This window comes from Zea mays, chromosome 6 (assembly GCF_902167145.1).
Source record: "Zea mays cultivar B73 chromosome 6, Zm-B73-REFERENCE-NAM-5.0, whole genome shotgun sequence".
NCBI lineage: Eukaryota > Viridiplantae > Streptophyta > Magnoliopsida > Poales > Poaceae > Zea > Zea mays.
Genome location: NC_050101.1, coordinates 160,782,144 through 160,853,737, shown reverse-complemented (window position 1 = coordinate 160,853,737; position 71,594 = coordinate 160,782,144). Strand labels below are relative to the sequence as shown.

Sequence of the window (71,594 nt, the reverse complement as noted above, 5' to 3'; positions counted from 1 at the left end):
ATTTTGTTACTCGTTGCTTTATTCTCCAGAGCTACAGAAAACGTGCACATTTAGCAAACGGGCTGTGGGGATGAACTACGATTGGAGGGAGCACATGGCCGTCATCACATGCCAACAATTAGTTGGAAAGAGAGCCTCTGAGGAAAGAAAAAAAAACACTCCATGGTACTTAAAAAGGTACTAGGATCGATCCAACAGTACCAGCTAGCCTCACATGAGGCCCGGCCGCGCCCAGGACCAGTAGCATGTGCACTGTTTCCCTTCGGCTCTGGCTCATGCATTGGATCCGGCAACCATTTTCCCTTCCCATTTTCCTATTTTTGGATCCACCGCATGTCTCCACATTTTTTTCTTGGTCTCCAGATACAAAAAATTTATGTGAAAACCCATGAATTCAAATCATATTCCAACAAACTTCACTTTTTAAGGCTAAGTCTATCTAATAGCAAATGAAATATCTATCATCAATCAACTCAGTAGCTCACTTTAATAATAAATCATCATAAACACTAAAACCCACTACGACTTAAACTGTAATACCGACTAAGCCTGAGTATAGCTCAATTTTTGCTCCAAAAAGAGGCTTTATCAACATATCAGTAGGATCATCACGAGTACTTATCTTGCATATGTTAACATCACCTTCAGCAATAATACTTTGAATAAGGTGATATCTCGCATCAATGTGCTTTATTCTTTCATAAATCATATAATCTTTAGCAGACAAATAGCTATCACAATATGTAGTAATGCAAGAAGTAACCCTATAAAGTTCAGAGTATAAAACTCTCACACAAATAGCTTATTTATAAGCTTCAGAAATAGCCATATATCCAACTTTTGTAGTAGACAGAGCTACAGTAGTATGCAAACTTGCTTTCCAGCTAACAACACAACCACCAATAGTAAAAACATAACCCATGAGAAAGGCCTCCTCTTATCCAAATCACCAGCATAATCAAAATCAATGTAACAAAAAAATTATCTCTGATTTCCCAAATTGCAAATAGGCATTAGAAGTATCTCACAAATCTCTAAAAATTCACTGAATAGCCCTCCAATGCTCCTTATCAAGATTAATCATAAATCTATTGATAACACTCAATGCATGCGATAAATCAGGTAGAGAACAAACTATAGCATACATAAGAGAATCAACTGCACTGGAATATGGAACTCTAGACACCTACTCAATATCATCATGTGACTCTAGACATAAGGCTAAGGATAATTTGAAATGTGCAGTTAAAAGAATGCTAACTAATTTTGCATTATACATATTAAACTGATAAGGAACCTTTTAATATAACCTCACTAACTACCAAGAATTTTCTTAGCTACACCTAAGTCCTTTATCTCAAATTTTGTACTCAATTGTGCCCTCAATTTAGCTATATATATATATATATATATATATATATATATCCTTTTGCAGCAATTAGCATATCATCAACATAAAAGAAACAAATAAATAGATGTGCCATTAAAAATATTTAAATAAATACAGATATAATAACCAGACCACTTCAAACCATGATAGAGCTTAAAAAGAACAAATCTCATGTACCATTGCCTAGAAGATTCCTTCAAACCATAAAGAGATTTTTGAAACTTCTAGGCAAGGTTTTCTTTTCTACAAATAACAAAACCTTCATGTTAGTTCATATAAATGTCTTCTTCCAACTCTCCATATAAGGATATAGTTTTAACATCTAGTTGTTCAAGTTCATAATCATGCATGAAAACAATACTAAGCAAAGTGTGAATAGAACTATGCTTAACAACTAGGGAAAATACATCACTAAAATCATCACCTGGAATAATCTAGTTATAACCATTAGCAACCAACCTTTGTTTATACCTTGTTGGTCCCACACTCCCACTAGGAGACATGCCTTGTTTTCTTGTAAAAATATATTTATAATGGATATACTTTTTCGTTAGGAAAATCTACTAAATCTCAAGTACCATTATTTTCAAGTGACTCCATCTCATCTTACATAGCGGTTATCCAATTGTTGCAATCAACAAAGTAATTTGCTTGGGTGCGTGTGGCAAACAGGTTAAATCTGGTTTTTCTCTACTACCGATCAACAACACCAAGACAAGCATAAATTGGTTGCTTCCTTGATCCATGTATACTTTGTGGTTGTCATGGAACACAGTAGCACGACCCTCATGACTTCTAAGGACAGGGACATCGACGACAAGAGCTTTTCCTCCTAATTTTGCAGTCGGATCAGACACCATCGAGTAGAATTCGATGTCTGAAACCAACTCTACCTGTCGTCATCAGCTTTTACAAATGAATCGTCACCATCAATGATCGATGGCAACATTAAAATTATATTAACTCCATCAAAAAGGCGCCAAACTATAGATCAAAACGCACACGACAATGTGAACTTGTAGATTGATTGAATTGTTGGTTTTTTCAATCTTGTGTCTGCCTCTGGCTTTGATACCACTTGTTATCAAATAATACAAATATGGATCAAACATGAGATATAAAATTTTATGTGAAAAATCATTGCAGAGAAAAACCGCGGATATCAACCGATAATATTCACTATATAAGAAAATTTATAGAATACGAGAAATGCAATGAGTTGTGTCTCTTCGTGTGAGAGACAAATGAACTATAGTCCCGCGAGGCTCACGTTAAAATTCGGACCATATTCTAACAACAGTGCGACCACAATTTCTCTTTCGTTTTTTGAATCCACACAATAGACTCTCTCCATGTTGGCTTTCAGCATTCGAAAGATGAAACAAAGTTCTCTACAAAAGGTTCAGATTTCAGATTATTTCCTTTGTTAGTTTGAGTATGAAGACCTGAAGCCACAAAGCTAAGGCTGAGTCCAGTGCACAGCCTCCCTCTCGTCCCTGTCACGTCAGCTCTCGCCTCCACTCTCGCCCCTGCTGCTCCAGTGTACAGGCTGCAGCAGGCTACAGCCTCAGGCTATAGCCACGTCAGCTTTTCTATTTCAGAATTAAGTAATTCACGCGGATTTATTTCAACGCTCAGAAAACACACAACATAATATCTTCGTCATCTAGTAGACCAAGTTCTTTTTTGACCATCTTTACAGGATAGGATACAGGATAAACTACTATCCGTACATATCCGCCCGTTTTCACTCCTAGGTGGACCAACTGGAATGTGCCAACTCACTCTCGCCTCGCGCTCTCGCCCACCGCGCCAGCGCGTCGCCCCGCTCCCGCCCTCCTCTCGCTCGAGCACGCTCTCCAGTGCAGGCGAGAGCGAGGCGACAGGCACGCTGTCGCCGGGCGACGCGGCTATCGCCCGCTCCCGCTCTCCCGCCCCTCTCCCGTCCCACTCTCGCCCCCGTACGCTCCTCTCGCCCGTGCTTCCCGCCTGCACTGGCACCAGCCTAAATGTATGTTTTATTTGAATTGCAAGCTAGAGCGGGTTAGTCAAAAGTCTGATCATTTTGTGAGCCCAAACATGTGCAGTAGTGGGAGCTGATGGACGAGGTGCGCTGGTAGCGCACGCGGTCGCAGTATAGGAGCAAAGTGTCCCGTAGGTTACAAGTCTCCTTATTTATATCAGATATAATCATAGCCTAAGGATCTAGTATTTGATACCATGTTTAATTATTAGTCATTAAAAACCATCCGAACAGGTGGCCTCATAGATATACTATTTTTTAGTCCACGTCTCAGTTAACAGCCACTAGTTGCTGAAGGGGAGCTAAAGTGGATTAATAACTACTAGACCATGTATGATGTATCGAAGCAACACAAGGTTAAATTTTAATCAGCTAAACTTTAGTGACCTGATAATTAGTTCTAGCAACTAGTATACTAAAGGTGTTCCAAACAGGTGCTAAAGATTATACTATGTTGGATAATGGTTGCTCTTGCATCGGACGGACGAGAGAATACTTTTGATAGGCAGCCCCATCCATATACCGGGTAATATAAATTTGCATTTCCTTCTCATTTTTTTAGGAAAACATGCAGTGCATTTATTCTGTGTAAAAGTTCTGGTGCATGTCAACATATTGTATTGCCGGCTTTCAATGGAGGTGTTTTAAGTTATTAATGGCTAGTTTAGGAACACTATTTTATCAAGAAATTCCTATTTTTCCAATGAAAAATGATCTAATTTTCTTTGAAAGAATAAAAATTCCTTGAAAAAAATGGTGTTCTCAAACTATCCCTAACATGTTTTCTTTTTCTCTGCGTACAACTAGGAAAAACTGTTTTGTTCTCCTTTGCAAGTTTTAGTTGAGTGATACTTGGTCCTTCGCACATATCTATTTTTTGACACGTGTGCAATTTGAGATCCTAAAACTAAGTCAACTAATAATATTAGTTTTGTTCCACGTCACCTGCACCAATTAGTGCTTGTATGAATGAATTATATAAGATGCATAACTTGGCACTAGGCTGGGTGCTTAAAAACTGTGCTAACAAAGAAATTAAGCAAATTGCCTGTTCACATGAAGAGATCTCCACTATATTTAAGTGGGAGTATCTGTCTTCATACGTCGTCTCCTCCAACGAGTGCAGCAAGTGAAATAAAAATCCAAAAATAAGCGTGGTGCTGAGGATTAAACCGTTACCCTTCCCCCTACCACGCCCATCCAGGTTCTAACCGCCGGAACTCACAACCATATATATTCAATAAAAAATAGATATTATAAATATTCTAAATATAAAAACAGTAGTAACACACGAACAACCAACTAGTTAACTTTTATGTAGGTGTTTCATGATTTGATATTCCACTCTGTTTTAAATACTCATACCTAAGCATCCTATCATTGCGCATGTCTTAGCAGGAACATATACAAGTACCGTTCATTAGTCCGTCTAGAAATGGTAAGCCTTGGCTAGGAAAAAGTTAAAAATTACAATTTCTGACTAACAATTAGTCAAATCTCATGCAAATTATTAATAGGTTTTGTGTTCCGAGTGCCTCTAAAATTAGATTGATTTTATCAATTGGCCCCATATGTAGAATTTGGATCACAAACTCAACACATATAATATATGTAACTGTTTTTTTTATTTATTTTGAATGGTATATGTTACTTACACTTTCAAGAAACATATATAAAACACATATACTCGTGTAACCATATGTACAATCACTCTATGCGCGCTACCTGTATTAACGTATCCAATGTTATATTTTAGCAATAGGATTTCAATGTAATCAAACTCAGTTACATTTTTTTCTTTTATTTTTGCTTGAAACACATTACAAATTGCACTTGCACGCTTACGCCACATTTTTCGCCACTTTGAACACACCGTCCATTCACACTCCGAACACATCTCGAAGACAAGAGAAGAGAAGATGAGCTGGATAGGTTAGTTAGTCGAAGACAACAAACCTCTCGAGAACATTTTCACCCGTCCAAAAACGAACCTGGTGGATAGTAGGTTCCAGCGTAAAAACCTAACCAACGAGCAGAGCTGGAATAAAGAATATCAACTGTATTTTTCTAATTGGCTGCACGACCATCTTGTTGCAATAATTGAAGTTCCCTCATAGAAAATGGCCACGAGAGGAAGCTAGAACATCTAGACGAGCCTGCATTCTGCAACTTTGAATCTGCCAAGTTTTCTTTTCGACAGTTCTGCTTTGAAAGTTGGAAAGAATAGCACACATGGTGACATGCAGAGGCGACTTTGAGCCGCCCCCTTCCCCTTGTAATTATGCATGTGCGAAAACTAGTACCGTCGGGCATCGGATTAGACTAATCCCGTCCGCTGGGCCATCTGACCTTATCGGAGGAATCTTCAGACTCCAGTGGAGGCCAAGAACCCACCGCACTCGCCAAACTGTGCCGTCGTCGCGATTCGCGAATACTCTAACGCATAGATCGCGGCGTCACGCGTCTAACTAGCCCGACGGACGCTTGCGCTGTTTCGAATGGGAACAATACGACGTGCGTGCCGTGGCCGGTGACGTTAACTTGGCGGTCGGAGCTCGTCGCTGGCACGAGCTCGCCGTCGCACTCTGACGGGCACGCCCCCGGCGAACGTGGCGGTGAGCCCTGGCGCGAACTTTGGCCGGTGGGAGCTACGGCTGACCGCCTCGATGTCGAAGCTCTGCACGACGGAGACGATGACGGACTTCATCTCCATGATGGCGAGCTCCCTGCCGATGCAGACGCGCACGCCGCCCTGGAAGACCGGGTACCGGTAGGGGCTCTCCGGCACGAACCGGCCGTCGTGGAGCCAGCGGCCAGGCCGGAACTCGGCGCAATCGGGGCCCCACACGGACTCCATGCGGCCCATGGCGTACGCGTGGTAGGTCACCCGGGTGCCCCTGGCGACGAACGTGCCATCCGGGAGCATGTCGTCTCCGGCGGCGAACTTGGAGTCGAACTGCACCGGCGGGAACAGCCGCATGCACTCGTGCAGCGCCGCGTGCACGTAGTGCATGTCCTTGAGCTTCTCCGAGGTGGCGGCGTGGCCGTCTCCGTCTCCGGTGACGCGGGAGACTTCGTCCCGGATCGCGGTGGCCACGTCCGGGTGGTCGGAGAGCAGCAGGAAGAAGGCCGTCAGAGCCGAGGCGACGGTGTCACGTCCGGCAAGCATGAAGCTTACGACGATGTCCCGGAGGTACTTGTCGTCGTCGATGGAGCCCATGAAGCGCGACAGGAGGTCGTCGCCCGAGGCGGCGGTGCCGAGCTTCCGGCGCTGCCGGATCACCTCAGCGGCAAGCGTGTCGACGAGGCCGATGGCGTCGCGGAGCTGCCGCTCCTCCCCGACGTTGAGTAGCCGCTTCAGCTTCCAGAACACATGCATGGGCGCCGTCGCGCGCCGCGCGGAGAGCATCGACGCCGTGTCAAACGCGTCCGCGAACGCCGACATGGGCAGCGACAGCTCCAAGCAGCCGGGGTCAAGGCCGAACGAGATCCTGCATATGCAGTCGAAGGCGAAGCGGCGGAACACGTCCTGGAGGTCGAGCAGCTTCTCGTCGCCGGCCGAAGAGTGAAGCAGAGGAATGAGCCGGCACCGCAGCTCGGAGGCCACGACGCCCGCCGCGAAGCAGCGCAGCGCCGGGGAGGCGAGCTCGGCGGCGGCGAGCTTGCGCTGGAAGAGCCAGGAGTCGCCGTCCACGTTGAATATCCCGCGGCCGAGGAAGTCGGCGAGGATGGCCGAGAAGGGGGCGCCCTTGGGGTAGTTGTCGAAGCGGCCGCGCAGCATGTGGTCGACGGTGGGCGGGTTGGCGGTGAGCACGTTGCCCAGCACGTGCACGTGCACGGTCCGCCCGGGCGCGCGGCTCAGGAGGTGCGCGTACCAGTCGCAGAGGTTGTCGAACTCGGCTGTCCACGACGCCGTCACGTACGCCTCGCACACCGCACACGCGCACCACCACGGCGGCCGCAGCCGCAGCGAGGCCAGGAGGACGGCGAGCGCTACCGTGCACGCGGCCGACGTGAAGAAGACGGCGGCCACCACCTGCGGCTGCAAAGAGCTCGCCAGGGCTTGAGCTGCGACGTATGACGTGGTTGCATATGCGACCATGATGAAGAACAGCCTCCCTTGGCTTCTCTTCGCTCCGCGTTTCGCGCGCGTGCCTTTGAGCCCTCTATAGGTGTTTTACGTCTGTGATGAATGAGCTTGCTTGGGCTGTGGCAATCTCAGAGCACACACCGTTTTATACAGGATAGCAGACATTTAAAATAGAACTGTTAAATTACAAGGACAGTGTGCTACACATACTGACATACAATATACTACGTGACAGGACTTTACGGTTGTTTCCCGTGTGTTTTACAGGTAAACTGTCTTTAGCAACATCCTCTATATTTTATAGTCTTCTCTAAAAGATTCTCTCTTCTATATCTTATTTCTCTCCAACAATATTCTCGTTTTCTATACATAAATAACTATATTAGGGACATATTTTACTCTTAATTGTTTTTTTCGTGTGTATTTATCACTCTCAAATATATTGTACAAATTTTAGTTTTGCTAAATTTGTTGTTTAAATTACTAAAATGGATAGAGGCTAGGGAAAGAGAGAGAGAAACTCTATGTATAAAGGAGCTAGCAGTGTCCTCTATATTTAGAGGATCGTTTAGAGTACGTTGTCAGAGACGCAGAGAACGAGAATCTCCTCTAAAATTTAAGGTAAAGTAGGCTTTAGAGAATCTGTTGGACAGAGTCTTAGTTTGGCCCCTTGCTTCCATTAACCTTTCATGCCCATTCTCTCTTCCACTCTTCTATGGTTACTTTGGCCCACTAAAATCAGAACTAAAACAAAGAACATGTGATTATCAAAATACTTTGTTTATATAAGAGAACAATGTAAAAGTACAGAAGCGTTTGGAAGAATTGCCGACAGTCTAAACTCAGATTTGTGTGTCGATTATGAGAGCCTTAAATACAATACGAATTTAAACTAGATTCTAGTTTATCATAGAACCTATATATTTTATCCGATTATAACTCCCCATCCTATATAATATCTCTTAACAGCCTCCTCAATCTTAACATTCTCTAGGTTTAGATTATGCTTATAATTCAATAATAATCTTACCCGTAAAACCGTTAGTAAATTAGTGAGCCACTTGATCCTTTGAAGAAACAAAATTAACCTCAAGAATTAATCCAAGAACTCTTTCTCGAATAAAACAATAATCATCTGCGATATACTTTACTTTGTTCTGGCATGGAACACAAGATTAGATGACAATTACTTTGCTTCAATATTGTCAGATCATAGTCTTGCCACCTGAGAACTAGAAAAATTGATATCTTTTAGAAGAATTTGCACCCACATAACTTCTTTTGTAGAATTTGTTGACTTTGTACTTAGCTACAATACTAGACCTTAATATTTTCCTGAGTAAGTACAATCCTATTTGAAGTTCTTGCTACTTCTATACCAAGAAAATAGTGAAGATCTCCTAAGTCCTTGAGAGCAAATTCTTTACATAAGTCCTGCAACAAGACTGCAGTGGCGTTCTCTAAGGAACTAGCAACAACAATGCCATCCACATACACAATCACAAAAAATATTATATTCTCTTTGTTATAAAAGAATAATTATATATCTACCTTTGATGCATGGAAACCAATAGAGATCATTCTATTACATAGCCAAGAGTACTAAGCTCTATGGGCTTGTTTCATATATTGCTTTATCAAGTTTTGAAATATACCCAAATTTTGATACATCTCCATAGCTAAGAGGTTGCACCATGTAGACCTCTTCTTCTAGATGACCATGCACGAATGCATTTTGTACATCAAGTTAACATAAGCTTAAACCTCTGGAGACAACAAGATAGAATAATAAAAATAGTAGCCATTTTAACAACTGAACTGAACATATCATTAGAGATGGTAGTGGGTAAGATATTCGATGAGCACACAATGCCATACCCATACCCATTAGAGAAAAATACCCCATTACCCATACCCAGTACCCATCATGGGTACAAAATTATCCCGTACCCATACCCACCATAGGTATCAGGTACCCATACCCACTAACATTTTAGTAGGCATGATCATTAAAAGTAAGTACCAAATATTGAAGCCTCATACCTCATCAATAATGAAAGATACTAAAATATCATATTATATTTGTGTCTAGCATGACAAATTCATCAAACCCAACGTGTCATAGGGTAGCGAGTTTTTACACGATTTTGCACGAGGAATTATGGTTTGCATTTTGATATTTTATTTTATAAGGAACACTTCTAATAATCATACCCACATATTATAGGTTAGCGAGTTTCCCATCGTTCACAACACTTTGATGAAGTTGGTTGTTCTTAAGAAACTGTTGTCAACTAGAAAACATGTGTGGGTCCAAGAAAGGTAAGTTAGGGGCACGAGTTCCAACTGAATTGTGGACGATACCCATTGTTAAAGTTGTCTCCAGTGTATATGGAGCGTTCCTTCTCTAGGCATGCCTTAGAGCAATTTCTCCCTCAGCGACCTATATTCCAACTAGAGATGGCAACGGGTCCCGATCCTCGATCTCCCGCAAGGAATTCCCCTATTAGGGGACGAGTATGGGGTAATTTAGTCCCCATGGGGAGTTAAACGAGGAAAATTTCGTCCCTGGGGGGTTCGTGGGGAACCATCCCCGTTCTCGTTACCCACGTACCCGCCCCATGAACTTCTTTTGATCTAAATTAGTCTACCGATTTGTTAAAAATTATATTAATAACTCAATACTATCCTATTTTAAAATAGCAAACTAAACTCTAAAGTGGATGTCACTCATAATTTTAAATCTTGTTTGTTCAATTTACATTAATTTGATATAATCAATTCAATTTTGTTTTTAAATATTGCAATTCCTAATGTGGAAGGATTCCCCATAAGGATAAATTCCTCGATGGGGACGGGGATGGGAAGAAAAGCTCCCACACGAGTGTTCGCGGGGACGGGGAAGGGAAATTTTATTCCCGCGAGGATGGGGATGGGGAGTTATTCCCTAATGAGGAATTTCTCATTGCCATCCCTAATTTCAACAGATCTAACACGTCGTGTGGGCATCTAGAGCCCAGCGGGTTGCTCCTCCTATGCTGATGGCTCATCCAACTTTTTCAAAAGGAGGTCCATCTTCACGACTAGCATGTAAAACCCTATTTGGGATATAAAAGTTTCTCTGCACTATACTCAAAATTCAGGTGTTACCCTCTATTTTATTTTATTTTCTCTTTTTCCTAAATGGCGGAGAGTTAATTTGTGTGTGTATAGGTATACATGCATTAAGATTAGTAAAATAAAACCCTAGAGAAGCTTTGATTGTTGCATTCATGTCTTAGCATAGTGTTTTTAAGTGCAAAAAGTATTTGAAGCATGTTAATATACCTTGTAGAAGTCTCCGGTAATTTCTTGCATTTTTCTTAGTATCTTTCCCTTTTTTCGGAAAGCAAAATCTATTTATTTGAGACACATAAAAACCTTTTTATAAGGTCCAAATATTTTATGTAAGTTCATGTGGTATCGAAACATGTCTAGGAAGTTTCCTAGAATTTTTGAGCCTTTGGAATATTTTCGTGCATTAAATACATTTTCAACATTTTCTAGAATTATTTTATTCCCTAAAATTGATTTATTCTGTAAATTAAAATCTTTTCAAATCCCTACAATATATATGGTTAGAATCCTCTTGCCGAGCACATGCCAGATCTCATAGCGGTTTCCCAAGTTCACGTTCCTAACACTGCCCATTCGTCGCCGAAGTTTGAGTTGGTTCCATCTCTAGCAAGAAATTACTCTCAATCCATCAACCTTCGGCGACATCCGAGGGTACCGTTGCGTTCTCGTCGAGACCTTCGACTTGGTGCTCTTGGATTTTGGTTTACCTCTTCGAATCGCCGTCAATCGACGAATTTGTTCTCGGATCCGGCGAGAACCTTCTTCTCTCGTGAGCTTTCTCCATTGCCATCCATGGAAGTTATTCATTTTCTTTTTCGTTTGCGCATCCCTCCCTTCTCCATAGCCCTGGCCACCCTTGAGCCATGCAGCCACGCCCTGCCTTCCCTCTTGCACGTGTCGTGGAGCAGTCGTGCTGTGCTCTGAGCCCCTGGGCACGCGGTTGTGGCCGCAACCGTGCATGGCTAGGCCGGCGAAGTCGCCCTATAGGCACGACGAGCTCTCCCTGCAGACGCCCAGGCACGGTCAACACCTCCTCTTGTAGCAGATTGAAGGAAGGAAGAAGAAAGCCCTGCATGCGGTTCATGAGGGAAGAAGTAACTGCTCATAGCCACACTTGATTCCATCTCACGATTCTTTGTGCCCACAGCTCTGTGGTCCTCTTTGTGGCTTGGTTTCGACCAATCACATAGTGCCACCTCGCATTAAGTCCGAGAATTACTAAATGTGCATTATCAATTGTGTTTTAAACCCGTTTTTGTGTAATTCAAGTTGTGTTAGCTTCGTAGTAACATCGGCTACTTGTTAAAATATTATTTTTCATGACACATGTTTTAATTATTTATTTATTTAATCATTTGTTTATCCAATTGTTATTAAAATAACAATTTAATTAAAACTAAGTTACAGTTTTAATTTACGTTTCATAAATACATGCTAATGTGATTATGCCAACTCAAATCTTTTTGAATTAATACTTGCTTAGTATAAATGTGACATCAGTTAGTGATTCTTGTGTGTCGCGTTTTCTCTCATATTAATTATTTCGATGTTACGAATCCTACATAACATATTATCAATACAATTTACAAAGTTTTAAAAAGTGATTTAATCAAGTTATAATTCATATTAAAACTAAATCAGATATTTCTCTAAAATATCTCCCACATAGGATTTATATTAATTAAAATCAACATAGAAACATAGTTTTACGTGTTTGTCACGTAAATCATTTGGAAGCTATATCTTTTCAACCGATGTTCTATTGTCGGCATTTTCCTCTCTCACATGACCGTAGTGTCGAGCTCTATCCTTTAGTGCGTGTTCTTATAATCTTACCCCTTGTTTGGTGCTATGTTATTATGTATGTATATGTTTGTTTGCTTGTGCCTGTTCGTGTTCACTGCGTGTCGCGAATAGAATGTGGTCTGTTCCTGAGCTTCGAGGGATCGACGACCAGGCTTTGGTGAATGAGAGATCAAGTTCTTTGAGTTCTACAAGATTGAAGACCCTGAGCATCTGTTTGGTAAATGCATGTGTCCTCTGACCTTCTTATATCCTATTTACATCAGAACTTACATTCCTGAACAACATGATTTGACCTAAGGATTGAGTAGCCTTTTGTTTTCCCTATCCTTGTTTACCATTGGGTTTAGGCTATGATGATTAGCCTTAATGCTAGCGCTTGAAGTTAATCAATGAACATGATGAGATACTTTTATGATAAGATGTTTCCAAGGTTTTGTATATGATTTTATGATATCGAGAAGGCTCGGACTGCATCCCGAGTACTTCTCTATAAGGACTGGTTTGTTGAGTGACAACCTGGGAAGATAGTGCATCCAAAAGGGAGTCACCTGGACTATGTGAATAACTCCTGGCTTGAGTTCAAAGTTCTCGACTTCCTCCACATGAGGTCCGATGGGGGCATCATGCCGAAGGGAACCAAGAATTCGTGCATAGTCTTTGCAGTCATGGTGCTTGACGATGAAGTCTCACTTGGTTTGGAGGGGTTAGGTATAGAGCATGTCTTCATGTTGATATTTTGATAAACTCTTCAAGATGGCACTTTGGGGTTGCGGTTTACATTTGTCGGTAGGTCAAAATCGGTTGTACACCTCTCTGTTACACCATAGAAATAACAGAGCAAGATAATCCTGCTAAAACTAGCGGTATATCTACCAAAATATAAAACAAAATCAAAATTTGAGGAGTCAATTTCCACTTGTCCTATTGCTTCCCTAGCAATGGTGCTAGAAAGGCTTATTGGCTGTTCTTATGCAAATTGGATTTTACTCCGCAAGCGCGTGAAGGCTGATGTAGCCTTTCACTAGGAGTATTTCAGGTATTGTATTTCCATAGGGAAGTGACAGGATAGAGTTGAACTGACTAACTCAAACTTGAATGAATTATAAAATGGTAAATATACACACTTGTATTTAGATGGGGGTAAGCGCAATACAAAATATGGAAAGGTAGGTGAATTGCTAGGTAAAGTTGTTTGGGAGGACAACGAGGAGTAAGAGAACCAAACTATACATTTACTATGCTACAAAGAACAATTCACAGTTAAACTGTTGATAATCAAATATAAGAAAGAACTTGCTTTGAGTGAAATTCTATAAGTTTTGAGGGTTCCTAGGTATAGATAGACGAGACATTGAAGGGAAACCAGCTATCACCTATGGGCCTACCGGACGATGGGGTCAGGATGCACATGTTACACTCTCTCTATCACCAAGAGGGGCTACCAACCGTAGCTACATGGATAGGATGTGATGTTATAACAGTGTTCAAGCGAACGCTTCTGCCATAGCAAGAGGGTAAGAGCTAGCCAACCTCGTAACCAAGACTAAGTGTGGCTTAGCTAGACAAAACTTGATTAACAACAAACTAACACAATCCTATGACTTGAATTGAAGCGTTCCTAGACTACTATAACAACAAAAGTAGAAGTAAAATAAAGTAAAACTTGAAGTAAAACTAAAAGTAATACTCAAAGCAGAACACATAGTATAACTCGAATTAACCTGATAGTCAACTAATATAGAAGAGTTATACCAAAGGACTTTGAAAAGAACTTCAGAACTGAAAGGGAAATGGGCTTAATCATTTCCTATAATCGATTTTGGTGGTTGACGTCCATCACAAACCATGTGGACTAACTAGTTTGCCTAGATGTCATTTATCTCAGGTGCATAAGGTTCAACACAAACCAAGAAACAAATTGAGTTGGGTACTCAACAATATTTGGAGCAAAGGACTTGAGAGTGTGCTGCCAGTGGCGCATCGGACAGTGTCCGATGCACCAAGCCGAGCAGCACTCAACAGCTCGCTCTCGGGTTTCTTCAGGACGCGCTCCGCTATAATTCATTGGACTGTCCGGTGTGCACCAGACATGTCCGGTGAGCCAACGGAGCAACGACTATCTAGCGCCAACGGTCGCCTGCCAAAAGTGAACAGTGATGAACAGTGTGCGACAGAGCTCAGAGCAGAGAAGACAAAGCGCACCGGACATGTCCGGTGTGGCACTAGGCTGTCCGGTGCAACCACAGGACAAGGTTCCAATGGTCAAGTCGCTCCAAACCCTAATGGGCGCGCTGACGGGGCACGCATCGGACAGTGAACATTACCTATCCGGTGCGCCACCGGACTGTCCGGTGTGCCCATCGCCAGCAGACTCAGCCAACGACTAGGAAGTGGTTGGAGGCTATAAATACCCCCAACCACCTCCTTCAATGGCAACCAAGTTTTTTGAACTCCATATTCATTGCAAGAGGAAAGCCAAACACTCCAAGACACATTCAAAGCATTCAATCAACTCCAAGCTCCCAAAATCAACTCTAGTGCTTATAGACTTGTGAGAGGATTATTTGTGTTCTTTTGTTGCTCTTGTTGCATGGATTGCTTTCTCCTTCCCATTCTTATTTCCCTAGTGCTTTGTAAATCTAGCAAGAGACACCTAAGTGTGTGGTGGTCCTTGCAGGGTCTTAGTGACCCAATTGATTAAGGAGAAGGCTCATCCGGTCTAAGTGACCGTTTGAGAGAGGGAAAGGGTTGAAATAGAACCAGCCTTTGTGGCCTCCTCAACGGGGACTATGTTCTTTGGAACCGAACCTCGGTAAAATAAATCACCGTGTTCGATTGCATTGATCTTCGCTTGATTTGTTTCTGTGAGCACCTAGAGGGGGGGTGAATAGGTGATCCTATAAAAACTTAACTCCACAAACTTGATTAAGTGTTAGAGCAATAAAGCCAAGTGGCTAGAGAGGAGTTCTTGCAAAACACAATAACCACAAAGATATCAACACATATAGGCACAGTGGTTTATCCCGTGGTTCGGCCAAGTTCAACACTTGCCTACTCCATGTTGTGGCATCCCAACGGACGAGGGTTGCAATCAACCCCTCTCAAGTGATCCAAAGATCCACTTGAATACCACGGTGTTTCTCTTCCTTTCACTATATCCCGTTCGCGAAGAATCTCCACAACTTGGAGTCTCTCGCCCTTACAAAAGATGATCACAAATGAACACGGAAGTAAGGATGGGATGAGCAACACACGCAAGTCCACAGCAATACGCACACACACGGGCAAGACTTGAGCACAAATGAATATCACAAAGTTCTCACTTAGAACGGAGCTCAAATCACTAAGAATGTCAAACGAGTGTGCAAAGACGAAGTGTGAATGATCAAGAATGCTCAAAGTATGCTTGGTGTCCTCCTTCATGCGCCTAGGGGTCCCTTTTATAGCCCCAAGGCAGCTAGGAGCCGTTGAGATCAATCCAGGAAGGCAAATCTTTCCTTCTGTCGACTGGTGCACCGGACAGTCCGGTGCACCACCGGACACTGTACGGTGCAGATTTCTTTCCTATTCTGGCGCAGCCGACCGTTGACGATTTGGAGCCGTTGGCGCACCGGACACTGTCCGGTGCGCACCGGACAGTCCGGTGCCCCCTTCTGACCGTTGGCTTGGCCACCCGTCATGCGCGGATTGCGCGGCCGACCGTTGGCTCACCGGACAGTTTGGTGCACCACCGGACAGTCCGGTGAATTATAGTCGTACGCTGTTGACTTGATTCCCGAGAGCAGGTAGTTCACCAGACGCCATCCTGACGCACCAGACACTGTCCGGTGCACCACCGAACAGTCCGGTGCACCCAGACTGAGCAGAGTCTTGGCTGCTCGAGCCAAGTCTTTTCCAATTGTATTTTCTCTGATTCTAGCACTTAGACAAATATGTTAGTACACAAAACCAATGTAATAAGTCTAGAATCATACCTTTGTGTTGACTTTGCACTTCTTCCACCATTTGGCATAGTTTCATACTTAATCCATTTGTGTTGGCACTTGATCACCAAAATACTTAGAAATGGCCCAAGGGCACATTTCCCTTTCAATCTCCCCCTTTTTGGTGATTTATGCCAACACAACAAAAAACAACTAAAAGAAGTGCAACATCAATGCAAATGAGAAAACCAATTTGTTTTGAATCAAATTTGGCATATTTGGATCGTTCTTTGCCACCACTTGGTTTGTTTTTGAAAATCAAACTCAATTTCCTATCTCTAAGTCAAACTCACTTGTTGAGACATAAAGAGAGGTATTCCAATAGAAATTGATCAAAGATTCAAAAACTCCCCCTTTTTCTCATAATTAAACATTTTCCCACAAGAAGCCAACTTTTGATAATAAGAGACAATAAGAGTATTTTGCCAAAACAAAACTCTAACTCTACTATTTTCAAAATTTCTCAAGGGGTAGCTGATCCATTTCTTTCTTTGGCCTTAATTTCTCCCCCTTTGGCATCAAGCACCAAAACAGGATCATTTTTGGCCCTTAAACCTCATTGCCTCACCAAAATCTTCAATTAAGAGTAAAAAGGCAATAAGAGCATGGATATGAACTTGGAGTAAGTTACCCTCTCATCAGAGTGCAGTGGAAGTCTTCTTGGTCCAAGTTCACCTTTTCCCTTTCAATTACCTTTGAGGCTAAATTAAGAGAACTCAAGCACATGGTTGGTCTCAAAGGGTCAAGTTGTAGCATTTCTCCCCCTAAATATGTGCATCATTCACACATGGACTTGTGAGGTCCAGGGATCATGAGTACAACTTGAGCACCACAAATAAACAATAATATGCATAAAGTAACATGATCAAAGGCATAAAAACACATGTATGCTCTATATCAATCCAAGTTACGTGAATCTAAGACATTTAGCTCACTACGCAACCTTCAAAAAGTCTTCTCATCTAAAGGCTTGGTAAAGATATCGGCTAGCTGGTTCTCGGTGCTAACATAAAACACTTCGATATCTCCCTTTTGCTCGTGGTCTCTCAAAAAGTGATGTCGGATGTCTATGTGCTTTGTGCGGCTGTGTTCAACAGGATTGTCCGCCATGCGGATAGCACTCTCATTGTCACATAGGAGTGGGACTTTGCTCAGATTGTAGCCAAAGTCCCTGAGGGTTTGCCTCATCCAAAGTAGTTGCGCGCAACACTGTCCTGCGGCAACGTACTCGGCCTCAGCGGTGGATAGGGCAACAGAGGTTTGTTTCTTAGAACTCCACGACACTAGGGACCTTCCTAGGAATTGGCACGTCCCTGATGTACTCTTCCTATCAACCTTACATCCAGCATAATCGGAGTCTGAATATCCAATTAAGTCAAAGGTAGACCCCTTTGGATACCAGATCCCGAAGCAAGGCGTAGCGACTAAATATCTAAGAATTCGCTTAACGGCCACAAGGTGACACTCCCTTGGATCGGATTGAAATCTAGCACACATGCATACGCTAAGCATAATATCCGGTCTACTAGCACACAAATAAAGTAAAGACCCTATCATAGACCGGTATGCCTTTTGATTGACGGATTTACCTCCTTTGTTGAGGTCGACATGTCCATCGGTTCCCATTGGAGTCTTTGCGGGCTTGGCGTCCTTCATCCCAAACCGCTTGAGCAAGTCTTGTGTGTACTTCGTTTGAGAGATGAAGGTGCCGTCCTTGAGTTGCTTCACTTGGAACCTAAGGAAGTAGTTCAACTCACCCATCATCGACATCTCGAATTTCTGAGTCATCACCCTGCTAAAATCTTCACAAGACTTTTGGTTAGTAGAACCAAATATTATGTCATCGACATAAATTTGGCACACAAATAGATCATCGTTACAAGTCTTAGTAAAAAGAGTTGGATCGGCTTTCCCAACCTTGAAAGCATTAGCAATTAAAAAGTCTCTAAGGCATTCATACCATGCTCTTGGGGCTTGCTTAAGTCCATAGAGCGCCTTAGAGAGCTTACACACGTGGTCGGGGTACCGTTCATCCTCAAAGCCAGGGGGTTACTCTATGTACACCTCCTCCTTGATTGGCCCGTTGAGGAAAGCGCTCTTCACATCCATTTGGAACAACCTGAAAGAATGGTGAGCGACATAGGCTAACAATATGTGAATTGACTCTAGCCTAGCCACAGGAGCAAAAGTCTCCTCAAAGTCCAAACCTGCGACTTGGGCATAACCTTTTGCCACAAGTCGTGCCTTGTTCCTTGTCACCACCCCGTGCTCGTCCTGTTTGTTGCGGAACACCCACTTGGTTCCCACAATGTTTTGCTTGGGACGTGGCACCAGTGTCCAAACTTCATTTCTCTTGAAATAGTTGAGCTCCTCCTGCATGGCCAACACCCAGTCCGGATCTATCAAGGCCTCTTCTACCCTGAAAGGCTCAATAGAAGAAACAAAAGAGTAATGCTCACAAAAATTAACTAATCTAGAGCGAGTAGTTACTCCCTTGCTAATATCACCCAATATCTGGTCGACGGGATTATTCCTTTGAATCGTCGCTCGAACTTGAGTCGGAGGGGCATGTTGTGCTTCTTCCTCCATAACATGATCATCTTGTGCTCCCCCTTGATCACACGCCTCTTCTTGATGAACCTATTCATCGTCTTGAGTTGGGGGTTGCACCATTGTTGAGGAAGAAGGTTGATCTTGCTCCTTTTGTTCCTGTGGCCGCACATCTCCAATTGCCATGGTGCGTATTGCGGTCGTTGGAACGTCTTCTCTACATCATCAAGATCAACAACTTGCTCTCTTGGAGAGCCATTAGTCTCATCAAATACAACGTCGCTAGAGACTTCAACCAAACCCGATGATTTGTTGAAGACTCTATACGCTTTTGTATTTGAGTCATAACCTAACAAAAACCCTTCTACAGCTTTGGGAGCAAACTTGAAATTTCTACCTTTCTTCACTAGAATATAACATTTGCTCCCAAAAACACGAAAGTATGACACATTGGGTTTGTTACCGGTTAGGAGTTCGTACGACGTCTTCTTGAGGAGGCGATGAAGGTAGACCCGGTTTATGGCGTGGCAAGCCGTGTTCATGGCTTCCGACCAAAACCGCTCGGGGGTCTTGAACTCTCCAAGCATCGTCCTTGCCATGTCAATGAGCGTCCTGTTCTTCCTTTCTACCACACCATTTTGCTGAGGTGTGTAGGGAGCGGAGAATTCATGCTTGATTCCTTCCTCCTCAAGGTACTCCTCCACTTGAAGGTTCTTGAACTCGGACTCGTTGTCGCTCCTTATCTTCTTCACCTTGAGCTCAAACTCATTTTGAGCTCTCCTTAGGAAGCTCTTGAGGGTCCCTTGGGTTTTTGTTTTATCCTGCAAAAAGAATACCCAAGTGAAGCGGGAAAAATCATCAACTATAACAAGACCATACTTACTTCCTCCTATGCTTAGGTAGGCGACGGGTCCGAAGAGGTCCATATGAAGTAACTCCAGAGGTCTTGATGTGGTCATTACATTTTTGCTGTGATGAGCACTTCCCACCTGTTTACCTGCTTGACAAGCTGCACAAGGTCTATCTTTTTCGAAAGTCACATTTGTTAGACCTAACACATGTTCTCCCTTTAGAAGTTTGTGAAGGTTCTTCATCCCCACATGTGCTAAACGGCGATGCCACAACCAACCCATGCTAGTCTTAGCAATTAAGCATGCATCTAGACCGGCCTCCTCTTTTGCAAAATCAACTAAATAAAGTTTGCCGTCTAGTACACCCTTAAAAGCTAATGAACCATCACTCCTTCTAAAGACAGACACATCTACATTTGTGAATAAGCAATTATATCCCATATTACAAAGTTGACTAACAGACAACAAGTTATATCCGAGCGATTCTACTAAAAACACATTAGAAATGGAATGCTCGGCTGAAATTGCTATCTTTCCTAGTCATTTAACCTTGCCTTGGTTCCCATCACCGAATATGATTGAATCTTGGGAATCCTTGTTCTTGACGTAGGAGGTGAACATCTTCTTATCCCCCATCATGTGGTTTGTGCATCCGCTGTCGATAATCCAGTTTGAGCCCCCGGATGCATAAACCTGCAAGGCAATTTAGGCTTGGGTCTTAGGTACCCAACTCTTGTTGGGTCCTACAAGGTTAGTAACAATGGTCTTAGGGACCCAAATGCAAGTTTTATCTCCCTTGCATTTTGCCCCTAATTTCCTAGCAATCACCTTCTTATCCTTTCTACAAATTGCAAAGGAAGCATTGCAAGCATGATAAATTGTAGAAGGTTCATTAATTTTCCTAGGAACATGAGCAATATTTCTCCTAGGTATATGATGAATGACATTTTTCCTAGGCATATCTCTACCATGCACATAGGAAGAACTTGAAGCAAACATGGCATTTGAATCATAAGCATTACACCTCCTATCATGATGAACATTTCTAGAATATCTCCTATCATGGTACATGAAAGCATGGTTCTTTTGAGCACTATTAGTCATAGGAGCCTTCCCTTTCTCCTTGGCGGGAGTGGGAGCCTTATGACTTGTTAAGTTCTTGGCTTCTCTCTTAAAGCCAAGCCCATCCTTAATTGAGGGGTGTCTACCAATAGTGTAGGCATCCCTTGCAAATTTTAGTTTATCAAATTCACTTTTGCTAGTCTTAAGTTGGGCATTAAGACTAGCCACTTCACCATTTAATTTTGCAATAGAGGTAAGGTGCTCAACACAAGCATCAATATTAAAGTCCTTACACTTATTGCAAATCATAACATGTTCTACACAAGAGGTTGATTTATTAGCTATTTCTAACTTAGCATTCAAGTCGTCATTGATACTCCTTAAGCTAGAAATAGATTCATGGCACGTAGATAATTCACATGAAAGCATGTCATTTCTTTTAACTTCTAAAGCAAGAGAATTTTGCGCACTTACAAATTTATCATGCTCTTCATATAAAAGATCTTCTTGCTTTTCTAAAAGTCTATTCTTCTCATTCAAAGCATCAATCAATTCATTGATCTTATCAACTTTAGTTCTATCTAATCCTTTGAATAAACATGAATAGTCTATTTCATCATCACTAGATTCATCATCACTTGAAGAAGCATACGTAGTATTATTTCTAGTGTTTACCTTCTTCTCCTTTGCCATGAGGCATGTGTGATGCTCGTTGGGGAAGAGGGACGATTTGTTGAAGGCCGAGGCGGCGAGTCCTTCGTTGTCGGAGTCGGACGATGAACAATCCGAGTCCCACTCCTTGCCAAGGTGTGCCTCGCCCTTAGCCTTCTTGTAGGTCTTCTTCTTTTCCCTCTTCTTTTCTTGATCCTGGTCACTGTCATTATCGGTACAATTAGCAATAAAATGACCAACCTTACCACACTTGAAGCAGGAGTGCTTTCCCTTCATCTTGCTTTTGTTGGGATGCTCCTTGCGACCTTTGAGCGCCGTATTGAAGCGCTTGATGATGAGGGCCATTTCATCCTCGTTTAGCCCGGCCGCCTCAATTTGCGCCACCTTGCTAGGTAGCGTCTCCCTGCTACTTGTTGCCTTGAGAGCAATGGCTTGAGGCTCATGGATTGGGCCATTTAGCGCCTCATCAACGTATCTCGCCTCCTTGATCATCATTCGCCCGCTCACAAACTTCCCAAGTATTTCTTTGAGCGTCATCTTGATGTACCTAGGATTCTCATGAATAGAGTTAACAAGATGAGGATCAAGGACGGTGAAGGACCTTAGCATAAGTCGGACGACGTCGCGGTTCGTCCATCGCGTGCTTCCATAGCTCCTTATTTTGTTGATGAGGGTCCTGAGCCTGTTGTACGTTTGGGTTGGCTCCTCCCCCCTGATCATCGTGAACCTTCCTAGTTCGCCTTCCACCAACTCCATCTTGGTGAGCATGGTGACGTCGTTCCCCTCATATGAGATCTTGAGGGTGTCCCAGATCTGCTTGGCATTGTCCAGGCCGCTTACCTTATTGTATTCTTCCCTGCACAAGGATGCTAAAAGAACAGTAGTAGCTTGTGCATTCTTATGGATTTGTTCATTGATAAACATAGAATTATCCGAACTATCAAATTGCATTCCGTTTTCTACTATCTCCCATATACTTGGATGAAGAGAGAACAAATGACTACACATTTTGTGACTCCAAAATCTGTAGTCCTCTCCATCAAAGTGAGGAGGTTTACCAAGTGGAATAGAAAGCAAATGAGCATTGGAATTATGCGGAATACAAGAGTAATCAAAAGAAAAGTTCGAGTTAACCATTTTCTTTTTCTCCTCGTATTCGTCGTCCTTTTGAGAAGAGGAAGATTTGTCGCTGTCGTAGTAGACAACCTTCCTGATGCGCTTCTTCTTCTTTCCGTCTTTCATCTTTTGACTCGAGCCGGAGTCATTGACTTTGTCGTCCCTTGGCTCGTTGAAGATGGACTCCTTCTCATTGTCGTTGACCACCATCCCCTTTCCCTTAGGATCCATCTCTTCGGGCGATTAGTCCCTTTCTTGAAGAGAACGGCTCCGATACCAATTGTGAGCACCTAGAGGGGGGTGAATAGATGATCCTGTAAAAACTTAACTCCACAAACTTGATTAAGTGTTAGAGCAATAAAGCCAAGTGGCTAGAGAGGAGTTCTTGCAAAACACAATAACCACAAAGATATCAACACAGATAGGCACATTGGTTTATCCCGTGGTTCGGCCAAGTTCAACACTTGCCTACTCCACGTTGTGGCGCCCCAACGGACGAGGGTTGCAATCAACCCCTCTCAAGTGATCCAAAGATCCACTTGAATACCACGGTGTTTCTCTTCCTTTCATTATATCCCATTCGCGAGGAATCTCCACAACTTGGAGTCTCTCGCCCTTACAAAAGATGATCACAAATGAACATGGAAGTAAGGATGGGATGAGCAACACACGCAAGTCCACAGCAATACGCACACACACGGGCAAGACTTGAGCACAAATGAATATCACAAAGTTCTCACTTAGAACGGAGCTCAAATCACTAAGAATGTCAAACGAGTGCGCAAAGACAAAGTGTGATTGATCAAGAATGCTCAAAGTATGTTTGGTGTCATCCTTCATGCGCCTAGGGGTCCCTTTTATAGCCCCAAGGCAGCTAGGAGCCGTTGAGATCAATCCAGGAAGGCAAATCTTTCCTTCTGTCGACTGGTGCACCCGACAGTCCGGTGCACCACCGGACAATTTCCGGTGCAGATTTCTTTCCTATTCTGGCGCAGCCGACCGTTGACGATTTGGAGCCGTTGGCGCACCGGACAGTCCGGTGCCCCCTTTTGACCGTTGGCTTGGCCACGCGTCACGCGCGGATTGCGCGGCCGACCGTTGGCGCGCCCGACCGTTGGCTCACCGGACAGTCCGGTGCACCACCGGACAGTCCGGTGAATTATAGTCGTATGTTGTTGACTTGATTCTCGAGAGCAAGCAGTTCATCAGACGCCAGCCTGGCGCACCGGACACTGTCCGGTGCACCACCGGACAGTCCGGTGCACCCAGACTGAGCAGAGTCTTGGCTGCTCGAGCCAAGTCTTTTCCAATTGTATTTTCTCTGATTCTAGCACTTAGACAAATATGTTAGTACACAAAACCAATGTACGAAGTCTAGAATCATACCTTTGTGTTGACTTTGCACTTCTTCCACCATTTGGCATAGTTTCATACTTAATCCATTTGTGTTGGCACTTGATCACCAAAATACTTAGAAATGGCCCAAGGGCACATTTCACTTTCAGTTTCCCCTCTTTCCTCTCTCTAAAGTTTCCTTGCTAATATTGATTTGAGTTTGCACCCAAACGTCATCCGCATCAATTGAGCAACTCTTAGCAAGAGAAACAATCTTCTGCACTCGAATTTAATTCTAACGCTAACCCCGTCCTTAGTGTGTGTTTAAGTTTATAAATTTTAGGTTTTGCCTATTCACCCCCCCCCCCTCTAGGCGACTTTCAAGAACTCCTAAGGCAAAGCTCAAACTCGGATCTAACTCTTAGAAACTAACCTAATCTACTGAGATAAAGAGACCAAGATCTCTAAGGTGTATCTACTCTCATTTTTCTTCTCATTTTCTCAAGTGAGCTGCAAGGGGCTATTTATAGCCTTCCTAAGCATAAGGTGGTACATATAGTGCCCCTTGGACGGTTCACAAGCTTAAGTCGGTTGAGGAGTGACACATGGATGGCTAGGCGACCATTTCTTGTCTTGGCAGCCAAGTCAAGTGTCGGTCGACCACTCTTTATCCTCCATTCTTCATCCAATGGTTCACAAGGCTTCCTTAAGGTCGTTTTGACAGTTATTTTGCCTAACCCTTAGATTGAAGTTGTGTTTCTTTCTTAGCCATTGGATCAAAGTGCTTTGCATTGATGATGACGTGGTCTTTCACCACTTTGACATGTCATCCATGTGGCTACATCCTCAGTTTGTGTTGGCTGCATCATGACAAGTGTGTAGGACAAAAAAGAACAGGTTTGGCTTGAGCAATTGGCTGATCGACCAAGGGAGTGACCGGGCGACCTTGGCATGGTCGGGCGACGTACACCATGGCCTATCGACCTCTAGGGTGGCCAGGTGGCTAGGGGATGGCCGACCTGCTAGGAGGTGCCCCTAACTTAGCCAATTCCACTCTTAATTAGCCATTTTTACTTCTTTTTGCATGTTTTCTCAACCTGCATTCAAATATTCTAAACAAAACTTGTGGAACTCAATTAGTCGCAATATTAGTCACTTTGTCCATGAAATCATTCTCATCATATGGATAGTTGATGATCGAAAACACAGAATAATGCCTGCCAATAACACCATACAATGAAGGTACATGGCTGATACCACTTTTAAGTATTACCACAATGGTAACACTGACTTTGATGATAGTGCATCAAGGTATGTCAAAGAGGTTGATCTATTAAAGGTAGCATTCCATAAGTACCCTCAATAGCAAGAGAGTGAGTAGTCTCCTCTTTGGCATAGAACTAGAAGAACCAATGAGACTTCTGGCTAAAATGCTACCTCGAACAGCTTACCAAGATATACTCTAGGTCTATTAATACCTATTCTAATTTATACCATAGGCTGGTCTTAGGTACAAATCATAGTAGGCTTGAAGAACAAGTGTACTACACTCAAACTCTATATGTAGCCATCACAAGAGTTCTAGTTGCAAGGTAAGATCTTCAATCTTCTAACTATACTAGGTGGCTTGACATCTCATAGACTATCCTGTTTAAGCTGGAAAACTAAGTTTTTGGTTACCACTAGTGGAAGCCTGCATTGAGCTTACCATGGGTTATTATAGCCCATTGTCTATCAACGAGGACAATGTTCATGTGTTGCTCAGGCCAATTATTAACCAACTTTTAGTGCACTCAACATAAAAAATAAGGCATCTTGACAAAATTACCATAGAAAACAATACAAGATACCTATATTGTGTGTGCGTGACTACAGTAAGCAACAAAGCACTCACTAACAAAGCGTTCTTTCGGCCATTATGATTGGTTGATGACTTTTATATACCCTTGAGGATGTCTATGATCCTAAGAATCAATTCCTAGTCATGTACTTGATTTTTAGAATAAGGGGCTATTGGATAAATGTCCTAGGTGAACCTTTTTTAAAAAAATCACAAGATTACAAGAACTCTCAATCTTTTTGTGCTAAAAACATGAGGCTTGGGGGCTACACCCAATAGATGTTCTTTAAAAGAGTGCACAAGATTAGAACTAAAACTTCAATAGTGTTTTATGGCTTCTATTAAGAAGATACTTGGTCATTGCTTGATTCTACTAGTTAGTCACCTGGAGACTCAAGAAGACTTCAAAGTTCCAACATGAATAGCTTGAGGGCTTGATAGACTAGGATTGTCAGTGTTTCATACCTCGCCCCGACAAGTAAATTTATTGTGCGTGCTCTGGGCTCTAGAGGGTGTGCATGGAGGCCGCAAGGTTTATACTAGTTCGGATAGAACGTCCCTACTTCCAGTCATCGGTGGCTTGAAATACTGGCACCATTGATGATCAAACTCATAGTAAGGGTTACAAGCGGTTGAGAGAGAGTGAGAGAGGAGAGGCTCCCAAGTATCTTTATCAGGATGGAAGTGGACCTTAGAAGCTATTGGGTGGTGTCCTAGCTAAGTCTTGGCTCGGTGGGGCTCCGGCCTCCCGATCCTCGTCGACACTCCTCCTCCTCCTATTCGTCCTTGTGGGTTCGTGTCTGTCTAAAGGCACCCTTGCACTGAGGCCAACCTCTCCCTATTATAGGCTGGGAGAGGGTCAGCTAGCGGTGGCTTCCTTGGGAAGGAGCCGTACGGTAAGGGTAAAACCAGTGTTTCACCCTCTGTGGAGCCACACGTACTCGTGTGGGCCGGGGCTGTCTGACTGTCTCGCATTTACCGTGGTGGATGACGTGGGGGCAGTGATGGTCCTAGGCGTCATCATTTTGGCTACGCCGATTCCTGGCCTCCGTAGCCTGGGGCTCGGCGCAGCCCGTCGTGTAGTGCCCTACGAGATATCTACGCACTCAAGTCTAGTCCAATTGGCCATAATTGTGATGCAGCCTGAGGGGTGCGTAGGACATTAATGCACCGCTGCCTGAGCTGCTGGTAGGTCATGAGTGGGAAGTGGACTGACATCATGCTGTGGTTCGATGCTAGACGTGGTTAAATGTGGTCGGCTATTTATGGGGAATCAGTCTAGGGCCGGGTGTGGGATCCACTCGAGTGGTTCCTTTCCAACATGCCTGGCCTCCCTTGTCAGGTTCCGCCACACCCGACCATGGGCTCAGTGCCGCGGGGTTCAACCAGGGGTGGGTCCTTTTAGGGTTGTCATATCTACCTCTCCTAACTGACTAATAGGCCCCAGCGATCATGGGCTCCTTTCCTCTGCACACTCTCTGACTGACGGGTCCCAGGGACCGAGGTTCATTTCCTTGACAAGGATCCTAAGGGTTCTTCATAGAACTAACTACTTGGCAGGAAGATGGACCAGTCCATGGACTGCAAGGTACATATGGAACAATATGTCATGTTTTCCGAGGCAAGTAACCCGACTTAGGTAAAGGAAGTACTACCTTTATAATAGAATTATAACTCTTCTATCTTAACTAACTAAGGCCTCGTTTGGTTAGAGGGACTAATCTTTAATCCCTGGTTTTTAGTCTTGTTTAGTCTCTATTTTACCAAACGAAAGGACTAAAGTAGGGACTAATTGGCTTTAGTCTCTAGTCCCTCACATGGGTGCTAAAAGAGACTAAAGGGAAACATTTACTCCAATTACCCTTGCTATAAAACTGGTGTCAAACAAAAAAGGGCATTTTGGTCTTTATGTGTTGTATTTAATGTATTTAGAATCTGTTTAGTCCCTACAACCAAACAGGGTAGTGACTAAAATTTAGTCCTTGGACTAAACTTTAGTCCTAGGACTAATGGAACCAAATGGGGCCTAAGACTAGAATTGTGCACATACACTTTGGTCTATATTAAGAGAGGTAGGGGTACTTCACTTGTAACATATCATACAATATAATCCAACACAAAACAATCCTTCGTATAAGACATGGGTATTATGTTATTGAGTGGACTAAACCTGTCTAAATCATTGTCTTACATTCACCATCGAGTTTTATTTCTCATAAAAGGCCATCAATCGTTACTCTATGTAACCCTGTAGTAAACTTGTCAGTCATCTAACACTGACAAACACATGGCATTGTGTGTAGTTTCCCTAGTCAGTTCACCCAAAAGTCACTTATGACTATATGGTCCTTTTGTATTCACTATACTGAATTTTGAAATGAATATTTAGAACTCTAAACAAATTTTAATAAAAAAGATTTAAACTGGAAATTTGTAAAAATATCATCGAGAACTACATTTTAGGTTTTGGTTATTTCTCCATCCAAGGTTATATGAACAAAATTGTATTTCAAAATGTGAAAATTGCGAACTATTTTTTGGAAAAATAACCTCAAATAAAAAAGCTATCTAATATAAAGTTGCAAAGCCTCCAAGGTATATGACTTTGGCTTTGTCGTTTCTCCATCTGAGTCTATTTCAAAATTTAATTTTAAAAATGTGAGCACTTAAAACTAATTTTTGGACCGTAGATTATTTCAAATACAAGAACTTCAAACAATATTTGTTGGATATAAATGATATTAAATGGAAAATTCATCAATTACAAAGGTATAGATTTCTTTGAGATATACAACTTCGATACAAAGTTTATGTTTGTCTAACTTTATTTTAAAAAATTATGTATTTTACTTAATTACACATATTTTTAGAGACAGCTTATCCAGCCAACTCTAAAAATATTATTAGATGTGGTTGGATCTTTTTTTATAGAGGGGTTCCCCCTATTTCAATATGAAATAGGAAACGTCTGAGCCAGATCGCATGACTTAGCACACGGAAATGTGAAAGCATCTAGTCTCCTAGTTGATTTTAGTGATTAATAACAACGTAAGATTATTGTGACTAACATATGTTTTGCAGACTACACGGTAAGTTATGTCACAATTCAGAAGGTTGGACTTCAACAAAAACAACCCGAATGATGGAAATCAAAGAGATAGCTAAGGAAGGATGTCTAAAAGGTCAAGGACCGCTAGTTCTAAGTGTCGAATGAGTTGTTGGACACTTAGATTAGAAATAGACATGTTATTTATTTTTAGTCGTACTATAAAGTAGGATTTTGAATGGGTAACTTGAGGACTTGTCTCGTCTAGGGTGGTAGGTTACACACATGCATAAAATGAGTGCTAGATATCTCACTTAACTCCACGAAAAAGTTAGAGCAAAAACCGATTCAAAAAACCACTTAGAATAGTGAGTCGCGGCCTCTGTTGGGTCGCTGTCCTACCAGAGAGGCCCAATTGTACTCGGTCTGGCAGTGGGCACTGGATCAGTCTCGTGGCCCACCGAACCGTTCTACTAGAGAGCATTGCAAACGACGCCTGTCAGCTTGGCGCACCGGACCGATCTGTAGGATCACCGCTGGCACGTTGTACCAGGTCTATGTAACGGCTAGTTATGACAAGTAGCCATTGACGGCACACCGAACCGGTCTGGTGCACCATCCGTGAGCCTGCATAGTAACAACTAGTTTCGGTTGGTGGAGTATTTATACCCCTTCACTAGCCACATTAAATGTCTTACCGCCCCAACCACCTAGCATTCATTGCATTGAGTTTGTAAGGCCCCTTTGCATAGTGAGGTGATTAGCAAATCATAATCTCGCAATTAGGGCCTCATTAGTTCAAGAGAGAGACACCTAGACCACAAACCACTCACATTAGGTTTGTCATGGTCAACTTGTCGGCGTTTCGACCCCGGGGGGTCCCTGGACCGACGAGTAACCTGTCGCCGCGTGCCCCAGCCCAGATGGGTCGGCGCGAGACGGAGAGCGGAGGGGGGAAGAAGCCGGAGGGAGACAGGCGTAAAAGGGGAAACTCGCGGCCTTCGTGTTTGTCCCGCGCCCAGGTCGGGTGCGCTTGCAGTAGGGGGTTACAAGCGTCCACGCGGGAGGGAGCGAGAGGCTTACACGAGCACCGTCCCGTCCTTCCCCGCGCGGCCAACCCTCCGTAAGAGGGCCCTGGACCTTCCTTTTATAGGCGTAAGGAGAGGATCCAGGTGTACAATGGGAGGTGTAGCAGTGTGCTAACGTGTCTAGCGGAGAAGAGCTAGTGCCCTAAGTACATGCCGTCGTGGCAGCCGGAGAGGTTTTGGCACCCTGTTCGTGTGGTGTCGTGGCCGTCGGAGGAGCGCTGGAGCCTGGCGGAAGGACAGCTGTTGGGGCTGTCGAGTCCTTGCTGACGTCTCCTTGCTTCCGTAAGGGGGCTGGGAGCCGCCGTCGTCATGGAGCATGCGGGGCGCCATCATTACTTGTTTATCGGGGCGAGCCAGATGGGACGCCGGTCTTGTTCCCCGTAGCCTGAGTTAGCTTGGGGTAGGGTAATGATGGCGCCTCCTGTGACGTGGTCGGTCTGAGCCCTGGGTTGGGCGAGGCGGAGGCTCCTCCGAGGTCGAGGTCGAGTCTGTCTTCCGAGGCCGAGGTCGAGTCCGAGCCCCTGGGTCGGGCGAGGCGGAGACCGTCGGCTGAGGCGAGGGCTGAGTCCGAGCCCTGGGGTCGGGCGAGGCGGAGTTCGTCGTCTTCCGGGGCCGAGCCCGAGTCCGAGCCCTGGGGTCGGGCGAGGCGGAGTTCGTCGTCTTCCGGGGCTGAGCCCGAGTCCGAGCCCTGGGGTCGGGCGATGCGGAGTTCGTCGTCTTCCGGGGCTGAGCCCGAGTCCGAGCCCTGGGGTCGGGCGATGCGGAGTTCGTCGTCTTCCGGGGCCGAGCCCGAGTCCGAGCCCTGGGGTCGGGCGATGCGGAGTTCGTCGTCTTCCGGGGCTGAGCCCGAGTCCGAGCCCTGGGGTCAGGCGATGCGGAGTTCGTCGTCTTCCAGGGTTGAGCCCGAGTCCGAGCCCTGGGGTCGGGCGGTGCGGAGTTTCCTATGGCGCCTGAGGCCGGACTTGGCTGCTGTCAGCCTAACTCTGTCGAGTGGCACAGCAGTCGGAGCGGTGCAGGCGGCGCTGTCCTCTTGTCAGGCCGGTCAGTGGAGCGGCGAAGTGACTGCGGTCCCTTCGGCTCTGTCGACTGAAGGGCGCGCGTCAGGATAAGGTGTCAGGCCACCTTTGCATTAAATGCTCCTGCGATACGGTCGGTCGGTGTGGCGACTTGGCCAAGGTTGCTTCTTGGCGAAGACTGGGTCTCGGGCGAACCGAAGGTGTGTCCGTTGCTGGAGGGGGTCCTCGGGCGAGACATAAATCCTCCGGGGTCGGCTGCCCTTGCCCGAGGCTGGGCTCGGGCGAGGCGAGATCGTGTCCCTTGAGTGAGCCTTGACTTAATTGTACCCATCAGGCCTTTGCAGCTTTGTGCTGATGGGGGTTACCAGCTGAGATTAGGAGTCTTGAGGGTACCCCTAATTATGGTCCCCGACACAACTAAAGTCTAGAGTTTGTTACTCTTGGTGATCGGTATCACCTAGACGGATTGGTGGTGATTGGAGCTCGGTGATCACTCAGGAGGCTTTGTTGGTGACCCGGCTCAGTGATTGTACGCGATCGCGAGGGATCCACCGCGCCAGATAGGCAAAGGATCATCTCGTAGTGAGCACTTGGTCGTTGCGAGGACTAAGGGGGAACTATACCCTTTGCGCGGGTGCAGCAACGATGACTAGTGCAGAGTGCTGACTCACCGATACCTCGAAAAAAAAATCAGAGCAGTCTTCTTACCCTTGCTTTACACTCCGCAATTATTTTGAGCAATTTACTTTGATTATTTATATTTCTAGTATTTTCCATGATGACTTAGGTTTTGTTTAGCATTCCTAGCTTTTGTGATCTAGCTAAGTAATCGGGTAAAGTTGGGCTCAATATTAGGGTTCATTATTTTGCAAAAATTTAGAAATGTACAATTCATCCTCATTTTGGATACCGTGATCCTTTCAAAATGGTTTCATCAAACCTAACCTATTCAAACATCCAACTCTGAACAGGTAACAACAGAGAATGATGAGTATCAAGAACGATAAGCCAAAAATGACAGTTCACCTGATCGCCTACAACCAAGTGACTACCATCTAGGAGCAACAGAGCACAGACACACATGAACTTGACTCAAAATAACAGCTACTACAGAAGCTTGCTCCCAACTCACGAGCCATCCTTGATACGCCTGTCCATCGCGGTCCACCCAAAAGAACTCTTCATTAGGCGGCTTCCTGCCTCCACCCTCCTTACTATCTCTTTCTGCAAAATAGCTAAGTTTCCGACCAAAAGTATAGCAAAGGAAGATACCGTGAGCAGGATCTTTTCACATTTTAGGACTAGTTTAGGAACTATATTTTTCAAGGTATTTTCATTTTTCCAAGAAAAGATAAACTATTTTTTCTTAGAAAAATAGAAATCACTTAGGATTTTAAAAAGAGATTCTCAAACTAGCCCTTAAGTTCAAAATAGACTTCATTTCTGGTTCTCTAAGGGTTGATTTGGTGACAAGGGGATCACGAGAGGATTGAGGGGGAAATAAACTAATTTCCCCTCCAATCCCCTCCAATCCTCCCGTGATCCCGGGTCACCAAATCAGTCCTAAAGAGCCCACAAAACCGCTCCACACCCCAGCATATGATCAAGTTCTTATTAGATTTTCTAAACTACTTATCCACTCGCCAACAAATAATCAACACTTTTCATTGGCGAATCATCGACACTTTTCATATGGATCACCCTTCAGGCCTAGTTTGGGTTCTCTAGTAATGAGTGGGATTGGAGTGGATTGAGATGTATTGAGAGGATATTTGATCTATTAGGGATTTACACCCTCTCCAATCCCTCCAAAACACTCTAATCCCAAAGTATGCAAACTAGGCCTCAGGTGTAAACTGCTACCGGGCATTAAAAAACATATGGTTTGTGGTTTCAACGAGACCACATAAGGGCTTGTTCGGTTACACCAATCCAGAGGGGGATTGGAGGGGTTTAAATCTCCGCTGAGTCATTTTTGACTAGGAGGGGATTTAATCCACTCCAATCCCTCTCTGGATTGGTGTAACCGAACATGCCCTAAAGAACAATCAAGCCCCCCATGCCAGCTTCTTGAGGTTTTCTTTGGAGAGGATTTTGTTTTTTAGCGTGAGCCACAGGAACACCCTTATATATGCGGCTGGATCTATAATCGTCTTTAAAGAATAGTGCATTTTTAGAGGCAGCTAAAATATGAATCATCTCTAAAATGAATTTCTAGATATAGCTTATTTTAGAAATTATTTTTAGAGCCAGTTTTAAACGGAGCCACCTCTACTTAAAAATAAATGCATCGAGACACATTAATTTGGTAGCGTGTGTGGGGGCTTGTGACAAGTATCAAAGATTTCATAGAAATAGTCATGGAATCCTCTTGAGATCCCAGTTTTTTATTAGGGCGAGAAATCTCATATACTATCGTTTAAATAAGATATTTAGTTATCTATGTGAGATTCTCCTTCTCTAGGTATGATTCCTTTACTTTCAAACTAGCTCTCAATTCCCTTATCCGAGACACGTCGTAAGTGTATTCTCTTGCGGTGCTAAAAAAACTTAAATTTTGTTGGTTCCGCTTGATTCTTATCTCCCCCATTTCTTGTTGAGAAATTAGACATTTTCTATATTAAATTCCGAATATAAATTATAATCAACAATAAATAGTCTAAGTGTATGTTCCACAACAAGTAACCTAATAGGTTACCTAATAGCATAATTGTATAAATGCAGCACACCTCTACCAAAATAGATAAACTGAAGTATGATATCAAATTAGATGATGTGTACTGATCAGATATATTGATAGACGACGTTGGTGGAAGTAGCAGGGTCGCGATGTCGAAGTAGCAGTGTCGACGACGTCGAAGCAGCAGGGTCAACGATGAGGTCGCGAGCAGTCGCGTGAGGACGCTTCCAAAAACCTTATTCGCCCTATCCCGATGCAGGATCTCTAAGACGACGGGTTCCGGAGACCTGCCCGCCCGATCACAGATGCACGTCGGCGGTCGGAATGAAGAGAACTACGATGGCGGCGCAGCTGTGAGCAGAGGCGAAAACCTAACTTATGTTGGGATGAGTCTGGCGCTAGTTGTAAGGCGCCTTATATAGGGTCGTGATCGCGATAAGCACTCGCGATCCAATCTACGCGTTATCTACGAACCGATAGACTCACGCTCTGATAACGGCTCAGATCCTTATCTCGATCGGATAGGGCTCTAGACTTAACAACTAAGCAAGCAAAAAATAAAACGGCAAAAGAAAGTCGCGCCCCCGCAAGGCGAGGGGCCAGATTTTGACGGACCATTCATGCGCGCATGTCGTGTGTCGCGCGCTTCGCCTCGCCTAGGCCAAGCGAGCGAGCGCACGTGTGATTCTCCACACTCTCTCCCCTCATCCATGACATGGTAAGTGAGTATAGCCTTCATATTTAAACTAATTCCATTCCACTTAAACTAGCAATATAGAACTAGTAATATAGGACTATTTGTTCCACCGTTCCCTTGGCATACTCGTACATAGGCTTTTGAGATTTTCTAGGATTTAATCCAATTTCACAATTGGGTGTAGCCCATAAATCTAACATTTCTAACGACTGCATGTGCTTCTATTTCTGCTTAGTTGGTCCCCACAAACCAACAACAACATGGTTGGTCACAGGTATTAATCAGTGGCTACGAGCTGTCTAAGCTCATATACGAGGTGTGTGACGAGGAGAGCTCTAGGCTTTCTTCTGCCACCATGAATCCATGATTGATGCCGAGCTGTCCTTATTAGTGCATACGCATATAATATACCAAATCATTGTCAATTCAAACATGTGAGACAGATTCCTAGCGATTATCTTTTCAAACAGTTATGCACAGGCAGCCAGATAAATTTGCTTGCTACGCAATCATTTTTTGCTGTGATTTATGATTCCAACACTCCAAAGCACAAGTGGTGAAGTACCTTTGTTTTTATCTGTCTGTGTGGGTGTGGTATGGACAGAAACGTGTTGGAAGCGGACGACTTATCACTAAGGCCTTGTTCGGTTATATGGGATATAATCCTACCATGGATTTAATCCGGGTATGGATTGGGTGAATCCATATCTCACACCCAATCCCATGGTGGGATTAAATCCATCAACAAATCCATGTGACTTTCAAAGCTAGTTATTCTTTTGATCCATGGATTCTAATGTAAACTTGTGCAATATCTCATGGATTTGTTCCATACCTAATGGGCTATGGATAGAATCCATGTCTTCCATAGTTTAAAAAATTCCCAAACCTTTGGGTTATATTCCATGATGGGTTTAACCGAATAAAAAAAATTAAGTAGTCATGGATTATTTTGGGGCATGGATTGAGGCATGGATTTAATTCCAATCCATGCTAATCCAGAGCGGGATTGGTGTAAACGAACAAAGCCTTAGGGGGTGTTTGTTTGGGATTATAATCCTCCTGGATTATATAATCTAACTTATTTTGAACTAAGTGCTAGTTCAAAATAAGTTGGATTATATAATCTGAGTAGATTATAATCCCAAACAAACAGGTCCTAAGTCCAAACTACTGCCAGGACGTTGTCTGGATAATTCATTCAACTTATTTTGTGTTCAGTTTACGCTCTAACTATTTTAGTTTGTACGATTTACCCTATACTAAAAATATTCTTTTCTTGTTGTCCTCGTACCAGTTGAATAGAGGAAGTTGCTATTGGGAGAAAACTGTTATGCTTCCTCTATCATCGTGGTATAATCAAACTATAAAAAATCTTAAAATTTTTATATATGTATTTTATTATTTACGCTATCAGTACATTATATTTTAACATTTTAATTCATTTTAGTTAAGACATGTAAAAACAAAATTCTATCGTTTAAAAAATATTTTTTTCTTTTTATATCTCTTAACCTAGGATGAATTAGAGTTGTTAGAGTGAATAATTAAACATATTTATATTTTTTTTAGAAAAATATGATTCGCTAGTTTGATTATTGTATGATGATTACACTTGATTTTACAGTAGTTTTGCATGTTTTAAATTTTTGATTTGTGAATAACTATCACGACGCGCTTTACTCGTGGACCTTCTCATGAAGACATGCAGTAGCCCTAGATTCAGAATAGGAACACGCCTCGCGCCCTCACCAAGAACCCAAGCTGGCCAGTGGCCCCACTAAACCATACATGCCCGTGTGCCCGAGCTTGTATTGTAGACCCGCTGCATTAGCGCTCGCTCGCTCGGACATGGGAGCACTCACCTCCCCACACCGCCTCCATAACTCCATGCATGCCTACTGCCCCCTCCAGCAGGGAGCGGAGCCCCTATGTGTGCCAAATTGAACATGCACGCCAACCACTCACCATGTTTGAAGGAGATGTTGAATTTATGCCAAGAGACAATCACAATTCATGAGAATGCTAAGGGTCTATTTGGCAATAATGTTTCTTAAAACCATAGTTTTACAATACTATACTTTGCAATTGTTATGACAATACCATAGTTTTGGCCAGTTCCACAATACCATGGTTTTGAGAAACATTGTTTTGGATACAACATTGTAAACCATAGTACTTAGGCAAAAGCTAACCATGCCATGAAAACTTTGGGTTAGAGTGGAATTTTTTTATACTCCAAAAATACCATGGTATCTAGAATACCATAGTTTTGATTAGTGGCGGATTCAAGAATGGGGGTGGAGGCAGCATAAGAGCTTATTTCTCCCTCTTCTTCCTCCTCCTCCCTTCTCTAACCCCACCTCTTCCTCCTATGGAGTTTCATGGATGTGGGGGCCATGTAGATCTGGTTTTGAAAACATAGTTTTTAGGAATACTTTACTTCCAAACATGCCCCAATTGATATTTAGGATAAAAGATCATTGACATAGGTTTATTTATACGAAGGGTTGTTGTGCTAGAGAAAATAGAGATTGAACTTAGCAGTTGTCGCCTCTCCTCTCTCCCTAGGGTTGTAGACACCCAAAATGTTGTCGTTATTTCTCACAGTGCGCATGGTGCTAACACGTCGGTGTCACAACGTTTTATCTTCGCACGTGTGGACATCGTGGATACACTGCTGCTACTGCTACGGTGTTGATCAACAACAAATGTGAGTATCACAAGTGAATATGTTGTTGTTGCCGGTACGCGAGAACATATGACTACTTCCACTAAATGTTTCACTCTACTTCCACTATGCTATGTGTCTGGTGGTAACGATCTATGATCCTCTACCACACGTTATCTTTGTTGAATATGGTAGATATGCTAGTGTGTAGCATACCCATTTTCCTATAGTGAACCTGGAGTTGGGTCATATGAAGTTTTTGATCTAGATGGTTTGCATATAGGCGATATGTCTAGTATATTGTACTTTTTGTTTAGTTGTAGCATAGATTGGGATGAATAATGTAGGTGCCACTATAGAAGCACAACTTGTTTGCCCTTACTTGCTGGAATTACCATTGGGCATAAGATCAGTTCACTTTTTCCTCGTGACTACTCACACAATTTGCCCCTACCAGATGGTATCACCATCGGGCTAACAATGCATGTACACATTAAGTTCGAAAAGGCAACACATCTAAGTTCGGTGTATTGTTATTTTCTACCTCACGTGATTGTTAATATGATAAATAGTTAAAATTGAGGCATTTATAATATCTCAGAATTGAGTTGATTTGATCAACCTGATGGAACCAGCATTTGTATACAATAGATAGATTGTTTGGACACTCCCTTTTTAGATCACGTCGTAGTGTCTGGTTCTCCATTTAACTTGGTTTTGTAGGAATCTTGTGAATGGTATGGCCTAAATGTAATGTCACGAACGAGAACTTAGTGATGGAGATCACTATGATAAAGAATCAAATTTAATATAATTATATATGCTATTTTATTTCCCTCTTATACTATTTGTTCGTTATTAAGTGTGACAAAATAACTTCCCTTAAAAAAGTTAAGAGTTCAGTTTGTTTCCCTACCAATTGTGTTGCACATACAAAGATTCTAATTATTGTTCAGTAGTTTTAACAAAGCGGAGTGCCATCAATTATCTTGATCTTATAGGGTGGACATCGGACATATACATAAACGACGGGAGTAATTGTGTGTATGGTATTAGATAAGGTCAGATGAAAGAGGACAAGGAGTAGTAGTCGAGTAGAGGAGGCCGAGCAGGAGAAGTGAGACTAGAGAGACAAGCAAATAATGCTGTGAACGGGGAGGTTTTTTTTTAGAGAATCTCCTTTCACGTGTAAATGTCTATAAAGAGAACAATTAGCTAAGAGAGAGAAAGCATGGCACGAAACACATCGCTTAGAGGTCTCAATCTAATCGGCCACACGAATGTATTCCAAAACCAAGACCTTCGCCCATGGTCTCTCCATCCGTGGCATAAAAGTCAGCTTTTATCGATTTCAATCTCTAATCCAATGAAGATAGGGATGCACTTGTTATTCAAACGTACGAAGACTTTGTATCCTTTTGATGTGTATTGCCTTGGATACTAATAAAATTGCTTCCTTTATCAAACAAAAAAAAAACGTAGAAAGCTGTTGTCCTTAAAATTAGCCTTATTAGTATAGGTTATTTCATGTGAGTTTTATAAATGTTAAATAAGTTGGTATGTCATGTAAAGACGAAGAAGAGAGATAATAAAAGTTTTATAGAATAAAATTAGTACCACATGAAGAAGAAGAAGAAAACTTGTCTATATACACTGTTTTCAATAGCAGGGAACCTTAAAAGTTAGGAATTAGGAAATGAAACAAGAGTGGCCTCAGAAATAGTGCTCCCCACTAATCTCCTATTTATCTAGGAAAAGCTATGACGGCGGCCGCGTATACAAATATTCGTTTAGCTAACGACACGACAGAGGATGCTGCACTGCAGAGAGCTAAAAAGACACTCCACATCATCACAACTGACACCGACAGGGATTGCATACAAAAACCACACGTGCCATAACCATAACTACGTAATTAGCGCGAAGTTTGCGTGCGTACGCTCTCTTGACCAGCATAGCAGGAAATAAAAAGGCTTGGGTTGCCGTGCAAACGTGTTCGTCGCTGCAAAAGGACGGCGAACGAATCGCCAGCAGAGCCGACCAGGACCAGCTGCGACCGCCCGTCCAATTAAGCACGACATGATAATAAATGACATAGTACATAGTACGTACTACCGGTAAGACAAGGTAATCACGGCCGGAGTAGACTGCACACCCGCCTGCACGCAAGAGGCCGGCCGAGGCACGGAAAGCTAGGGCCAATCAGTTCGGCCAGGCCAATCAGTCATCTCGCGATCCATCGTGCATGCACCGTGCGACGAGCTGAGGCAGTGATGAGGCCACCACACCACACCACCCCAAGGCTGCCACTCTGGCCGGATGATGTTCCTTGGTCGACATGCCGCCGGGTCGGGGCCGGGGGGGCCCTGCCTGAACGTTCCGCTCGCGCCCGCGCCCGCGCCGAGGAGCAAGGGACCACTGTCGCTGGCAGCATCGCATGTTGCACGCACGACGCGTGCCTGCCAGTGCCAGACCCCAGGATCAGGACCCCCCGCGGCTGCCTGCCCTGCCCTGCCCTGCCGCTGCCGCACGCGAAGCTGGAGCGGACCGTGCCTCGCGGGCGACCGGCGGCCGTCCACCCTCCACCGCGTCGTGAACGCCCGCCGCCCGCACGGGATTCGTCCACCACCTGGGGCCTGCGGGGTGGGGCCGTGGGAGGGGAGGCTCACTAGTCACTAGCGTACAGGGGCCATAGGGGTCTCGATGATTCCGTTCACTGTACATGGCGGCGGATTCGGCTAACTCTGTGTGCTAGGCGCCGAGCCGGGTCAGCTGGATCCGAGGACTGTGCGGACAAGGACGTGTGATCGAAAAGGTAATTCCATTCCATGTGTGCGAAATCAGAACCCTCCAGCCTACGTGTCGACCGTTGAATGGAGCTTAACTTTAGCACACACTCATCTTTTCCCATCCTCCATTAGTTATAGTAGTTGCCATTTGGGCGTGTTCGTGCGAGGCAAACAAGATGTAAAGGAGGTGCTGAACTAGACAAGGACGCTAATTAGATTACAAATATATTAAATTTGAGTTTTGAGACTATTGTTTTCTTATGGAATATACGAGGATCTTAAGACAAGCTTGCATACGTGCTAGCAATTTTTCTAAGTACTAGATTGTAAAAAGTATTACTAATACTTATATCTTCAGACCCTTGTCGTTCGGGTTGATAATGAGTTATTGCCAACATGGTTAGTACTTTGACGTGAGTTTTAGACTAACCCGGGTATGAGATTATGTATTGTGCAATCATATCTCCCGGCTTGTGACTGCAGGTGTGCAGTACAGAGACGGTGGTCGACGATGAAAGTGAAGATCATACGGGTTCGTGCCGATGGGCCGGGAGCGATGAAGGACGAGCGCTCGGCCTTGATCGATGGATTGGAGAAGCCATGTGACTACCTTGGTGGCTGACACTTGGGATATGCACCAGTGTGAGGACGTGGCAGAGCGGATCGTGTCGTTGGCGTAGTCGAGGACTGGTGGGACACATGTCCAGGACGTCGGGGGATGCGTATGGAGTACGCTACTCATGACAGTTTGGTGGTTGATCGTCAAAACCACCCCAACGTTACAGAGGGCTGGTTCGTTGGGCCTCAAAACTTGGTGGTACGGTTCCGGCGGGAATCGAGGGCGGCACATGGTGTCATCACGAAGGGTGTGCCGAGGGGTGGCAACTTCGTGAAGAGCTCGTGGCCGTCGAATGGAAAACCTAGGAGTTGGTTCATTTTGCCCCTGACTGAGTGGATAGGCTCTATGTATCTAGAGGTGGTTTATAACCCCCTATAAAATAGGTGGGAGGGCTAGTTGTTTCACCCATATCTTTTGGCACTTGTTTCATAGCACTTAGTTTTCACTCCTAGGTTGCTAGAGTTTTAGCGCGGAGATCCACATGTGTTTCATAATCTGCATCTATGTACTTGAGAATGTGAGAAAGTGTGACCGCATCCACACTTGGCACATGGTGCTTTTGAAGTTCAATTCAAATCTGATTTGAGTTTGCACTTGTTTGAGTTCTTGCTCTTCTCTCCTCCCTTCTCTCTTCGGATTTTGGAAGAACCTTCTAGTTCTTGAGTTGAGGTTTGTTTTAGGGATTGTCTTGGGGTAAGATATAGCCTTTGGATCACTACAATCATCTGGTTCGAGCAGTTTGTGGTCGTGAACTGATCTCGTTTTGTTTTGAGGTGAGAAAACCCCAACAAAACCCCTTTCAACTCGAGATTTTAAATCTATTTGCGGAGTTTTGATTTGTTCGAGTTCAAACTTCATGAAACATCTTCTATCCCTCTGCGCTTGTTGCTATGAAAATTTGAGATCATTATGTTCAAGTTTTAATGCACGGTACAACCACTCCACTGCGCGGCACTGCCGCTACCCGTCATTGCGAGCCATCATAGCAGCACTGCCAGTACATAGTGTGTGGCTCCTTTGTGGCCATGTAGCTCCATTTAGTGGATGTTTGGACGGGCACTGCCGCTGCCCGTCATTGCGAGCCATCATAGCAGCACTGCCAGTACATAGTGTGTGGCTCCTTTGTGGCCATATAGCTCCATTTAGTGGATGTTTGGATGCTCTGTACTTTCGTTTAGTCTAGGTTTTGGATATCAATTAGAAGGACTAAACATACGGTAAAACTAATTGCATAAGTCATGGCTAATTTGTGAGACGAATCTGCTAAGTTTAATTAATTCATGATTAGCATAATTTTCATGTAGCAAAATATAGATTCGATTCACGAATTAGCCATGACTTATGCAATTAGTTTTTATATTTAGTTCATGTTTAGTCCTCCTAATTTGGTATCCAAAACATGAACTAAACTTTAGTCCAGGAGATCCAAATACCCTTTTAGTATTGGTTAGTGGCTAGAACCGGTAAGGGATGTCTAGAACGTGGCTACTCTACAGCCACACCAACCACAGTTGAAGCCACTAACGAGTTGAAGATATCAATTGGTACCGGCCATAAAACAAGTACTGATCGAAGAGTGAAGACTGACAACTTTAGTCCCAATTATTATTCTTTAATCAACTTTAGTACCAAACTCGCAATTATTATTACTTAATCAATAATTAGTAGACACAAATGCACATTCCACATGGTCCTGGACTCCTGCCCTGCATATATATCCACACACTTGTGAGTGTACCCTCTCTTAGCTCCAGATGACCAGATGCCAGGATGGGACTTAGGAATCGTATCATCATTGTCTTGTCACCTGACATTAGGCGGTCCCCGTCTATACAGCATTCATATACTGCCCAAGCACATTACCCAAATTCAACTCGTGAGAGTAATTCCCAGGCTTTTGCTATTTCAGTTATGTTTTGAGAAGAATCTGGCACAGTAACGGTCGGTTTAATTTCTGCTGTGGATCATTGCAAATAAAAAAAAGACGTAATTGGACGCCGTCTTTGCGACTTTTCTTCCATGTGATAAAGTCCGGCCTGTTTGGATAGTTAAGGTTTACTAGTCTATATTTTAAACATCGATTAAAAGGCTCTTGGATATCAACTAATTATAGTCTAATAGCAAAAACTAATGATGACTAATTAGTGCATATAACTTGTTATAATTTCGTGATTAATCTAAATTCAGTCTACCATTGAACGATGCATGGACATACGTACTAAACTACGTACTGTCCGGCAATCCAAACTGACAATCGTATGACTACTGCATTACTTACTTTCTTACACTGAATAAATACGAACACACACACACATATGTCCGTGGTAGTAGGGGGGCCTACCGACATTATGATTGCTTGTATGATATATGCAGGATGATCCAGGCCGGCCAGATCACTCTTTCTGCCTCTTGTATTTTCCTGAGACATCTGTCGCTAGATTCGCACGACACTGAAAACTACAACGTGATGAATTGTCCTTCTCTTTGTTTCCGATCCCCCTCACACCATAGATATCACAGAGACTGACAGGTCCTCTCATGGTAATGGAGAGCTAGCGCTATCCCTGACCTGAGCTGACCAGGCAACGCTGATGCAGCAACGGTACGGTGAGAGCCCCGGAGAAACCAAGACCGTTGCTGTCTGCTCAATTCCAGTGAAATATCTACTCGACCTGGTTCAGACCTTCAGGGCCTTTCCATTTTCTTTCTTTCTTTCTCCATCCCTCTCCCTAACCGCGTCGCAGTGTTCGATCTAAACCTGGGCACCGCCATCGTTTCGATCACTTGCTTTCTGTTGGCGCTGGTTTCGTTTTTTGAGCAGAGTCTGATTTGTCTCCATAAACTTATCTTCGATCTAGAAAACACCCTCAAACTCGAATATTGTATAATTTTTAAAAAACGAATGAGTTGCATATCTAAAATAGCTCTGATCATGGTTTTGCCACATGTAGCTCGTGGACTCCGTACTTTTTTATTTACGTAATTATACCATGTTTTACTAAATATAGGCGCTCCTAAATAATCCCAATAAAAAAAAGAACAACTACGAAGTTGAAGCGTCTTCAAACATTACAGATTTGACATAAAGCATGTCTCCATGCATTCAAGGTTTTCTAAAAAAAATATCTGAATTTCATAACGTGAGGATTTAAAATAAATATTTGCACTCCAAACGGTCTATTTTTTTTAAAAAAAAGATTTGGAGCCACTAAGTTATATATTGCAGCCATACCTGTAACTTTGATGTAGACCATATCATTGTTTAGGCCGTCTATTTTTTTTTAAAAAAAAAACTAAAATATAATAAATTAAAACAGAACTATATGTATTTTAGTGTTTTGGAGGTTTGGGTGTAGCAACGAGGAGACAAACGAGACTGCAAAAAAGATTTATTGGTCCTATTGTTCACTCTGTCTTTCTAGTCGTCTGATCCGTCTCCGTTAACAACCCGTTGGCCTCCAGTCATCCACACTGTACTACGTGCCTCCTCGCCAAAAGAGATGAGCGAGATCATCAAATAGTATATGCCATCACCGGTAATGGCCCTTCAGTCTTTCAGAGGCCAGATAAAAGGGTATAAAAGCAGATGGTAACACAATACCACGAACGATCAGAGATTACAATGGGCTCTGATCTCTCTGATTCCCCATGGAAAATTCCTCCATTAGGCCTAGTTTGGTAGCCACAAAATCTGGGGAGATTGAAGGGGCTAAAATCAACATCTTATTCAATTTTGAAAAATAAGAGAATTTTAGCACATATAATCCCTCAGTTATTTTAGCTCCTAAACTAGCTCTTAGGGGATGAGAAAGTTTATTCCCCCACCGGAATGTAAATAGAGAAATTCTTCCTTGGGTAAACGGGGACGGGAAACATTCTCCATCTCCGTTCCCCGCGGGGACCCGTTAAATCTGCACGTGATGATATTTTCGTGTATTAGTTAATGACAAAAATAAATAATTACCTTGTTAAGAGATTACTTATTGTACACATATGTTTATTTTGATGTACACATAATAATTTTTTACATCAACAGTACATACAAGTGAAAATGTTTTATATTAATAACAATGATGTATATCTTAATTATAATTTAATCGGGGATGGGGATCCTCGTTGAAAATTTATCCCCGCAGGGAACATGAATGGAGAAGAAATATCTCCTACACACGTTCGTGGGATTCCCGCGAAAAAAAATTACGTCACAGGAACAAGTATAGAAAGCTATTGCTCGATAGAGAATTCTCCATTCTCATCACTAACCACGAAAGACGACACATGACTAGCAGCCATTCCGAAATGTTTGTGCGAGGACTGTTAATAAGTGCGGAAGTTGAGCGGCACCAAAACACACTTTGTGGGGATAACGTCCGGTGGCTTGCCCCGGTCTCTGTTTGCCGTGTACATATATGAGGATCACAGTCCAGTCAAAGTATAAGTGAGTGCATTTTCAATCCAGAAAACTAGATTATTTTCGTGGTGATGAATTAGTTCACAAAGTAATAATAGTTAGTGGAAAAAGAGAAGAAAATGATTTCGTGTATAGAAAATTATCTCGGTTAAAGCCGATCTGGACGCCAAACACTAGAATAAATCACGTGACGGTGCTCTCTGCAGAGGCGCGGATGGTCCGGACGCTGGATCGGACGGTCTGCAACCTGGATGCAGGAGCGGCTCCTCTCTGCGTACGTCCGGACGGTCCGCGACTGAGACTCGGACGGTCCACGTCTGAGACTCGAACGGTCTACGATGGCGCAGAGGGTCGTCTTTTTCACAGCAGACCTAGATCTCGCCTCCTGGGAGGGATCCGTCGGGACAAGACATCCTAGGGTGTGTCTTGATTTTAGCAGGCTGCCCAAAACGCGTCTAGTCGACGTAGAGCCGAAGAGAGGTGAAGATTCAAATTGTAGGAGGGTAAGCTAGGTCTAAACTAGGGCTACACCTAATGCACAAGGAAAAAAGTCATCTATACTATACTTAAAGCACCGGTTTCAACGGTCGTCCCGCGTCATCTTTTTACAAATAACCCCTCACAGTTATTTCAAATTAATCCGTTGCACGCCTATAGATGCCAAACGGCGGCCCCGCACGGGCCAGACGCCCACGGGCCACAACTCTGGCCCAGACACGTCATGCCGGCGGCCGGCCTGCTGACTTGCCGGACCAACCCGTTAGCTCGTCGTCCCATTTGATTAAATCAGCATAAAATGTTAAAAACGGTGCAGGAGGTGGAGTTTGAACCCATACCGTGATGGAAGAAGAGCGGGAGACACTAGGTAAACCTGTCTAACCAGTAGAACATCATACCCATATGTTTTTAATATTGAATATAAATTATATATATATACTTTTTTGTAAAAAAAATATAATCGTGTCGGGTCGAACCAGCACTACGGGCCGAGGCTACAACCCAATCACGGCACGACGTTCTTGGCTTTTGCAATCATTAGGTCGTTTCTAAGACCACATTGGTGCTTTGGACTCCATGATGTCTGAGGTTGCTGAATTAGATAGAGCAACAATGATTTATCACACTAACAGTAAAATGAAATGTTATTTGTTGGTTTTAAATATTATTAATTGCTACGAAGTAGCATAATTTATATGGAGCGCATTCAGTTTTTATTGATGCCTGACTTTAGCAATCACTCCATATTTTGATCTATCTTTTTTATAAGTTTGAGTTCATATGACTTATTTTAGAAACTTGAGCTCACAAACTTTCTCTTATTTGGTCTCTGTATGGTGGAATTATGTCATCTTATAATCTCTGTTCGTTCAGTCAGTCGTTGTGAACTCTCTTCTAATCGCTCACTTCATTGGCCGTGTTGTACCAAGACATATTGGATGGAGTAAATAATAACATTAGTTAGCCAAATAAAAAAATATTATACGAGAGCAGAGACAATCAATAAAAGATATTGAATTTTTTTGGTGGATAGTTTACATAGGTATTGTTATAAGCCGTCGCAACGCACGGGCAAGGTTTGGACCCGTTACAAGTCGGTTCCGAGTTAATTCCGTAGGTTTTGCTAACAAATCACGCTAGGAATTTAGAATACTAACTGATTCTGTGTACGCACGGATCATCCACGTCGACATCGTGGACCGTACGGCTGACCATTTCGGGGCTCAACAATCTCTAAATGAGAAATCTATATGCTTAACTGCACACAGAAACTATCGTGTAATTTTTGAGCTGAGACGACCCTTATATAATGGCCCGCGACAAGTGAAGGTATATGGCTTCCATCTTGTTTTGTTTAGACGTGTATTAGCTATGTGTGCGTCATCTGAATTCAGCACCGAGTGAGCATGACAGAACGAAGCAGCGGGGATCGGAGGGCGAAGAAATATCATGTACTCACGACAGAGGAGAGGAGGACAGATAGGAGGAGGCAGGCACAGATTCACTCGTCCCGGGAGCGAAGAAATAATTGGTGATGGATGAGGAATAGCGACACCGGACGTTTTACTCGGTGCGTAGGCATGCCCGTCGTCACTCTCTGTCCGTCCGTCCTGCACGCGCGCTGCGGCTCGTTTCTCCGGCGCAATCAAGCTTTCGTCAGGTAGCATCGGCAGAGCGACACGATGTGCGGCAGCAGCAACCACCAGTAACCATGTGCAGCGAATGCGTTCCAGTCCTGTCCACGAAATCACAGCCCCTGCAGCTCGGACAGATAGAGAGCTAGAAAGGGGGTAAAAATCTGCTCCAGGGGACAGTGACGCCGGCAGTCTATCCTACACCTCGTGTACGTGGATGGTGATTGGGGTATCGTGCACTGCAAACTACGCTGCAGCTGATGTATTTTTACAGCTGCAATTCGCTGTCATCCGAAAGCAAGCATGCAGCAAATGTTGTCACCACTTTTCAGATACCTGGCTGTACAGCCTTCACAGCCATTTGCCCGTCTCCTAGGACAGTCTGTGCGCCGCCTGAATCAGACGGCAAGCGCGCGCGCGCGGCGGGGGAGGGGAGCCAAGCGACGGCCGGTCTCGTGCGCGGCCGACCCCGTCGACGGGAACATGATGACGATGCAGCAGCAGCAGCCAGCAGCTCGACAAGAGGAAGCAGATGCACATAGAATTCAGAGCTAGCTGATAGGGGCAGCACACACACCTCACGGCTCACAGTCACAGAGAGCGAAATGATCCCAGGACGACTCGACGACAGCACCCGTACGTACGTGCGGCGCACGACTCCTCCCGCGCCGGTCGCTTTCGAGCTCCTAGCCGTTCCAAGAACAGGGACCGGGACAGGGGGCTGGCAATGCAAACGGGGTCCAAGGACAGCGACGCCTCGCCTGGCCGCTCTCCGGCGGCGTCGGCCAGGACACCGTCTGGTGAGCCGTGAACGGTGAGGGGACGCTGTCCGCTGGGGGCGGCGACGTCTCCGGCAGTTGACCTCGGAACAGTGGAGGTGGGCTCGCCCCGCCCGGTTGGAGCCATATGCGCGCGCCCTCGTCCGGACGTAGGGGCGTAGGGCCCCGCGTTTGGTTTGGTTGGGTTGGGTGCCTCGTCATCTTGTCTGGCAAGAATTTGTCTGGGGGGAAACTGATGGTTTCTTTCATGTGTGGCCAGACGGCCGGTGCAAGGATCCAGACGCGTTTGGTTGCTGCGTACTACGACCGTGGTGTACACTTTTGATTGAATAACATGAGAATAAATGAAGAATTTCCAATAATAATTCAATATTACCTCTCATTAGTTGGTTGCATCTTCTCCTCGTGCGTCACTACTTGTATTGACTTTATCTAAGCATTTCTTTGGTTGTCTGTATATCTGAAGCATGAGTTGCACGAGTGTAGGCAAAACAAATCAGTTTGAGACCGTTTAGCTACATCCACTCATACGGAAAAAAAACGTTTCCGATCAGCTTGAATCGGGCGAGCGTGGGTGCGCTCGTCCAGATAACCAATGAGCCGGTATAAGAACCCATAGTGTAGATCCGAAAGTACAATTGTAAAACATTAATATGAGAACAGTTGCTAATTAATAGAACAAAAGCGGCACAGTTCATCATTAATGCTCAGGCAACCTCAGTTTCATCCAGGCAGGCGATCGTTTTTCTGCTTGCCTGGGCCTGGCCGCCTGGCGTTGTTGGCTGGAGCACGCATGCGTACGTCCAGGTTCGCAACCAAAACATCCATCCAGGTGACCTGCTGCGCAGGCAAAACGGAGGCAGGGTGTTAAACAAACACACGCGTAGGACGTGGTACGATGCCAACAGCGACTGCTGCCGGGAGCGGATGGGTGTCGCCGTACGGAGCTACTACTATACTATGGTCTGCCAAGGTCCTGGTGTAGTGGGGTTGGTCCGGAGATGGCGGGGTTTTAAGGATGTGTTTGGTTCGGTGTCAACGAGGGATAGGACAGGATTAACCCTGAGTTGATCACGTCCCTTATTTTTCTTATTTTTTGAGGGATGATTCCATTCATTATTTTTGAAAAATATTCCTTGATCCTGACTCTGGACCTCTAAACCAAACATGGGTCAAGTTAGAATAATCTCACCCCATCCTTCTTCATCCTTCCTCATCCATCCATCCAAACACTACCTAAGACGCCTTTTCAATTTTCTAACGGACTATTCTGCAGGTGCTTTGAGTAGTGGATTTCTGGTATGAAGATTATTTTTCCACAAAATTGAGTTGTTTGTTTATGGGATGGCTCAAGGGGACAAACGTTCTGCCTCTCAAATACCTTACCTAGGCATTCCGGCGAGTTACAATAACCTGTTTTTCAGTCAGATTTTGCAAACATTTTTTTACCAAGATGGAGAAAACGTCGGGTCCATGGAAAAGAAAGAACAGCATCTTAGACGTGTTCGGTTACGATGATATTGGAGGGGTATAAATCTCTCCATATTTAAAATTGAATAATTGAATAGAAGTCCTCTTCGATCCCTCCAATCTCTGCACAAACGAACGGGTATGCTTTTAGTGCTTGTTCGGTTATTTTCAATCCATATAGATTGTAGGGATTTGATATGGATTAAGAGAGATTTTGACTTATCAGAGATTTAAACATTCTCAATCACCCTCAATCTATATGGATTGGAGTAGAACCGAACATAGCCTTAGGGAGAGATTAATTTTACCTACTACCTCATATCTTAGTGGTAATACCTACGTATCATATGGGCTTCTATCTGTTAACAGAATGGAGCACATCAAAAGTGGAGAGAGTATACTTCACGAAATCGTTGTAGCGTTCTGTGACCTAGGGAGGGCCAATAGTAGAACTGCGAAAGTCGTATTGGAAGTGCAGAATTCATATAACAAATCAAAGTTTTCTTGTGGCGGCAGTTATGGAATGGTAAACTGCAGGTTGCTCAATGCTTAAAAAAAAGGAGGGGATGGACGGGTTATGGGAACTCTATTCACTGTGGAAAACGAAATAGTTAATCATATTTCTCTTTCATTGCCATTTAGAAAACCTCGCATGGTGCGATATTTTTGTTGGGAATTGGGAGGACATCCTAGTCTAAGGAAGACTTTTGGGAGTCATGGATGCAAGGCTAGATAACTTCTCCACACAGATCAATCATGTTTGCCTTTGCAGGGATAGCTTGGGCCCTGTAGAATACTAGAGATAAGATGGCCATCAAAAGATGTTTCCAGGCAGGGGTGCGTATGGGCCTAGTGCCATTAGGGTGTTAAAGTTTATTGGGCTTTGACTATTAATATTACAATAAAACTTAAAATAAATATTGAAGGCCCATTCATAAATTATACTAGGGTGATAAGTTTTAGCCGAGTTTTTTTTTTGCAATTTAACCTTTTTTTTAAAAAAATACTCTGCAAAGAACGAGCTCTCTGAACCGGAGCAGCCCGGCTCGCTCTTGACGTGTGGGCTCACCGAGGATAAGGGGCTCTACGAGAGTTTAAACTCACAACCTATTGTATGAGAGACTTAAACGCACCGATCTAGCCAGTGCGACTGCAGTTTTATTGTGTTATATGTTGAATTCTTATGCTAAATATATGTAATCTATTATTTTTAAAATAAAAAATGTAACCGTGTCGTGCCCGTGCCAGCACTACGGGTCGAGATGGTGGCCCAGGCACGACACTATAGTCGTGTCGTGCCAGACAATGACACTATACTAGTCGGGTCGGGTCGTGCCTAGACCGTGCTTTTTCGTGTCGTGCCTGGGCTGGCCCATCGTGTTAGTGCCAAATGGCCATCTATACGCATGGTGGTGCCCGGTTCCGTGTGCCCGGCCGGAGGCGGTGGCGTTCGACACACCTTTGCAGCTGCTGCGGCAGCCGGCGCGTCGATGCCACTCTGGGAAGTTTGTGTGGGATGTAAGGTAGCGATGATGGCGGAGGTAGCCTGCTTTGTCCTGGGGTCTTGGCCTGACGATTGTGTTGGGGGTCTTCTTGAGCGAAAGCCTCGACGACAACGACGCCTATGGGTGTCACACTCCCTAGCACTGGCTTTCTTAGGTGAAAGCCCAGTCCATCTCGGACATGCGACGGTGGCGTCTCCGATGTCACTACCTTCCTCTTGGCCACGTCATCGCCTTTTGGTGTTGATTTCGCTCCTCAACATCCGGTATGCGGTGGAGGTGCGGTCTTGCAGCGTGAAGTCGGAGCTGCTACGTTAGGGGATGTGGCTTGACAACGATGGCGTGAGACAAGCCTCCCTTCTTCGTGGCCTAGATTGCTTCGGAGGCTTGGCGTTTGCGGGGGTGGGCGGATGATTAAGTTTAGAAGTCTTGTTGGTGAAAAATCGACGCTGCCTCGCGTGGGGTGCCTCGAGGCTTGGCAACAACGGCACACCGCGGTCTTCCTCCTTTAGTGTCGGTATTTAGGTGTAAACGTCGTCGATTTTCTCTTTTGGAATTGTATCGCCCGTCTTAAAGAGTTGGAGCTGCTCGTCCTTTATGTTGAGCTCGGCAACCTTGGATGGTCTTTGTGTGTGGGGCTGTCGCTGTCTGGATTGCTTGTGCACCCTGTGTAGGTTTTGGGCCCGGTTTTCTTTAAAACTGGGTAAATTCTTTTCTTCTTCTTTATTAAGAGGCAGACCTCCTGCCATTAAGTTTTTAAAAAAGTTTTTACTCTGTTTGATACTTCAGTTATGTATGTGACTATGTCTATTGTGGGCTTGTGGTAAAGTTTTTTTTCAAAATTTTACTCCGTTTGACCTTTTTTTCTCGACATAAGAGTTGCATGTCATTGTATTAAGAAGAGAAAACAGAGGTAAGAGCACTTATAAAAAAAAGGGTGAGCTGCATATCATTTCTGTTTGACATAATAGTTGTTAATTTCTGCTTCACTAACATAAATTTCACTCATGCAATCTCGTTTCTCGACAGCTTTCAAGTTTGAACCACCATTAGTTTGAGATTTTTCAGTCTATCTTTTGAACAGGATAACTGGCCAAATAATATCCTGGTCATTCAGATGAGTTCAACCAAATTTTTATTTTTCACTTATGGGGCGTTTGGATCCCTTCATTTTAGAGGAATTAAAATTCACTCAGTAAAGTAACTTATTTAGTTTGGAATTTGACCTTCCACCACTTTCCAAAGTTTAGATATAAGCTTATCTCAAATTCATGGGGTAGAGGGTGTGAAATGATTTTATGCATTAGTAGAATTGATTTATACTCTGTAACTTACATGACACTCTTCGTCTCACTCCTCTATAGTAAAAATGTAGCACATAAATATCTTCGACATCTTACTAATAATAGTATACAAATATATTTTGCATAAAACCGAATTAGCTTAATTGATATATACCTAAATTACTATTATTAGAATGGAATTCAATTCCAATGATCCAAACGGGGCGTTACCCCTTTTAGCTTCCAATTCACGGGGCATGATACTTCTCATAGAATTTAACAATGAGTAATATAGAAAATATCATTAAATCATAATTCTGCATTCCAGTAAAGCATGTAAGCTATCCATACACTATCTAGAATTTTTTTTCCTTCATAGACAATTCTTGAAAGAGCTTTAGTGACTAGTAACTCCCTTTACATGTTCATACTGTTGCTATTATGCTTTGCAGACCAGCTGTGATTGTTCACAATCCCTAGTCAAAGATCATTTTGACCCGATGTATTATCCCTTCCTTAGATCTCACTGATGCGGGAGCCTTCAGCAATGGGTCTGCTCTTGTGAATAATCTGCTGGACTGACTTGTAAAGAAAATTAATTCTGATTCTCTTCCTCATCTTGCTTAGCTTCTTGGGCCAATTAAACGTTTTCCTATACATGAAGCAACCAGCATTTTACTCTGCATATCTCTATGCCATATTTGATTTGGTAAAAATCCATGCATTGACAATGAAGTGTCTTCGTACATTAATACATTATTATCCCACTAACAGATATGAACTTCTTCCTTATGTGTCCTTTCTTGGCTACCTGAACTAGAACCAATTCTTGTTGAATTGTCTTCAATTGGAAGTTGCTGATATTGGGCCGGTGCTTCTGTACTTCCAGCTGTTTCATCATCTGAAGATCTATCACTTCATATATCACAAGAAACAAATTCTGTTAGGTTTCTGCAACCATTGAGTCACATATCTGCAAATTATCTAGGATGGTATATACAGACTTACTTCAACGAATAGATGATTAATCCAATGGCCACAACTGCGAATGCTAGGTAGTACAACCTGTTTATCTGTAGATTGCATATGAAATATGTGAGCATATTGGGTAATATGTTACCATTTGGAACAAGTATTCTGGGTTTAGAAAAAATCACCTCTTGCTGATAGAATAAAACTCGAATGGCGACTGCCCACATGTCAGATGTTAGCAGTGAAAGGTTGAACAATGTAGCTCCACTCATCTGCAAAAGAGCACAAAAATAAAAAAAGCTAAACTATTATTCAACTGATTGAAATTACAATAAAAAGTCTGATAATATTTAGTCAACCACTATTATTTAAACAGATCACCATTATTCTGTGTTTATTTTTAATAAACCATAACCATTTGACAGGGCCTAAGTTTCTAGTGTTGCCTCCTCCTTGTGAAGCTCATGTCATGCCTGACATGTTGGAGATCTTAACCTTAAGAACGAAAGGAGCAACTGTGTAGAATACGAAAATTGCCACTGCAAATCCTGCAAACAGACTTATCTGGAACAAATGAAAAAGACAAAAGCAGGAATGAGTTTCCAGATAATAAAATCAGTGAGGTTTATGGGGAGTTTCACGGTAGAATGTACTTTTCTTACCATTGTTGGAGACCATGTAACTGCTTCTAGGCCCTTCCTTTCAAATACAAGTCTAAGGTTCATCAAGTTAAAAGATTACAAGAACCTGGGTCATATTTATAGTTACAACTTTTGTTCCAAAGAATTGTGCTGTTAGTTTAACTTGACAAAAGGGAGACAATATATAGATGTCATTCGACAGATCATGCCAGTTTATTTAACTAATTTTTAAGATTAATATGGGTTACACAGTTACTACTTTTTTGTTCCAGGAAAACTGTGGCAAGAGTTTAACCTTGCGAAATAGAGCAATGTATGTGATTACCAATAGATCATGCCAGTTTGCTATACAGGTTATATAACTAATAATGAATTTTTGAGGATACATCTGCGCTGTGCTGATCAGCAACCCAAAGAGACCAAGCATTGCAACAACTTCAACTCTATCCTTTTTCTTGACACAGTATTCCTACACATATGAGGAAAATGAAATGGTTATTGCCACTGTGAGAAACCGTTGCTGATAGCAGCAGATGCATGTGTTGCATGACTAACCTCCCCAACATTGCTAAATGCAAAACCAACTGTCCCAGCAATAACAAGGGCATCCCCCAGAAGTGGTATTTTTTTCGGATCTGCAGAAAAAAATAAGATTTACATGTGAAGTAAACAATTATGTAACTACAGAAACTAAAGGTATATTTCGACCATATCGTTCATAAAGCCTTGTTTACATCTACAGCTATTGCATTGCAATCTTATGCACCGCTAGTATTGGTATTCTTGATTGTTCTGCTACCGTTTCTTTTAAGGGAGATGGTATGGACAGTCCTAGCACTACGATTTCCGAGTTCTCAAAATGTTGTTGACTTTCTAATTGAACTGTAGGATGCCTGGAGTAGCTTACCTTGCTCATCTTGAGATTTTGCATCTGAAAGCAGCACAAGGGCGAGCCCTGCCACACAGGTCCCTGCCCCCACGAACTGCCAGAGTGAGTATCTTGTGCCCAGTGCGTACCAGGTGAGCATGACGACCCATACAACAGTCCAGCAATCCAACAAAGTCACACTGGTAATGTATGAGTACTGGTACGCCTTCACAACTGGGACATTAGATGTCGATCAGCAGCAGCAAGAGAGACCTAACAAAACTTCATTGACTTGTGACTGTGTAGTGCGTGTCTGTACTACTCAGTAGCAGCAAGAGAGACCTAACAAAACTTCATTGACTTGTGACTGTGTAGTGCGTGTCTGTACTACTCACCAAGATAGTTCCCCTGTACATCAAAGAAGGCCAGAGCTAGGTACCAGTACCAAGCTATCTGCAAGACAACTCAAGACAGTGAGCTATGAATCGCAACAGTTTCCTGGGTTAGCTGATGCAGCTACTCTTACTTGCAGCTTCTGCCGTCGACGCAGGACGATTGGTACATAGACTAAGGTCAGCAACAGGTAGGCTAAGAAAGACTGTGTCAGTGGGGCATCGACTCCTGCACGATGTTCATGGTAAGTAACAAAATTTACCACTATCCAGATAAGAATCATCAAGTAAATTACCATGGACACCAACAAGTCTGTGTATTCTGGTCAGCTCAATGAGAGGTGAAAGATTGAATACCAAGATTAGCAATGAGGGAGGAGGCGAAGCTTGAGGCGGCCATGGAGAAGGCGACGAGCTGCCCGAGGAGCAGCACGAGGAGCAGGCTCCATACATCCCTCTTGAACTCCATCAGGACGAGCAGAGCTCACGGCAGCCCGGATCAGATCAGTTGCAGAAAGGGGAAGCTTATTATACGCCGGCGAACAGAGAGGGAGATGGAGCAGATGAAATGAATGGAAGGTGGAGTCTCGACTCGAGAGCGCAGGACCGGCTGGTGGACGGCGTGCAATAAACTAACCGTCGCGGGTAGTTAGGGGCACCATGTGCCAAGCGACGTGCGACCTGGCCCACCTGGGGATCTTGTCATCGGCTGAGCAAATAGCTTGTCCTGCCGTCGTGATCTCGTGCTTCACGGAAGTTTATTCGGTGGTGATAAGGGTCTCATTTAATATAGAGTCTTTTAAAGGGTTTATAAGGGGTTAACGGCTCTTCGTAAAGAACTCGTCTTCGTAAAGAACTCATCTCTTTAGGATTTTACACACATTATATCTGTTATCTGTATTTATAATCAGCGTCTTAGAATTATATCATACAATATCTTAGCCACCTCTTATACTTAAAAACGAACTGATGTGTCAGGTTTGTTTGTACATGTCCTAATCAGTTTTTTTTTTCAAACGGAGATTGCTGAACGAAATTCAGGGCAGGCTGTAGAAAGGAGAGGGCCTGAATATCAGACATACTGGTATGCTGGGAACAAGCACGTATAGCAAATACTGTGGTCCACCATAACTCTCCTGTCTTACTGTGCGAATAACCAAATTCGGAGACACTTTATATGAGCGCCCAAAAGTCTTTCCTTGTCTCATTGTGGTCCAACGTAATTTTGGAGAGTAATGTTTCGGTTCTCAAATATTTTTCATTAGACACTATTTTTGGAGAGTTTACCAACTATGGGTTAGTTTGACAACTCCATTTTTTTAAAAAGTTTTCTATTTTCTCAAATGAAAATGAACTAATTTCCTTAAAAAAATAAAAATCTCTTAAAAATAGTGTTACCAAACTATCTTAAATAAATGTTTCTAAATTATAGTACTACTGAAAGCATCGAAATCTGTTTTTTTTTTTTACGATAGGATTTCTCCAGCATCCTATATAGTGGCGCACTCATGTTTTCGAGTACACCTGCTACGCACTCTTACCAGTGTTAGGAATAAGGCAGTACCCCTCTCTACCAGTCCCTCAACCTAAATTTAAGCTTCAGGATACTTGTGTTGGGGAAACTTCTTTGGTGGATGGAAATGATTGGGACTGAAAGCGGCCGCAATAACTTCACAGCAGAACGGAATATACCGGAAGAACTGTAGCTACGCACCCAGTACCCTGTTCTAAAATAAGTTCGCATCTCTGATCAACCAATCTTAAATTTAACCAACTATATATAAACATGCTGATATTTATCATATATTCTTTTGTAGTAAAATTGTTTGGATATATAACTGTTGATACTATTTTGTATGAAAAAACAACTTGAAATATTTGACTCCTCAAAATAGTAGATGTGCATTTATTTTTAAACATTGGTCTAGAAAAGTAATTTAATAATAAAATAAAAGGTACTTCTAGATATTAGTTTAAATCCACACGATCCAAACGTGTTATAAGAGTAACAATTAGTCCCATTTCTGAAATATCTTTTTATGTCCTACTTCGTTGACGAAATAAATGACTAGTTCTGTTGCTTCCAATTTAACATAACTTCACTCTATCTGAAAGAAGAAATTATGCAATCAAATTATGAAAATTTAGGACCATATATTCATCATACAAAATGAAGGACCAATAATTTAAAAATAGAGGAGTTAGGTGTTCCTTTTATTCCGGTTCTCATCTTTAGTGCTTATCTAGCTTCGTGCACTTGTATAAAGGGTAGTTTCAAAAAAAACTAGGGTTGGTCGGGGCCTAGTTCATCGACTAGTACGTCGACTAGGGGGCAGACCCCTGAGCCAGAAGTACCCCTGAGCTTATCGACGGAGGAACATGTTCCTACACCGAAAACACTCTAGCGAGGTTCAGAGCCATCGTGCCCATGACTGTCCTTGGGCAGGATGCGCTTCAGTGGGTGTCATCGATGGAGGGACGCCCCCTTCACCAAAAGCATCCCGAGTTTAGAGCCCTTCAACGTATGGACCAGCCTCTATGCCAGAAATGGCCCCTACGACACTTAGCGCAAAGGGTGGTGTGTCCGAGGAGGGAGTGGCCACCGGAGTGACCGACGCTTTCGCACCAGCCAGACCCCCTTTGTCGGAGCGGCAATCAGGACATATAGTTGTGAGAGGCTTTTTTGAAAGACCCTCGAAGGTGTCGGTGCCTACGAGGAGGCAATGTTGGAGAGTTGGTCCGCGTTGGGACATGTTGCACCTTCAACATGTTGAAGAGCAGCTCCAACTTCTTAACTTCCAACAATTATGTAGTGGGTTGGGGACTCTGGCACCCACACACGCCATGGACTTGTTTGACAACCAGCTTCGAGTCGCCCTTGGCTAGGAGTTGCCTTACGCCGAGCTCCACAGCAGCGCGGAGTTTGGCAATGAGGCCCTCATATTCTGCCATATTCTTGGTTGATGGGAAGTTGAGACAAATTGTGTAGCACAGTCGCTCGCCGTCCAAAGATAGCAAGAGGACATCGGTCCCTAAGGTCTAACGCATGTTGGAACCGTCGAAGAACATCATCTAGTGTTGTCCCATAAATGGGGTCTCGGGTCCCATCTGCCCTAGGGGTGCTCCCTCTCCAAAGAATGACTCCAGGTCTAGGGTCCACTCTGTCATGAAGTCAAGCAAAGCCTAGCTCTTGATAGCGCGACACGGAACTACCTCCAACTCAAACTCTACAAGCTCTGAAGCCACTTTGTTATCCGTTCTATGGCCGACGAGTTACGTAGCACGACACTAAGGGGGTACGACGTGACCATGTAGATCTTATGGGCTTGGAAATAGTGGTGCAACTTCTATAGGCACACAAGTCAATGTAGACCAACTTCTGGACCTCTATATATCGGGTTTTGGCATCATGGAGCACTTCGATGACAAGTAGACTGGCCTTTGGACTATGGGTCCTAACGGCACAAGAGACACATGGTCCAAAGGCAGCTAGCCTAGATTATCGAACCCCTCATGGATTCAAGTAAGCTAGACCCTTCTAGAGATCTAGACTCGAGCCCATCATCAGAGGGGTCTAGAGTCTGGTCCCTAGGGCATGGGAAAGGCGAGAAGTTGGCGGTTTCCCTCGAGAGCTAGAACCTAGAGGTGCCTGAGGGGTTAGACCCCAAGACCCTAGAGCCCGAGCCAGGGGCTTTGTTTGGTTTGCTACCTAAGGTGCCATAATTTGCCTAACTTTAGTTGCTCGAATTGAAGAACTAAGATTAGGGAGAAAAGTTAGGCACATTGTGGCGCCTTAGGCAACAAACCAAACAACCCCTAGGCCCTCGGGCTTACCTAAGTGGAGACATTGGGGGCCCTAGGTGCAATGGGTGCTTGATGACGAGCATCATGTTGACCACTACTAGAGTGGCAACGATGTGAGGAGTCACTCCCCCTCAAGTGGGGCCACCATGACTGGTGGTGACGTAAGGTAGGCATTTTGGCCCTCGAGGGCCTTCTAAGCCTCTTTAGCCCATATGAATGGACTTAACCCCTAGAGGAGTTTGAAGAATGGAAGCCCTCGCTCCCTAAGTTAGGAAATGAAGTGGTTGAGGGCTGCCATGCTACCGATGAGGCGTTGTACCTAGCGTATGTTTTTTGGTGGATGGAGACGACTGATAGCCTATTATCTTCTAGATTGACCTCAATTCCTTGGTGTGAGACTAAGAAACCGAGGAGCTTCTAGACAGGGATGTTGAAGATGCAGTTTTGGGGGGAGGCTGTAAAAACGGTTTCAAGATCCCAAATGGGAATGTTGGACTCACATGTTTTCAATACAATGTCATTGAAATACACCTCTACTAACTTGCCTAAATGGTCCTTAACTGTATAACAAATAGCACGAACAAAAGTTAACCCATAAGGCATGGAACATAGCAGTACAATTCCAAGGGGTGATGAAACTTGTTTTCTCCTCGTCCTCCTTAACCATGTGAATTTGGTGGAACACATAATATGCATATAAAAAGGAGCCCACACCGAGAGGTTGAGTCCATTATTTGATCAATGCGAGGGAGCATATAAGGGTCTTCCGGACATGTCTTATTAAGACCGGTGAAGTCTATGCACATTCAGAGCTTGTTGTCGGCCTTGAGGATTGTCGGCGTTTCGAGACAGGGGGGTCCCTAAGCCGACGAGTGAGTGTGCTGCGTGCCCCAGCCCAGATGGGTCGAGCGCGTGGGCGAGCGCGAAGGGGGGAGAGGCGAGGTGGCCGGAGTCGGGCGTGAGAGAGGTGGAAGTCCCGCGGCCTTCGTGTTCGTCCCGCGCCCAGGTCGGGTGCGCTTGCAGTAGGGGGGTTACAAGCGTCCACGCGGGTGAGGGAAGCGAGCGGCCCCAAGAGAGCGCCTGTCTCGTCCTCGTCCCCGCGCGGCCAACCTCCTCTAAGAAGGCCCTGGTCCTTCCTTTTATAGTCGTAAGGAGAGGATCCAGGTGTACAGTGGGGGGTAGCAGAGTGCTACGTGTCTAGCGGAGAGAGAGAGCTAGCGCCCTGGGTACATGCCAATGTGGCAGCCGGAGAGGTCTTGGCACCTTGCTGGCGTGATGTCGTGGCTGTCGGAGGAGCGACGGAGCCTGGCGGAGGGACAGCTGTTGGAGCGGTCGAGTCCTTGCTGACGTCGCTCTGCTGCCGTAAGAGAGCTAAGAGCCGCCGTCGTCACAGAGCTTGGGGGGCGCCATCATTGCCCATCCGGCGGAGCTGGCCAGATGGGACGCCGGTCTTGTCCTTCGTGACCCAAGTCGGCTCGGGGTAGGTTGGTGATGGCGCTTCTTGTTGACGTGGCGGACCTGTGCCCTAGGCAGGGCGACGTGGGGGCTCCTCCGAAGCCGAGGTCGAGTCTGTCTTCCGTTGCCGAGGCCGAGCCCGAGCCCCCGGGTCGGGCGAGGCGGAGATCGTTTGGCCGAGGCCAGGGCGGAGTCCGAGCCCTGGGGTCGGGCGAGGCGGAGATTCGCCGTCTTCCGGGTCTTAGCCCGAGTTCGAGCCCTGGGGTCGGGCGGAGCGGAGTTCGCCGTCTTCCGGGTCTTAGCCCGAGTCCGAGCCCTGGGGTCGGGCGGAGCGGAGTTCGCCGTCTTCCGGGTCTTAGCCCGAGTCCGAGCCCTGGGGTCGGGCGGAGCGGAGTTCGCCGTCTTCCGGGTCTTAGCCCGAGTCCGAGCCCTGGGGTCGGGCGGAGCGGAGTTCGCCGTCTTCCGGGTCTTAGCCCGAGTCCGAGCCCTAGGGTCGGGCGGAGCGGAGTTCGCCGTCTTCCGGGTCTTAGCCCGAGTCCGAGCCCTGGGGTCGGGCGGAGCGGAGTTTCCCATGGCGCCTTTGGCAGGGCCCGACTGCCTGTCAGACTCACTCTGTCGAGTGGCACTGCAGTCGGAGTGGCGCAGGCGGCGCTGTCCTTCTGTCAGACTGGTCAGTGGAGCGGTGGAGTGACGGCGGTCACTTCGGCTCTGCCGGGGGGCGCGTGTCAGGATAAAGGTGTCAGGCCACCTTTGCGTTAAATGCTCCTGCAACCTGGTCAGTCGGCGCGGCGATTTAGTCAGGGTTGCTTCTAAGCGAAGCCAAGGCCTCGGGCGAGCCGGAGGTGTGTCCGCCGTAAAATGGGGGGCCTCGGGCGAGACGGAAGTCTCTCGAGGTCGGCTTCCCTTGGCCGAGGCTAGGCTCGGGCGAAGCGTGATCGAGTCACTCGTGTGGACTGATCCCTGACTTAATCGTACCCATCAGGCCTTTGCAGCTTTATGCTGATGGGGGTTACCAGCTGAGAATTAGGCGTCTTGAGGGTACCCCTAATTATGGTCCCCGACAGTAGCCCCCGAGCCTCGAAGGGAGTGTTAGCACTCGCTTGGAGGCTTCCGTCGCACTTTTTTGCAAGGGGACCAACCTTTCTCGGTTGCATTTCGTTCCGGTGGGTGCGCGCGAGCGCACCCGCCGGGTGTAGCCCCCGAGGCCTCGGAGGAGTGGTTACACTCCTTCGAGGTCTTAATGCCTTGCGTAATGCTTCGGCTGGTCTAGTCGTTCCCTCATGCGAACTGGCCGTAGCCCGGGTGCACGGTCGGGGCCCAAGCTCTCGGGCTGGTATGTTGACGCTGTCAACGGTTTGGCCGGAGCCGGGTTTGCGAGAGCAGCCCCCGAGCCTCTGCACAGGGCGAGAGGACGATCAGGGACAAACTCGGCTTTTTTACATACGCCCCTACGTCGCCTTTCCGCAAGGAGGAGGGGGGGGAGTGCGCCATGTTACCCTCGATGGGCACCGAACATGGTGTCTCCGGTGAGCTGCAAGCGGGTAATCCGAGTGGACGCCCGTGCCCCGTTCGTTGGGGGTCGGCTAGGGGCCCAGAGGCACGCCCAAAAGTACCTGCGGGTGATTTGCCGGACCCGGTCCCCTGGCGACGGGGTCCGAGGGCTCGATGCCTCCCTCCGATGGGATTCCGTTACAAGATCGTTCCCGCTGGTCTCGGAAATGTCCTAGGGTACCTCGGGAGCGCAGCCCGAGCCTCGGTTATGTATCGAACGTACCCCCGGTCATCCCTCGCTCGGTGTCTGAGGCGACTGTGAACCCTTCGGGGGCCAGCCTTCGAACCACTGATCAGTAGTGGGCGCGGAGCCCGAGTAGCCTGAGGCGGCCATGGAACCCTTCGGGGGGCTGGCCTTCGAACCCCTGACCAGTAGTGGGTGTCGGGCCCACGCGATCTGAGGCGACTGTTGAACCCTTCGGAGGGCCAGTCTTCGAACCTCTGATCAGTAGGGAGGGGCTCGGAGCCCGGTTCCTTCGCGGAGAAGGATCCTTTTCGGGGTGTCCCCCTTTCCCGGTCCCTGTTGCAAGAGATAGAGAAAGAGGAAAAAGGAAAAGGATACGAAATCGAAACGACGTGGCGTACCTTTTTTGACGCGGTTGTTATGGCGAAGGCGAAGCGTCGTCCGCTTCTCCTGCCAGAATCGTCGCCTGTCCCGCCGCGGAGTTAATGCGACGGGGCGAGTGGTTGGCGGGGCGGCCCTTGCGCGTGCGCGATCCGTTCGAGGAACGGGTCACGGGTGCACCGTCTTCACGCCGTGGGAGGAGGCTCTCTTGCTGTCCCAGGATGGGACGTGAGCCTGGCTGACGACGTGACTGCTGCGCCCGCCCGCCTGCCACCGCCATTACTGCCGGCCCACTTTCGGCCGCTTTGACCAACGCGCCAGGCTGGCGCTGCTGGGTCGTGCGCTGGGTCGCCTCGAGTCGCGGCATAGGCTCCGCAACCGAAGAGGTGCGACGGCGGCACAAGTGGCGGTGCGGTTGCTTGCATGCAGCAACTGGCGCGCTGGTTGCGCGACGCGTGGGCCTGGGCCTCCAAGCTGGCGTGTCAGAAGTCGGAGAAGCGCGTCCACCTGGCGCGGTTGCATGCCGCCTGCATGGCTGCCCGCCCCTTCCGCCCGTTGGTCTGGGCAAAAGTGGGGGGTCGCTCGTAACCGCTGGGCGGTCGTGCGCACCACGCGCGGCGGTTTGGCTTCTTCTGCCCTGAGCCGGTTTGCATGACATGCGGGACCCAGCCCCCGAGTCGCAGGGGAGGGCCTTGGAGCGTGTTGGAGAAGACTCAGCCCGTGGCGTCTGGGGGCGCACGTAGGGAGAGTTGCCTTTAAAAGGAGGGAGACTCCTTTCAGAAGGCAACCATGTCTTCTTCCTCCCTTATGCGTCGTGTCTTTCCATCTTCCAAGCCCCCGGATGGGGGGTATCCGCCGCCTTTCTGCCTCCTCGTTGGAGGAACGCAACTCCATGGGAGTTGGTACCTCTCAGCTATCGTTCGTCTTCAAGGATTTTCATCATGCAGCCCGGTCGCACCCCTCCACCGGTGGTCACCCAGGATGGCGACCTCCGGCTTGATGGTGGGGGAAAGCGAGCCGGGCTGCGGCCTCTGCCCCTCCCTCAGCCTCAAGGATTTTCATCACCAGGGCTGGGGAGGGGAGTGCGCCGAGTTGAGGTCGGCCCCCGCGTGGGCGGCGGCCCGCTCCTTCACTCAGTGATGGGGGGGAGGAGCGATTGTTGTCCGTGGCGCTGGCAGCTGCAGCGTGCCCGGTCTTCAGACGCGAGTGGCTTCGGAGCCGCTCGCGGCGCCGGCGTCCGCCACGGAAGCTGGAAGAGGTTCTTCCGCCAGCGCGACAGCCGGGGCCGGCCACGGACTGACCTCCAACTCTACGGCCTTCTGCCCGTCCTTGCCTCACGAGTTTTGGCATGGGCGGGGGCCTCCTGGCAGCAGCATCCGCCCTGAGGTCAGTGCTGCCGCTGTTCGACCCCCCTGAGCAGAAGTCGTCGTCGTCGCCGCTGCTGGAGCAGGTGACGGCGCGCCGTTCGCCGGCCTTCCGTTGCTCCGCAGGCCTTCCCCCTCGGAGGGGGGTTGTTCGTACCCGCGGAGGGGGAACCAGAGTTCCGTTTGTGACGGCATCTCGAATGCCGGTGTGTTTGTTCATTGCGGCTGTCGGGGCCTGAACATGTATGTAATTTTGGCACGGAGCCGTGTTTTCTCCTCATTTTTGAGCACTAAGTCTCGCCTGTTGATTATCTGAACCGCTTCACCAAACATGAGTCGCCCCGTGTCAAGGTGACGAGTGAGGTATCCGTATCCCGGAGGCGTAGGAATCCCTCGGCTCGATCGGCCTTGTTGTCTGGGGCTCCTCTGGCTTAGTTCAAGAGACCCCTCGGCCGCTCTTCGATGAGCCGAGGCCAGGGGTAGCGATATCAGTATGAACAGAGGCGGAGTTGGCTCGAGGATGGGAACCTGGTTGGCCGGAGCCTAGCCGGGTTGTCCGTCAGCGGGGCCGACGCCGGAGTCGATCAGCCGAGGCCTCGGGTCGGGCTGGCGCCCTCAGAAGATGCTTGGCCGAGGCCTCAGGGGTAACCGGCCGAGCCGCCTGCTCGGGCCGGATTCCCGGAGAAGTCCTTGATCGCATCGCCGTCCGAGGCTGGGTCGGACTTTGCTGAAGATGTCGTCGATGCCGAGGGTGCTACGGCTCCCTTCAGCGTGAAGACCCGAGCCTGCAGGATCAGATCGTCTTGTAGCGTGTGCCTTCTGCGGCCGCCGAGGCCAGAAAACACACCCTCGCCGTGCTTGCAAAGCCGCGTCTTTTTTCCTCTTGTTTCGAGCATCTGGACTCTCTGTTGGTAACAGGGATGTTTGTGTGAGCGAGAGTTGCTTCTCGCGGAAGGGACGAGTGAGGTATCCGTATCCCAGAGGCGTGGGAGTCCCTCGGCTTGGTCGGCCTTGCCGCTTACGCGTACTTTCACCCATCCATGAGGCCCTGTCCCCGACTTAGTCGAGAAAGCTTGAAGGACTGCTTCGGCAGGAGAGCTTCCGAACGTGAAGACTTGTTCGGTCCACGGAGTCGCTTTATCCGAACGCGAGTTACTTATCGCAGAAGGTGATGAGTGAGGTATCCGTATCCTGGAGGCGTAGGAGTCCCTCGGCTCGGTCAGCCTTGGCTGCTTACGTGTACTCCGTCGTTTCCAGGATCCGCTTTCCGAAGTAGTCAAGAAGCACGAAAGAAATCCTGCTAAAGAGATCCTTTTTTCGAGAAAAAATTCGACGCAGAGGGGGTCTCCCCCCTTTTAGCCCCCGAGGGAGGGTCGGGCTTCGCCGAGGCGAGGCCGACCCTTCCTTGATGACTAAACTTTGCGTTGGTGCGAGGTATGTGAATAACTTGAAAACATCTTAAGGGTAGAAGCGACGTAGTTGTTTGATGTTCCAAGCGTTGCCGTAGATCTCGCCTTGATTGTTGGCCAGCTTGTATGTTCCGGGCTTCAGGACTTTGGCGATGACGAATGGCCCCTCCCAGGGGGGCGTGAGCTTGTGCCTCCCTCGGGCGTCTTGCCGTAGTCGAAGCACCAGATCGCCCACCTGGAGGTCTCGGGACCGGACCCCTCGGGCGTGGTAGCGTCGCAGGGACTGCTGGTACCGCGCCGAGTGTAGTAAGGCCCTGTCCCGAGCCTCCTCCAGCTGGTCCAGCGAGTCTTCTCGGCTAGCTTGGTTGCTTTGGTCGGTGTAGGCCCTCGTCCTCGGGGAGCCGTATTCCAGGTCAGTGGGCAAGATGGCTTCGGCCCCGTAGACCAGAAAAAACGGCGTGAAACCCGTGGCACGACTCGGCGTCGTCCTTAGGCTCCAAACCACCGAGGGGAGTTCCTTCATCCATCGCTTGCCGAACTTGTTGAGGTCGTTGTAGATCCGAGGCTTGAGCCCTTGTAGAATCATACCGTTGGCACGCTCTACTTGCCCATTCGACATGGGATGAGCCACGGCGGCCCAGTCCACCCGGATATGGTGATCCTCGCAAAAATCCAAGAATTTTTTGCCGGTGAACTGGGTACCGTTGTCGGTGATGATGGAGTTTGGGACCCCGAAGCGATGGATGATGTTGGTGAAGAACGCCACCGCCTGCTCGGACCTGATGCTGTTCAGGGGTCGGACCTCGATCCACTTGGAGAATTTGTCGATGGCGACCAGCAGGTGCGTGTAGCCCCCGGGCGCCTTCTGCAAGGGATCGACGAGGTCCAGACCCCATACAGCGAAAGGCCAGGTGATGGGTATCGTCTGCAGAGCCTGAGCGGGCAGGTGGGTCTGCTTCGCATAGAATTGGCACCCTTCGCAGGTGCGGACAATTCTAGTGGCGTCAGCCACTGCCGTTGGCCAGTAGAAGCCTTGCCGGAAAGCATTCCCGACAAGGGCTCGAGGCGCTGCATGATGGCCGCAAGCCCCCGAGTGTATTTCTTGCAGTAGTTCCCGACCTTCGGCGATGGAGATGCATCGCTGGAGGATGCCCGAGGGGCTACGATGGTAGAGCTCCTCTTCATCGCCCAGCAAGACGAACGACTTGGCGTGTCGCGCTACCCGCCGAGCCTCGACTTGGTCGAGGGGTAGCTCTCCCTGGCGGAGATATTGCAGGTACGGGGCCTGCCAATCTCGATCAGGCGTGGCCTCGCTTTGCTCTTCCTCGACGTCCAGTGCCTCACCCTCGGGGGCCGAGGGTACCTCGGGCTGAGCCGAGGGTGCCTCGGGCTGTGCCGAGGGTGCCTCGGGCTGTGCCGAGGGTGCCTCGGGCTCGGGCGCGTCGTCGATCTTGACAGAGGGTCGATGCAGATCCCGGGAGAAGACGTCCGGGGGGACCGTCGTTCGCCCCGAGGCTATTTTAGCCAGCTCGTCTGCGGTTTCGTTGAAGCGCCGAGCGATGTGGTTGAGCTCGAGCCCGAAGAACTTGTCCTCCAGGCGCCGAACCTCATCGCAGTAGGCCTCCATCTTCGGGTCGCGGCAGTGGGAGTTCTTCATGACTTGGTCGATGACGAGCTGCGAATCACTGCGGGCGTCGAGGCGTCTGACCCCTAGCTCGATGGCGATCCGCAACCCGTTGACCAGAGCTTCGTACTCGGCCACATTGTTGGACGCCGGAAAATGGAGGCGCAGCACGTAGCGCAGGTGCTTTCCAAGGGGCGAGATGAAGAGCAGGCCCGCGCCGGCTCCTGTCTTCATCAGCGACCCATCGAAAAACATGGTCCAGAGCTCCGGTTGGATCGGAGCCGTCGGCAGCTGGGTGTCGACCCATTCGGCCACGAAGTCCGCCAACACCTGGGACTTGATGGCCTTCCGAGGGGCGAACGAGATTGTTTCGCCCATGATTTCCACCGCCCACTTTGCGATCCTGCCCGAGGCCTCTCGGCACTGGATGATCTCCCCCAGGGGGAAGGATGACACCACAGTTACCGGATGAGACTCGAAGTAGTGTCATAACTTCCGCCTCGTCAGGATCACAGCATACAGCAACTTCTGAACTTGTGGGTAGCGGATCTTGGTTTCGGACAGTACCTCGCTGACGAAGTAGACTGGCCCCTGAACGGGCAATGCATGCCCTTCCTCTTGCCTCTCGACCACAATCGCGGCGCTAACCACCTGAGTGGTCGCGGCGACGTAGATCAAGAGGGCTTCTCCATCCGCCGGGGGCACCAAGACAGGCGCCTTTGTAAGGAGCGCCTTCAGGTTCCCGAGGGCTTCCTCGGCCTCAGGGGTCCAAGCGAAACACTCGGCCTTCCTTAAGAGGCGGTACAGAGGCAGACCTCTTTCGCCGAGGCGTGAGATGAAGCGGCTCAGGGCCGCGAGGCATCCCATGACCCTCTGTACGCCTTTTAAGTCCTTGATGGGTCCCATGCTGGTGATGACCGTGATCTTCTCCGGGTTGGCTTCGATGCCTCGCTCGGAGACGATGAACCCCAGGAGCATGCCTCGGGGCACCCCGAAGACACACTTCTCAGGATTGAGCTTGACTCCTTTCGCCTTGAGACATCGGAATGTCACTTCAAGGTCGGAGAGGAGGTCGGAAGCCTTCCTTGTCTTGACTACGATGTCATCGACGTAGGCCTCGACTGTGCGACCGATGTGTTCGCCGAACACATGGTTCATGCACCGCTGGTACGTCGCGCCCGCATTCCTCAAACCGAACGGCATGGTGACATAGCAGTACATGCCGAATGGCGTGATGAAAGAAGTCGCGAGCTGGTCGGACTCTTTCATCCGGATCTGGTGATACCCTGAGTAGGCATCGAGGAAGGACAGGGTTTCGCACCCTGCGGTGGAATCCACGATCTGATCGATGCGAGGCAGAGGGTAGGGAACCTTCGGACATGCTTTGTTGAGACCAGTGTAGTCTACACACATCCGCCATTTCCCCCCTTTCTTCCTCACAAGCACAGGGTTGGCAAGCCATTCGGGATGGAATACCTCTTTGATGAACCCTGCTGCCATTAGCTTGTGGATCTCTTCGCCAATCACTCTGCGCTTCTCCTCGTCGAATCGGCGCAGAGGTTGCCTGATGGGTCGGGCTCCGGCCCGAATATCCAGCGAGTGCTCGGCGACATCCCTCGGTATGCCGGGCATGTCCGAGGGACTCCACGCAAAAACGTCGGCGTTTGCGCGGAGAAAGTCGACGAGCACTGCTTCCTATTTGGGGTCGAGCCCGGAACCGATCCGGATCTGCTTGGTGGTGTCGCCACTGGGGCAAGAGGGACGGCCTTAACCGTCTCCGCTGGCTCGAAGTTGTCGGCGTGACGCTTCACGTCTGGCACCTCCTTAGAGAGGTTCTCCAGGTCGGCGATGAGGGCCTCGGACTCGGCGAGGGCCTCGGCGTACTCCACGCACTCCACGTCGCATTCGAACGCGTGTTTGTACGTGGGGCCAACGGTGATGACCCCGTTGGGGCCCGGCATCTTGAGCTTCAGGTAGGTGTAGTTGGGGACGGCCATGAACTTCGCGTAGCATGGCCTCCCTAGTACGGCATGGTAGGTTCCTCGGAACCCGACCACCTCGAACGTCAGGGTCTCCCTTCGGAAGTTGGAGGGCGTCCTGAAGCAGACGGGGAGGTCGAGTCGTCCGAGGGGCTGGACGCGCTTCCCAGGGATGATCCCGTGGAAGGGCGCAGCGCCTGCTCGGACGGAGGACAGATCGACGCGCAGGAGCTTGAGGGTCTCGGCGTAGATGATGTTGAGGCAGCTGCCCCCATCCATCAGGACCTTGGTGAGCCTGACGTTGCCGACGACGGGGTCGACGACGAGCGGGTATTTCCCCGGGCTCGGCACGTGGTCGGGGTGGTCGGCCTGGTCGAAGGTGATGGGCTTGTCGGACCAGTCTAGGTAGATTGGCGCCGCCACCTTCACCGAGCAGACCTCCCGGCGCTCTTGCTCGCGGTGCCGAGCCGAGGCGTTTGCCGCATGCCCACCGTGGATCATGAAGCAGTCGCGGACCTCGGGGAATTCTCCTGCTGGGTGATCTTCGTTCTTGTCGTCGTCGCGAGCCCTGCCACCCTCGGCGGGTGGCCCGGCCCTGTGGAAGTGACGCCGAAGCATAACACACTCCTCGAGGGTGTGCTTGACGGGCCCCTGATGGTAGGGGCACGACTCCTTGAGCATCTTGTCGAAGAGGTTTGCACCTCCGGGGGGCTTCCGAGGGTTCTTGTACTCGGCGGCGGCGACAAGGTCCGCATCAGCGGCGTCGCGTTTCGATTGCGACTTCTTCTTGCCTTTCTTCTTGGCGCCGTGCGGAGCAGACGCCTCGGGAGCCTCTTCTGATGGGCGGCCCTAGGGCTGCTTGTCCTTTCGGAAGATAGCCTCGACCGCCTCCTGGCCAGAGGCGAACTTGGTGGCGATGTCCATCAGCTCGCTCGCCCTGGTGGGGGTCTTGCGACCCAGCTTGCTCACCAGGTCGCGGCAAGTGGTGCCGGCGAGGAACGCGCCGATGACATCCGAGTCGGTGATGTTGGGCAGCTCGGTGCGCTGCTTCGAGAATCGCCGGATGTAGTCCCGGAGCGACTCCCCCGGCTGTTGCCGGCAGCTTCGAAGGTCCCAGGAATTCCCGGGGCGCACGTATGTGCCCTGGAAATTGCCGGCGAAGGCTTGGACCAAGTCGTCCTAGTTGGAGATCTGCCCCGGAGGCAGGTGCTCCAACCAGGCGCGAGCAGTGTCGGAGAGGAACAGGGGGAGGTTACGGATGATGAGGTTGTCGTCGTCCGTCCCACCCAGTTGGCAGGCAAGGCGGTAGTCCGCGAGCCACAGTTCCGGTCTCGTTTCCCCCGAGTACTTCGTGATAGTAGTCGGGGGTCGGAACCGGGTCGGGAATGGCGCCCGTCGGATGGCCCGACTGAAGGCCTGCGGACCGGGTGGTTCGGACGAGGGACTCCGATCCTCCCCGCTGTCGTAGCGCCCCCACGCCTGGGGTGGTAGCCTCGGCGCACCCTTTCATCGAGGTGGGCCCGACGGTCGCGTCGATGGTGCTCGTTGCCGAGGTGGCCCGGGGCCGCAGTCGCGGTGTTACGCGTGCGCCCGATGTAGACCGAGGCTTCCCGCATGAATCGGGAAGTCGCGGCATGAGATTCCGAGGGATGTCCCTGCCTTCGGGAGGCAGTGCTCTCGGCCCGTCGGGCCGCAGCGCCTTCCAGGAGATTCTTGAGCTCTCCCTGGATTCGCCGACCCTCGGTGGTTGATGGCTCTGGCATCGCGCGGAGGAGCATCGCCGCGGCTGCCAGGTTCTGACCAACCCCGTTGGATGCGGGCGGCGGCCTGACCCTGACATCGTTGGCGACGCGGTGCTGGAGACCTTGGGGCAGGTGACGTATTTCTCCGGCCAGGGGTTGGCCCGCCCATACCTGCCCGACGTCCCGACGGATCGGCTCAAGCGCTCCTGTTCCCTCGTTGAGCCTGGCCTGCGCCTCGCGGACTTGCTCGAGTTGTGGGTCGTAACCCCCCGCCGGAGCGGGGACCACAGCTAGCTCCCGTGGGATGTCGGCGCGAGGCACCGGCCTAGGAAGATCACCATCCTCCGGCATGCCGAGATGGTTGCCTTCGGAGGGATCCCCTAGCTCGATGTGGAAACATTCGCGGCTTGGGCCGCAGCTCTCGTTGTCAAGGCTGCGGCTTCCGTCGGAACAGTCGGAGAGGCAGTAGTCACATGCGGTCATGAAGTCCCGCATGGCACCGGGGTTGCCAAGTCCGGAGAAATCCCAACAGATGCTGGGATCGTCATCTTCCTCGGACCCAGAGGGCCCGTAGGTCGAGACGTCCGTCAACCGGTCCCAAGGCGACCGCATACGAAACCCCAGTGGGGTTGCACTCGCCTCAATGAGAGCGCCCGCCAAAGCGAGGTCGTTTGGCGGGTTGAGGCCGAGTCGAAATGACGTAAGATGGGAGTTAGTCGGTACCTTTTGGTCGACGAGGAGCGACGTAGCCACATCGGGGACTGGTTGCACCGTCATCCCAGGTACGAGGGCGACGTCCTGCAGGCTTTCCGCGAGCGCGCTGGCGTCGTCTTCTTGCTCGGGATCAGCGTGTCGCGGGGGGACGGCGCTTGCCTTCGTCTCGAACGCGAGGTCGACGTCCGGCGTGCCTTCCGTCGGGGCGTCGGGGGCGTCGATTCGCTCGACAGCCGACGGAGCGCGGCCTCCCGCTTGGCCTTGGTTGCCTCGCCTCCTCCTCCGTTGATGGGGGAGAGGACGGAGCGAGCTCGAATGTTGTTCTTCCACCACGCGGGGAAGGTGTCGTCGATTCTGCCGCCGGCGGGCGGGTTGTCGGCCGCCATTGTCGTTGTCGCGCGGCGGTGGAAGAAGTATCATGTCGTAGCTGCCGTCGAAGGACATGAACTCAAGAGTCCCGAAACGAAGCACCGTCCCGGGCCGGAGAGGTTGCTGG

The 71,594-nt window shown here is 46.9% G+C and overlaps 3 protein-coding genes across 7 annotated transcripts; all 3 read right to left on the bottom strand.

Annotated features, from left to right (window-relative positions):
* Positions 1 to 5,480: 5,480 nt before the first annotated feature.
* On the bottom strand, positions 5,481 to 7,624 carry LOC100382251 (uncharacterized). The gene has a single exon (NM_001175004.2). It carries the CDS (start codon positions 7,513 to 7,515, stop codon positions 5,950 to 5,952), a length of 1,566 nt encoding a protein of 521 aa, NP_001168475.2. The 5' UTR covers positions 7,516 to 7,624; the 3' UTR covers positions 5,481 to 5,949.
* Positions 7,625 to 38,998: 31,374 nt separating this feature from the next.
* On the bottom strand, positions 38,999 to 39,703 carry LOC109940574 (uncharacterized). Its single transcript, NM_001365075.1, has one exon. The coding sequence runs from the start codon at positions 39,470 to 39,472 to the stop codon at positions 39,254 to 39,256; it is 219 nt and encodes a 72-aa protein (NP_001352004.1). The 5' UTR covers positions 39,473 to 39,703; the 3' UTR covers positions 38,999 to 39,253.
* A 12,585-nt stretch (positions 39,704 to 52,288) lies between these two features.
* Positions 52,289 to 55,651, bottom strand: LOC100284820 (uncharacterized). Of its 5 annotated transcripts, none has more exons than XM_020539015.3 (12): positions 55,188 to 55,651; positions 55,026 to 55,120; positions 54,895 to 54,952; positions 54,539 to 54,733; positions 54,187 to 54,266; positions 54,018 to 54,100; positions 53,653 to 53,704; positions 53,486 to 53,554; positions 53,176 to 53,262; positions 53,027 to 53,091; positions 52,766 to 52,933; positions 52,289 to 52,670 (listed from the first exon to the last, which is right to left on the bottom strand). In XM_020539015.3, the coding sequence occupies exons 1-11, from the start codon at positions 55,342 to 55,344 to the stop codon at positions 52,786 to 52,788; spliced, it is 1,089 nt and encodes a 362-aa protein (XP_020394604.1). In that variant the 5' UTR covers positions 55,345 to 55,651; the 3' UTR covers positions 52,289 to 52,670; positions 52,766 to 52,785. The 5 variants fall into 5 exon arrangements, with proteins under 5 accessions (XP_020394604.1, XP_020394605.1, XP_035815532.1 ...); XM_020539016.3 differs by having other exon boundaries at positions 52,830 to 52,933; XM_035959639.1 differs by having other exon boundaries at positions 55,249 to 55,554.
* Positions 55,652 to 71,594: the final 15,943 nt, after the last annotated feature.

Coding starts and splice junctions, on each gene's coding strand:
- LOC100382251 (NM_001175004.2), bottom strand. CDS start 7,515: ATGGTCGCATATGCAACCACGTCATACGTCGCAGCTCAAGCCCTGGCG.
- LOC109940574 (NM_001365075.1), bottom strand. CDS start 39,472: ATGCGATGCTGCCAGCGACAGTGGTCCCTTGCTCCTCGGCGCGGGCGC.
- LOC100284820 (XM_023300291.2), bottom strand. CDS start 55,344: ATGTATGGAGCCTGCTCCTCGTGCTGCTCCTCGGGCAGCTCGTCGCCT. Junction 54,953..55,025: donor GTCGACGGCAGAAGCTGCAA/GTAAGAGTAGCT, acceptor GTTGTCTTGCAG/ATAGCTTGGTACTGGTACCT. Junction 52,934..53,026: donor TTAATCATCTATTCGTTGAA/GTAAGTCTGTAT, acceptor TGATATATGAAG/TGATAGATCTTCAGATGATG.